The sequence below is a fragment of the Hyperolius riggenbachi genome, chromosome 9 (assembly GCF_040937935.1).
Source record: "Hyperolius riggenbachi isolate aHypRig1 chromosome 9, aHypRig1.pri, whole genome shotgun sequence".
Lineage (NCBI taxonomy): Eukaryota > Metazoa > Chordata > Amphibia > Anura > Hyperoliidae > Hyperolius > Hyperolius riggenbachi.
The window spans coordinates 217,010,193-217,082,281 of NC_090654.1; the positions used below are offsets into that span (position 1 = coordinate 217,010,193).

The 72,089-nt window shown below is 45.2% G+C and overlaps 1 pseudogene; it reads right to left on the reverse strand.

Moving 5' to 3' along the window:
* Nucleotides 1-16,933: 16,933 nt before the first annotated feature.
* Nucleotides 16,934-45,895, reverse strand: LOC137532947 (small ribosomal subunit protein RACK1-like; annotated as a pseudogene).
* Nucleotides 45,896-72,089: the final 26,194 nt, after the last annotated feature.

The window sequence follows — 72,089 nt, forward strand, 5'->3', positions numbered from 1 at the left end:
CTGCCGCCATACGAATTGCTTGCCATAGCGATTCAGCCGACATTGCAGTCAGTTTTCATGTGAGTGGCAGCAAATCCCATAGCCGTGCATTGCACATCTTCTGGGATTTGGCAGCATACTCGCAGAAAAGGAAGTGCCGTCGCACTTCTTGTAGGAGGTGTCGCAGCTAGTGGAAACAAAGCCTCACAGGAAATATAGCGTTGTGCATGTGAATTGGTATGTGAATTGGTATGACTGTGGCAGTTGGGCGTATTTGTTTCTTCACATTCACTGTGCAGATTTTGCACACTAACTGTTAAAGAAAATAAATCTAGAGAGGAATAGGGTGGCTATTGGGGAGGAGGAGGCCACAGTACAGGATACACCTTAATTTGGCTATTTATATGGGTACACAATTTTATGTGAATGGTGAAATATACATAGATCAGGTGTATCCATATAAATGGCCCATCCATTCTCTGAAGGCTCTTTCTATCATGAAAAGTTTTCCCACATTCTGAACATGACAGAGTCCTCTTACCCATGTGTCTTGTCATGTGCTGTACAAAAGTCGGAACATAAATACGGTTTGTCACCTGTGTGAGTTTTTTGCTGTCTATGAAATTTGCCTCTATCATAGAAATCTTTCCATATGCCTCCATGGCAGCATACATATGGGTTAAGCCCCACCCCTACCAATTAACAGGACCTTAGCTATAAAAGAAAGTGACCCCTAGCGAGCAGCATTCTCATTTTTGTCCTCACCTCCGAACAGGTTCCTTAGTGTTTCAGCGCTATTTATTTTTATTTTACTCTTACCTCGCCGACATTCCTGCGGCGTTCCGGCCAGGTTCAGCCTCTCCTGGTCGCAGCCCTGTTGTCATGACTAAATGTCAAATTATTCAGGGACCTTATATCTGGGGTGATGGTGGGAGCTTGATCTAAATGATCTTTTCCCCCCTTTATGGCTGCTCTGCATGACTTAAATACGATTGCAGAGCACAGTGTGATCCTTCTCACCTTTTTTTCTTCCTGTCTGCAGTTGCACAGGTTAGTGGTGCATAGTTCAGCTTCTCCTGCTGGGTGTTTGGTGCTGCTGAGTGTTCAGTGTGATCCCTCTCACCTGTATCTCTTGCTCTGTCTGCTGACTGCTCAGGCTCCATTATGTGAGAAATAGTTCAGCCTCTCCTGCTGGGTGTTCAGTTCTGCTGAGTGTTCAGTGTGATTCCACTCACCTGTCTCACAGTGAAAGACTCTGAAGCACATGGCTTAGAGTGCATTCCAGCTTGGAACGCACAGCCATCAGACCAGGAAGTGTTTGCAGTAACTGCTCTCCAATCCCTGCTCTGGACACAGCAGAGATCTCCTCACAGCTGAGCTCTCCTCACCTCCTCTCACAAGGCTGGATACACACAGGACTGTGCTGGCTGCAACACTACCTCCCTCTATGTCTGGCTTAAAGGTAAAGGCACTATTATTTGCTGTCCCTCTGATGTAATGCTTCTCAAGCTACAGGAGGAGGTAAGTTATTCCAAGTATCTTGGTAGCACTATGTACTATATTTTATCATCTGCCATGCTCATTATAAACCGTTATATGAACAGTATTGTGTACTATGTGCAATGTAAATGACATAGCATTCCTTGCATGAAAGTATTATCTGATTTCTTATTTTCTGCAACGTTTCATGTACCTCTTATCTTACTCATTTCATCTCTTGCGGTCCGTTGGACTGCATTCTGGATCACACTGTGCCAGAAACAGATAACTCTAAGGTCAATAGGTAAGAGTCATACAGGTAAGTGACCCCGCTTTTCTACAAATAAAGAGAGCACACCTTCCATAAATGGGCTGTACTTTTTTATATACAAGCCCAGGAAGAAGAGAACAATGGAGGGCAAGTTCCCACCACAGTTCTAGGACATTAGTTCTTTGTCATCATTTAAGATCCTGCTTTAGATCTTTATATCATCACTCAGGATCCTGCTCAAGGAGCAGGTAAATAACCTGCCTGGGAACTGGAGGATCAGGTCCCAGTTAAAGGCACCATAGCCCCCCAGATTGCTGGGTTTGTGGCGACAGAACCATGCCAGGGAAATCAGTAAAGTAGATCTTTTTCCACCAGATGGGACAAGAGCCAGAGTTCCACCAGATGCACACATCCAAGATGATAAAGCAGGCTGTCCAGGAATCAGTGGACTCCTATGAAGGCTCTTTGGTCCCCAAGCATCCTCCCAGCAAATCAATGAAGATACTGAATATCCTCAATTATCTATGGTTTAGCATGAATCCAATGAGAGTGAGCATACAGATATCTGGTTTCTATTTCTCCTTTATCCAAGCCATCTCTGAAGCCATTCACTGGGAAGAGGAAACCCTTCTCCAGGATAAGAAACGTCTGAAATAATTATCATTCTCCTTTCCTGTCTTGAAAGAGATCAAATAAAGATGAATGGGAAACGGTAAGGAGAAAGTCCTTCCTGAAAAAGCAGACTTTCCAAACATCATCCTTTCTTCAAGAAAATTCTCCAGCCCTAGCGTTCGCTTCCATGGTGGACATGTCAGTCATGTGTCTTGCATGCCATGTAAGGTTAAAAGTCTTGATTACTTTTTAAGATGTCCTAGACCATAAACGTGATCTAGATTTAACGATGGTGTATACGACGACTGGAGGGGCATGTAAACCAGCCCTGGCTCTATCTTCAGTTGCCACGGAAGTGGACAAGGATTCTGATTCTATCCTGGCAGCTTAGAGAACGTTCATACTTTTTCTAAGTTTATTAGGGAAGCGGCTATAGATTTTGTCCAGTCCACTTAATATGCCAGGCTTTTTGCCATGACAGTGAATTGGTCTGTTAAAAAAAAAAAAAAAAAAACTAGTCTGCTGATCCCAGCTTCCAACAAAATGTGTTTAAAACTCTGTTTGATGGAAGAAATCTTTTTAGTAACAAGTTGGATCTGGCAACCAACAGTCACCAAGGCTGGTATTATACCAAAGGAGAGAAGACACTGAGGAAGGAAAGACCAGACCATAGGAATTGGCAAACTTCACATGCTAATCTCCATAAGCTCACAAAGCAGTCAGCGCAGAGTCCTATTGACAATTCTGAAGTCCAGATAGTAGCTTCAGCAGTTCCATATTTGGACAAAAAACAATAAAAGACGAGTGGGCCACAGATACAGAGTGGTTCGGTTTTTCTTGGATGTGCAAGTTCACTCCACCACTTAGTCACTTTGTCTTTACAGAGACCTGCTCTTTTACATTCATGACTCATTGCAGAAAACGGCTGTTATGTTGGTTCCAGAAGAGGAACGCTTTCAGGAAGTCTCCTCTCCTCTCTTCATTGTAAAGAAGTCAGGTGATCTGCGTTCAGTACTGGATCTGAAATTCCTAAATCTTCATCTTTCTGAAAACATTCAAGATGGAGTTACAACAAATGACTTGGCAGATACATTCATTATTTCAAACTTCTTTCCACCATGCAGTTGGTAACATTCTTCTCCAGTAACCATCCTCCTTCTCGACATTATCACAGCCATGACAACCTTTTTTGGTACTAGTGTGTCTGGTGGCTCAGTTGAGAAAGCAAAGTTAGGCCTTTATCACTTTTTAGACAATCTTTTGTTGCTAGCCTCAGATCCCAAGGCTCTACTGTATTAGTAACAGATTCTTCTTCAAAGTCTGTCTTTGGCTGGTTAACAAACAAGGAGGAAAGCCACCTCACTCCTTCTGAGGACCTAATCTTTCCGTGAGCAAGATTCCAATCTATATCCAATGCAGTAACCAGATGAGAAAATTGCTGCCAAAATTTTGCGAGTGCTGATTATCATACTATATTCATTAATCAAGGTGTTGTATACACCTCCTGGGCACTTTGTCATCTACAATCCAGATGGTCAAATGGGTTCACTGGCACATCTGCCCATTCCAACTAGGGTTTCTCCATCAATGAAACCACCAGAGTTACTCTCAGACCATCCTTCTCACTCCCACGATGAGACTGTCTGCGGTGGTGGCTAAACTCAAGCTCAACAACTATTAACCAATCGTTCACCCATAACTCGTAAACATGCAAGCATGGTTTGACATGTTTACAGGTCGTATTAGCTTAGGTAAAATAGTCAAAACAAAGCTGATTGATCCCTGCAAATATACTCAAACACAGGGTGGCTTATATGGTGCTTCAGAACTTTAGCCATCACTGGGATGAGACGTCAGTCTTTGATATCAGGTAGCAGAGGGACACAAGGAGTCTGTTCCTGATGTTAGAGGTCAGCAATATTATCTCCAGTGCAGAGAGCAATCTCTGCAGCATCATGGCAGTTTATTTCATAGGGCCTCAGAACTCTGCGGCAGATTTTCTCAATCAAGGGGACTGAGGCAATAGCTTGTGGCCACTCAATAAAATATATCCAGAGTGATCTGTGACCATTGGGTAGGTGGACCTGATGGCAACCTACATCAACTAAATGCCAGCTCGAGGAGATTCGCCCCCACATTCAAGAGCTCAGGGTGCTCTGGCAACACCTGAAATTTCTGAATAGTCTCTGTTTTTTTCCTCCAACTCCACTTATCTTCAAAATTCTGAGACTCCTCCTAGAACAAGTGGTACCCCTGGAGGTGGGTCCATTTTGGCCATGCCAGCCATGAGTCCCTCTAATTTGGAGCCTGAAGTTGGAACCTCCTATTCCTCTTCCAGTCAGACCAAACCCCCTGTCCCAGGACTCAATTTATCATCTGTCTCCTCCCCTTGATTTAATGGCTTAAGGATTGTGGGAGGAAGCTTAGAGACCTGGTAAACTCAGAATCATTGATAAACACACTGCTAAAAGCAGGGAAAACTACCACAAACTGGAAAATATTTTTTCTCAATTGCTCTGGTAAAATTTTTTTTAGACCCAATGGGTCCACCAGCACAACATATTCTTAGCTTCCTCCAGATTGGCCTATAAAAACAATTGGCTTGCACTCTCAAAGTGCAGATTTCTGCCATCTCTGCTTTGACAGATCACTGCTGGGTCTCTCACCCTCTAATAGTTCAATTTATGAAGGCTGTCACCAAGAACAAGCATCCTAATTGCAACCTTTTTCCAAAGTGGGAACTGCGCAGGTTCTCAGTTACCTAGCAAAACCTCTTTTTGACCCAGTGGAAGACTGCAGGAGATGAGACTTAACAACCTTAAGAACTATGCCTCGCTATCGCTTTGGACAGAAGAGTTTCCGAGCTCCAGGATCTAGGGGCTCATTCTTGACATCCTACTCAGTAGTTTTGAGACCACTACAGCACTTCACTTCCGGGCTTCCCTTTAATCAGGATCGGACAGTGCCATCTTTTATGGATACAGATTCATCTGATCTGCATTTTCTAGATGTTGCAAGAACACTTAGAGCCTATGTGAATGTAACAAGGGAGCTTCAGGAAATCAGAACAGCTCTTCATAATTCCATCAGGTCTGAGAAAGAGCCAGCTAACATCAAACTCAAAAGATCTCTTCATGGCTCAAATGAATCAAGAAAGCCTTTTATTAAGGCTAGCCTATTATCAGAGTTTGTGACCTTGTCCCTCTGGGTGGCATCACAGTGCACTCTTCTCAGCAGTCCCCTGTGCCACCTTCGCTATCCGGGCAAAGATTCACCAGGCTGCCAACTCTGTCCATACTTTCATTACCCATTTCAGAGTCAATCCAGCAGCCTCCGCTTCAGTTTAATTTAGAAAGAAAGTTATTTCTGAATCTGTTAGCCTTAATTTAAATTATTTTTGGTCAGCAAGTCTTGTCCCACCCTTACTTTTTTTCTGCTAGTTAGATCCCATATGTATGCTGCCATGGAGGCATATGGAAAACGGAAAATTGTATACTCACCTAACGGTAATTTTCCTTTCCATGTGCATCCATGGCAGCATAGGGATTTCCCTCCCTTTCCTTTTGTTGACTTTTTGCTGTTCTCCGGTTCGGCTAGTCAATGAGAATGCTGCTCGCTAGGGGTCACTTTCTTTTATAGCTAAGGTCCTGTTAATTGGTAGGGGTGGGGCTTAACCCATATGTATGCTGCCATGGATGCACATGGAAAGGAAAATTACCGTTAGGTGAGTATACAATTTTCCGTTTTCCCGCACTCTGAACTTTAAAAAGACCACTCCCCAGTGTGTATTCTCATATGTCCATGAAGGTTTCCATTCTGAGTAAATCATTTCCCACACTCTGAACATGAATAAGGCTTCTCGCCTGTGTGAGTTTTTAGGTGTCTCTGAAGGCTCTATCATGTAAGGTTTTCCCACAGTCTGAACATGACAGAGGCCTCTTACCTGTGTGTCTTATCATGTGGATGCGTATGAGCTTTTTGGCCCTAAGCCTTCAGAAATCTGCACATGGAGGTAAAACGTTTTAGCCATTTACTTAAGAAAGGGTTCTTTACAGTAAGAGTGATTAAGATGTGGAACGCATTGCCACAGGAAGTAGTTATGGCAAATTCTAAATCTGCATTTAAAGGGGGCTTAGATGCTTTTCTTGCACTGAAAAACATCCATGGCTATAATTACTAGGTAATGCCCAATGGTGTTGATCCAGAGGTTTTATCTGATTGCCATGTGGAGTCGGGAAGGAATTTTTTCCATTTTAGGGCTAATTGGACTATGCCTTGTAAGTGTTTTTCACCTACCTCTGGATCAACAAGGATATGTGAGGGAGCAGGCTGGTGTTGTACTTTGTTTTCTGGTTGAACTTGATAGACGTATGGCTTTTTTCAACCCAAATAACTATGTAATTAGGTGCTTTACAAAAGTTTGAACATGAATTACAGTCTGTCACCTGTTTGAGTCTTTTGGTGTCTATGAAAGTTGCATTTGTCATAGAATACTTTTCCACACTCTGTGTCTATGAAACTTTCATCTATTGTAGAAATCTTTCCCACGTTCTGAACATGAAAAATGCCGCTCCCCAGTGTGTATTCTCTCGTGTCTATTAAGGTTTCCTTTCTCAGTAAAACATTTCCCACCCCCTAAACATGAACAGGGCTTCTCACCTATGTGAGATTTTAGGTGTCTCTGAAGGCTCTTTCTATCATGTAAAGTTTTCCCGCATTCCAAATATGACAGAGGCCTCTTACCTGTTTCTCTTATCATGTACATTACAAAAGTTTGAACATACATATAGTCTGTCACCTGTGTGAGTCTTTTGGTGTCTATGAAAGTTTCTTCTGTTATAGAAAACTTTCCACCACTCTGAACATGAAAAAGGCCGCACCCCATTGTGTATTCTCATGTGTCTATTAAGGTTTCCATTCTGAGTTAAACATTTCCCACACTCTGAACATGAATAAGGTTTCTCACCTCTGTGAGTTTTTTTCTCAGTAAAACATTTCCCACCCCCTAAACATGAACAGGGCTTCTCACCTATGTGAGATTTTAGGTGTCTCTGAAGGCTCTTTCTATTATGAAAAGTTTTCCCACATTCTGAATGACAGAGGCCGCCTACCTCTGTGTCTTATCGTGTGCATTACAAAAGTTTGAACATGGATACGATCTGTCACCTGTGTGAGTCTCTTGGTGTTTATGAATGTTTCCTCTGTCATAAAAATCTTTCACGCACTCTGAATATGAATAAGGCCGCTCCCCAGTGTGTATTCTCATGTGTCTAGTAGAGTTTCCATTCTGAGTAAAACATTTCCCACCCTCTGAACATAAATAAGGTTTCTCGCCTGTTGGAGTTTTTAGGTGTCTCTGAAGGCTATTTCTAACATGTAAAGTTTTCCCACATTCCAAACATGACAGAGGCCTCTTACTTCCGTGTCTAATCATGTGCTTTACTAAAGTCTGAACATGAATACGGTCTGTCACCTGTGTGGGTCTTTTGGTGTCTATGAAAGTTTCCTTTTTAATAGAAATCTTTCCTGCACTCTAAACTTCAAAAAGGCTTCTCTCCAGTGTGTTTTCTCACGTGTCCATGATGTTTTCATTCTGAGTAAATAATTTCCCACACTCTGAACATGAATAAGGCTTCTCACGAGTGTGAATTTTTAGGTGTCTCTGAAGGCTCTTTCTATCATGTAAAAATGTCCCACATTCTGAACATGACAGAGGCCTCTTACCTGTTTGTCTTATCATGTGCTTTACAAGTTTGAACATGAACAGGATTTGTCACCTGTTTGAGTCTGTTGGTGTCTATGAAAGTTTCCTCTGTCATAGAAAACTTTCCCGCACTCTCACCATAAAGAAGGCCGCGCCCCAATGTGTATTCTCATGTGCCTATTAAGGTTTCCACCTTGAATAAAACATTCCCACCCTCAGAAAGAACCTTCAGTGACACCCACAAAAACTGACACAGGTGAGAAACCTTATTCATGTTCAATCATGAAACGTTTTCCCACATTCTGAACATGACAGAGGCTTCTTACCTCTGTGTCTCATCATGTGCTTTACAAAAGTCTGAACATGAATACGATCTGTCATCTGTGTGAGTTTTTTGGTGTCTATAAAAGTTTCGTCTGTTATAGAAATCTTTTCCCCACTCTGAACATGAAAAAGTCTCCTCCCCAGAGTGTATTTTCATTTGTCTGATAAGGTTTCCATTCTGAGTAAAACGTTTCCCACACTCTGAACATGAATACAGCTTCTCACCTTTGTGAGTTTTCTTAGGTGTCTCTGAAGGCTCTTTCTATTATGACAAGTTTTCCCACATTCTAAACGACAGAGGCCTCTTACCTCTGTGTCTTATCGTGTGCATTACAAAAGTTTTAACATGGATACGATCTGTCACCTGTGAGAGTCTCTTGGTGTTTATGAATGTTTCCTCTGTCATAAAAATCTTTCCCGCACTCTGAAAAGGAAAAAGGCCGCTCCCCAGTGTGTATTCTCATGTGTCTAGTAAGGTTTCCATTCTGAGTAAAACAATTCCCACCCTCTGAACATGAATAAGGTTTCTCACCTCTGTGAATTTGTAGGTGTCTCTGAAGGCTATTTCTGTCATGTAAAGTTTTTCCACATTATGAACATGACAAAGGCCTCTTACCTGTGTGTCTTATCACGTGCTTTACAAAACTTTGAACATGAATATGATCTGTCACCTGTGTGAGTTTTTTTCCTCTGTCATAGAAATCTTTCCCACACTCTGAACAGCAAAAAGTCTCCTCCCCAGAGTGTATTTTCATCTGATAAGGTTTCCTTTTTGAGTAAAACATTTCCCACACTCTGAACATGAATACAGCTTCTCGCCTGTGTGAGTTTTTTTAGGTGTCTCTGAAGGCTCTTTCTATCAGGTAAGAGGTCTCTGTCATGGTTAGAATGTGGGAAAACTTGACATATTTGTCTTCTCATGTGCTTTATAAAAGTCTGAACATGAATATGGTCTATCATCTGTGTGAGTCTTTTGGTTTCTATAAAAGTTTCCTCTGTCATAGAAATCTTTCCCGCACTCTGAACTTTAAAAATTCTGCTCCCCGGTGTGTATTTTCACATGTCCATAAAGGTTTCTATTCTGAGTAAATCATTTCCCAAACTCTGAACATGAATAAGGTTTCTCACCTGTGTGAGTTTTTAGGTGTCTCTGATTTCTATCATGTAAAGTTTTCCCACATTCTGACCAAGACAGAGGCCTCTTACCTGTGTGTCTTATCATGTGCTTTACAAAATTCTGAACATGAATACGGTCTGCTACCTGTGTGCATTTTTTGTTGTCTATAAAGTTTCCTCTGTCATAGAAAACTTTCCCACACCCTGAACATGAAAAAACCTGCTTCCCAGTGTATATTTTCATGGGTGTATGAAGGTTTCCATTCTGAGTAAAATATTTCCCACCCTCTGAATATGAATAAGGCTTCTCACTTGAGTGCGTTTGTAGGTGACTCCAAAGTGTACCTATGTAATGGCCCCTGGGAGACTGTGGCGCAGGATACAGCTGGTATGGGTTATCCTGCTGCCGCACAAGTTTCTGGTGACGTTAATTACTATTCCCCCTCTAGGTCCAAGTGGATAGTGGGGAATGATATAAATCGGCTTCTAGCAATTGCTGGAAGGTGCCTTATAGTGTTTTAAAATGTAACTTCTGCTCCATCTTGTGATGGCGCCAAAGTTACTCAGTGTTTCGCTGCTATAGCCGTAATTCCTATTATGGCCTATGGTGGTGTGTGGCTGCGCCCAAACCTTCTCGTCTCCAAAGGCTTTTCCAATCATGAAACATTTTCCAACATTCTGAACATGACAGAGGCCTCTTGATCTGAGATATCAATATTGTCAATAGAAGCTTTCCCTACCTAATCTAGGTCTGCTTGTGTAAAGAATAAATAACCCAACCTGGAGTATTTTTGAGCAGGGTCAGAGTAATATGTGCAGTCTCTCCCACTTGGATGAAGCAGCTGCCATGCATTCATTAGAAAAAGTTTATTTGATTTAAATTTGAGAGCTCGTAAAGACCTATATGGTATGACTTATTTACCTGTGGAGGGGTCAACGAGGGTTAATAATGGGACAATAATGTCTCCGCCAAGGACAATCATTCCTTTTGCAAAAGACTGCAAGACATTTAGAACTTTGGACAAAAACCTCACCTGACCAGTATTGGGAAAGTATATGGTGGCCCCAGGACAGGCAAATAAATCAGCGCTCGTCAGACTTTTCGAGGGAGGATTCCGGGAGACTTCGGGGAAGCCAGCGCTGGACTGCCTGCAGCTACAGGGGTGGGGGAAGCATCATTGGGACCCTGAGGCTTTCCCCTCCCGAGGCGAGTACCCCCCAGGGGAACTTTTTTTTTGTTACAGGTTCTGTTTAAGAAGGCAAATCACACCATACTTGCCAGTGAGATCTCCCTTCTTCCCTTTATGTACATTTTCTCATTATCTTGATATATAGCGTTCTTACCGTGTTGTCAGGCCTGCAGCTTTTTGTGTGGTAGAATACCAGGGACGCTACAGATTCCAGTTCACCTTTAATACAGATGAGTTATAAATAAGAGCTGGCATTTCAACTCTATGCCAAATGGATGTTCATGTGGATACAGTATAAAGACAGATGAGGAGGGGAAAATAAATAAAAAGATGAGGGGAAAAGTAATAAAAAGATAGAGTAGGGGAGAAGAGATTAAGAAATGAAATGAGAATAATGGTTCCCCCCCTCCAGGCAGTGGCAACATAGAACAGGTAACGTATACATGCTCATGCGGGGGCCACATTTATACACCAGGGGCATCATGCACGTCACCACACATCAAATCTACTACAATGTCCCAACATTTGGCAGCATGTCCGATTCATTCATGCGTCCAATTTCAGCCTGAAATTGGTAGCATAGTTGATCAGGCATGCTTTTGGTGGCACAGAAATTCATCTGTTTTGGTAATTATCAAATCAGATCGGCCACCAAATCAAGTAGTGTATGGCCATCTTGATACTTTGACCCATAAATCCTGAACAAGCATGCAGATCAGGTGTTAGACAAAAATCTGACAAGATTAGCTGCATGCTTGTGTTTCAGGTGCAGAATTCAGACACTCCTGACTAGAGAGATCAGCAGGGCTGCAAAGCAACTTGTATTGTTTAACGGCCCATTTCCACTAGAGTGGAAACCGGGCCGAATCCACAGTTCCCTGCAAGCAAATAGCACTAGGAATCTCTGCCATTGGGGATAATGCTGCCGCCATACGAATTGCTTGCCATAGCGATTCAGCCGACATTGCAGTCAGTTTTCATGTGAGTGGCAGCAAATCCCATAGCCGTGCATTGCACATCTTCTGGGATTTGGCAGCATACTCGCAGAAAAGGAAGTGCCGTCGCACTTCTTGTAGGACGTGTCGCAGCTAGTGGAAACAAAGCCTCACAGGAAATATAGCAGCCTCCATATTCCTCTCACCTCAGGTTAATTTTCAGTATCTTTATTTTTATTTGCCTGAGGCGCACTTTAATGAAGCCCTAACTATCAAAAGCAGCACCTCAGTAGTCAAGAGTGCAAAAGCTTTTATGACCCCTTTCACATTTACACCAAGACCGACAAAATGCCTGCTCGTTTTGTAAAAACTTCAGTTCTGTGTTAAAGTGTATCCGAGATGAACTTTTACTCATTGCATAATTGTGTGCCTTTCCTATTGTTTATAGGGTTTTGTTTTAATGCTCTAACTCACTATAAACTAAACAAGCCTCGCCCAACAGCTTTTCAGAGAGCCTTGGCATTTTTAGACAGTAGCAAGGGCTCATGGGAGCTGAGTCTGGACAGGAGGAGGGGGAGGTATTACTAACCAGGGATTTCAGAGGCAGAGGGGAGGAGAGAGGAGGAGGGGGGATTAGGTTTTTTTTTTCACAGGCTGAGTGCTCAAGATGCAGATAAACTTGTCTGTGTGTAATGGTTACAAACAAAATGGCTGCTGTCGTATCACAGGAAGAAATAATCATATTCTATTGAATCTGTTTGCAGCTAGATTTGCTGTGTAAACTATCTAAACTTTAGATGAGATATATAGGCAAGATAATGGTTATAGTGTTTTATCTCGGATCCACTTTAATAACATTTGCAGAATAAAGATTGCTGAATTTCATCAGCCAAATACCTGAAAAATGCACCACATTATTCCCATTTGTTTGAAAATGATGAATCCTGAGTACAGGTTTACCGGGGTGAATGATTTTATTTTTAGTGTGAGATGAGAGAAGGGTTTTCCCTATGACAGCAGTAAGGCTTCTTTTACATTGCAAGTCGCCATTTTACTGGATGCCAGCAACACAGGAAGAAGACGTGCAGGAAAAAAAACAAAAAACAAAATTAAAACGCAGTATGCAGGACTTTATTGCATTAAAAAAAAAAAATCAAAGTCGCATGTAAAAATTGCATCAAATTGGAGATGCAATTTGAGAGATAATTTCCGACATGACTGATCTGGTTTTTGATAGTTTTTCTGATCGATTTCTCATAGAAGTGAATGGAAATTGAGAAGATAAGAAAGACTGGAAAATCGATCAAAAGATCGGACAGTAAATTGACTGAAAAATCTCATCGTGTATTCCCAGCATTACTCAGTTTCCACTGGGAATCAGCCAGAGAAGGCTAGAATGGGGAGGAGTCAGAAAGAGGACACTGCACAATATTGTACGGCTTGTAGTTCTTTGAGTGATGCCCAAAAGCTTGCATCATTTCCTGTATTGCACTGTGCTCATCCGACTCCTCAGGTGCCCACTAATGATCCAACCTTTTTCATCCAATCTTACCATTTCTATGTAATATAAGGGCACTGCCTAAATTATCCATTCCGTATATTCATTCAGTTTACCCTTCTACTACATAGATTTGGTAAGATTGGATGAAAAAGATTGGATCATTAGTGGCCACCTATCATACCACGACAGACTCCTCAACACCTAATTTGCATATAACCATTTTGGTGACCGAGGCTAGGTTCACAGCCGGATATTGTGGTGGGACATTGTGGTGCGTCTTTATGGGAGCATCTTCACACAAAGTCTCACTGCAATAGTGAGTATACAGTATGTAAAATTCGCAGTGCATTGGGATCCAACACTGTATGCAGTGCGTTCCTGCACAGAGGCAGTGAAGCATACTTTTCATTGACTGTATGCTTCACCATATCCTACCTAAAGGTCGCATAATACAGTGAACCCAACTCCCCACTGTGAACCTAGCCTGAAAGTATTCAACATAAAAGGAATTTCATCACTGCCAAAGCTTAGGTAAATGCCTTTGGCCATGAATCTGACACTCTGGCAATGACAAACCAGGATAGCCAACAGTGTAATGTGAATGTCCTGGCGTATCTGTATAAGAAGATTCACCAGAACTCCACATCAGCTAGGTTCTGGCGGGTAGCCCTGCAACCTACCAGAAAAAGGCCTCTGCATTATCTATGCACCAGAACCCAGTTGATTCAGGGTTCCAGCGATCTTAAATAGACAGTGTGTTGGGAGGGGGGAAAAAAAGTATACTAATGCTTAAAGAGTCACTGTAACAAGAAAAATGTTCCCTAGGGCTACTCACCAGGGGACGGGAAAGCCTCCAGATCCTAATGAGGCTTCCCCCGTCCTGTCCCACGGGGGTCTCGCTCCAGCCCTCCGAACAGCGGCCCGACAGCCTGTTCAATATTTAACTTTCCAGGCTCCAGCGGGGGCGCTGTTGCAGACTTGCGCCTGCGCAGTAGAGCGGCCCGACGGAGATCGGCTATTTCCGCCTATCTCCTGGGGAAGGAGCGGATACTGCGCCTGCGCTGGAGCCAAAAGGTAAATATTTACATCGCCGCCTCTCCTGGAGGATTTTCGCCGCCACCGTGGAACCGAGGAGGACAGAGGAAGCCTGCATAGGATCCGGAGGTTTCCCCCACCCGAGGCGAGTACCCCCTAGGGGAGGTTTTTTTGTTACAGATTTTCTTTAAAGTTGCACTTCAACCTTAGCGCAAGTTATTGAGTAGTTGTTAAATAGATATCAAAAACGTATCCTTGGTTAGATTACACTCAGTGTGCAGACAGTAACCAGGAACATTATCAGGCCCTAGGCAAGCTAACTGTGGGTACATCTAAGGGCTGGTGCACACCAGAGCAGTTCTGGAGCGTTTTTTTAAGACTCTTTCAAGGAAAAAAACGTTTGGCTAATGAAAGTGAATGGGATGGTGCACACCAGAGCGGATTGTTTTTTTCCACAAACGCAAACCTGGGGATGCAGCATTTTTTAGATTTCTGAGGCGTTTCGGCCTCAAGGTTAAGTATAGGAAAGTGGAAAACCGCTCTGAAAAACGCTAGATCAGAGCGGTTTTCCAGGCGTTTTTGTTACAGAAGCTGTTCAGTAACAACTTTACTGTAACAATATTTGAAATGTGCTACACAAAAACGCTCTAAGAATGCTAGGCATGTTCAGAAAACATCCCTAAAATCGCTCTGAAATCTGCTTCAAAAATCTCTAGCGTTTAGCAGATCTGCTAGAGGTTTTTGGTGTGCTCTGGGCCTAAGAGTCAAGTGCAGGAGGATGAGGGTCTTCCTCTATTACACATTCTTCATGCACAACCTGAACCAGCTTTGCAGGTAATAAACACCTCTGCATTATATGTGCACTTTACCTATGCCCTTCCTGCATGGCTGTTGTGAATATGAGGATGTTGTGCAGAGTATAGTACTGCTGTATATGTTAATTTGATATTACATTTGGAGTCTGACTACAACTTAACTGATTTCATGAGCAAAGGGCATCTGAAAAATCAAGCAGAACTGGTACAGGAGCCGACAGTGGTTACATGGGTTAACACTCAAACCCACCTGTTTACTTAAGAGTAATTTTATACAAGCTGTAACTTGTTTAATGTAATACAATACATATCACTGAACTCTGGTGAATGCAATAAAATTGTTTTGTTTTTTTAATTTTTGTGCATTGAGCAGAAAAATCAGATGATTTCCCAAAGCCCCTCTTTACATCTTGGAGACATAGTCAGCTCTTATTAAATTGGTAACTGATAATGACAGAAAAATTTAATTTTTTTTCCCCTAACTAGAGATGAGTCAATAGGTTGATGCATGATTATGCAATTCTGATTTCAAATATATGCATCTTAAAAACAGACATCAAATTCCATTTTACATAGTTACATAGTTATTTTGGTTGAAAAAAGACATACGTCCATCGAGTTCAACCAGTATGAAGTACAACACCAGCCTGCTCCCTCACATATCCCTGTTTATCCAGAGGAAGGTGAAAAAACCCTTACAACGCATGGTCCAATTAGCCCCAAAAGGGAAAAATTCCTTCCCGACTCCAGATGGCAATCAGATAAAATCCATGGATCAACATCATTAGGCATTACCTAGTAATTGTAGCCATGGATGTCTTTCAACGCAAGGAAAGCATCTAAGCCCCTTTTAAATGCAAGTATAGAGTTTGCCATAACAACTTCCTGTGGCAATGCATTCCACATCTTAATCACTCTTACTGTAAAGAACCCTTTCCTAAATAAATGGCTAAAACGTTTTTCCTCCATGCGCAGATCATGTCCTCTAGTCCTTTGAGAAGGCCTAGGGACAAAAAGCTCATCCGCCAAGCAATTATATTGCCCTCTGATGTATTTATACATGTTAATTAGATCCCCTCTAAGGCGTCTTTTCTCTAGACTAAATAAACCCAGTTTATCTAACCTTTCTTGGTAAGTGAGACCTTCCATCCCACGTATCAATTTTGTTGCTCGTCTCTGCACCTGCTCTAAAACTGCAATATCTTTTTTGTAATGTGGTGCCCAGAACTGAATTCCATATTCCAGATGTGGCCTTACTAGAGAGTTAAACAGGGGCAATATTATGCTAGCATCTCAAGTTTTTATTTCCCTTTTAATGCATCCCAAAATTTTGTTAGCTTTAGCTGCAGCGGCTTGGCATTGAGTACGATTATTTAACTTGTTGTCGATGAGCACTCCTAAGTCCTTCTCCAAGTTTGATGCCCCCAACTGTATCCCATTTATTTTGTATGGTGCTAGACCATTGGTACGACCAAAATGCATGACTTTACATTTTTCAACATTGAATTTCATCTGCCATGTATGTGCCCATATAGCCATCCTATCCAGATCTTGTTGCAATATGACGCTATCTTCCTGAGAGTTGATGATTCTGCACAATTTTGTATCATCTGCAAAAATAGCAACATTGCTCACTACTGCATCTACTAGGTCATTACTAAATAAATTGAAGAGCACTGGACCCAGAACAGACCCCTGTGGTACCCCACTGCTAACATTCTCCCGTTTTGAGTACGATCCATTGACCGCAACTCTTTGTTTTCTTTTGATGGGTTTAGATTGGTCCAGGTTTCAAACTGCATACATTTTCATAATCCTGCATCAACTCAGACTTATTTGCATTTCATTGCCCATTCCAACCAATAATTACCCCTAAAAGCCACAGCAGATCTTGGTGTGCTGAGAAAGTCAAAGCTAGACCACTAAATTTGCTTTAGCAGATATGGTCACATCACCAACTGGCAACACAGGGTTTTGTTGTTTTATAGCAACTTTATTGAAGAGTCAAAATGTTGGCATTACAAAGATGACTCCAAACTGCACAAGCAGTCTCTGTTGGTAAAAGAGCAGAGGCGTTTTCCATGATATAAAAGTCTTAGCGGGTTCCAATAGTCACTTGCCAGACTCTGATTAAGTTGTCTGTGTAGCCGGCGAAGAGTGTCTGTAGGGAAAGAAATAGAAACACAAGTCAGGATAGGACACACCAGGGAAACCTGTATGTTGCATATTCTAACATCACTTTAAAGAGAATCTGTGCTCTAAAATTCTTACAATAAAAAGCATACCATTCTATTCATTATGTTCTCCTGGGCCCCTCTGTGCTGTATCTGCCACTCCCTGCTGCGATCCTGGCTTGTAATTGTCAGTTTTAGGCAGTGTTTACAAACAAAAGACATAGCTGCTAACCAGCTTGTGATAGGCTGAGAGGAGCTCAGTCTGTCACAACGCACAGAGCCTGCAGGGGGCGTGGAGAGGGTGTGTATAGCTTCTATCCTATAACAAGCAGAGCAGCACATTCCTGCCTGAGCCCGACAAAGCTGTCAGAGGAAAGAAGATTAGATTATATAACAGAGATAATACAGCCACTGTGCAACTAGGAAAGGCTGCTGTAAGCCAGACCACATTTGAACAGGTATAGGAACTTATAGGATAGAAGAAATAAGGCAGAAAATTTTGTTACAGAGTCTCTTTAAAGGGAACCTTAACAGAGGGGATATGGATGTCTCCTTTTAAACAATACCAGTTGCCTGGCAGTCCTACTATCTCTGGCTGCAGTAGTAGTTGCATCACACACCTGAAACAAGCATGCAGCTAATCCAGTCTGATGTCAGTCAGAGCACCTGACCTGCATGCTTGTTGAGGGGCTGTGGCTAAAAGTGTAACAGAATCAGCAGGAGAGTCAGGCAACTGGTATGATTTTAAAAGGAAAAATCCATATCCTTCTAAGTTTAGGTTCCCTTTAAACTGATCGACAAAACAATAGTGTTTGTTTCAGTCCTCAAGTCTGGCGAGTATGGATGGTCAATGCCAATCCCAAACAAATAGGACAGCACCATCACTAATACTGTATATCATCAAATAATATCAGGCTAAGAAGTGATATATATCAAATAATGCATGTGTGCAGAAAGGCCAATATGAAAATAGGAGCATATAACCAAAAGAAAAAGTATGACCCTGCATGAACCGCACCACAGCATATAAAGATAATAAATAAGCCTTTATTGATCCATACAAATACAATAAAACCATAAAAACAGGCACACTATAAGTACAATAGCCCTCGAAGTTGCACTGTATGTGCTGATATAGCTAAGTAGATCCAAATGACCAGATACCAGCTGTTACCACCAGGAGCACAGAAGGGAGGGATGGGTGAAGCAGATCTAAGTCTGCAAAAAAGTGATCAGTGCAAGTAAGGCTGATGCCCCCTAATATTGAGGAGATGTGAGGCGTGTCGCCAAGGGTTGGGAACAGCGAGTAGTGTGCTGCCCAAAAAGGAGTGAGGAACCCCAAGGGGGGAACAAACAACAATGAGAGCCCCAGTGCGGAAAATTGGTGTGTGGAAGGTGCGTGTGCAGTATAGGGCTTACCGGAGTAGGCTGGATCAGAGGGCGGGTGTGCGGAGAGCCTTGCGATTCGACGCTAACAGCGGCTTCTTCCGGGCATGTGATTCCCCGTTCAGCGATTGGCTAAATAGTCACATCGCGCGATGCGTGATGACGCGTGAAGGCGGACGTTCCGAAAGGGCGGAGTCAGGGGTAATAATGCGTGCGTGGCCACACACGGGGAATGGTCTCCACGTACATAATGACGTGGACAGCCATCCCCACCCCATAGTTGCCCGTCGGAGCTGCCGCCATATTGGATAAGGGACATAAAACGGGCAATAGAATTAAAATACAGTATGGGATACAACCTCAAATGTATAAAAAGTCCTATAGGCAGTTGCCAGAGCAGGGAATGAACAGGAAAAGGGGCACATTGCATAAGTCTAAACTGTTATATGCCAAAATATGTAACATAAATAAATAAAAAAAGTTGTGCATATGCTCCGAGTAATCAAAATTTTGTTTAACAGATGTAATATCATACTAGACACAGGAGGGAATTTGCCGCCATCCACTGGACACAGTAGGTAATGCATAAACAATCCAAACAATGATAGAACACAAGAAACGCTAAGAGGCACTCCAGATCCATATTAGAGTCTTTGGCAGACAGACCCGAGTGGGTCATCCAATCCGATCCCCTGTTGCCCAGGTAGAGAAACGATGCATCGGTTAGTTCCACATGTGGTCCACAGATAAGAAGCATCCATGTATGTACACACAAGGGAGGACAATATTTAGCCTGATAAAAATGGAAAAAACAACAATGTTTAGTATAATGAGCTTGGATCACACAAGATAAATGGGACATGGTTGCCCCCGCTAACGAACCATTATCGTAGCTAGTCGAGAAAAAAGGGGGAGAAGAAGACAAAATAGACACAAAAAGGGGCAATACACAACTGTCTATCTGAAAACCAGTGGTCAACTCACCAAGACCAACTGGGGACAAGGGTAAGAACATGGGTCAAACTTAACAATCAATGCACATTGGTGGGTCAAAAACAAAAACCCAGCGACCGAACTCACCAACGACCGCTGAGGATAACACACAAGTGAGGAACACACACTGCCCATAACACCAGAGGTGAGGCAAGATCTGGAACCAAAAAACTCCCTACAACAAAGTGAAAATAAATAGGGAAAATAAATAGAGTTGCATCCTACTTACCAGAGGTGCTGCTCCAATAAAGGGGGGGACACCTACTCACTGAGTGTTCATCCCCTGGGACAGTTGACACAAGAAAGTAGGGACAAGGTGTGTGAATCAAAAGCAACCGGTGAACAGTGATTACCGCAAAAAACCCAGGAATGAAAATTCCTCGTTTAGACCTACCGGTGCTAGAGTACCAAGATCAAAGATCCACCGAGTCTCCTGTCTCAAAAGTAATTGTGTGATGTCTCCACCTCTGAAAGAGAGATGCACCTTCGATAAACCACATGCCTTCCAACCATAAGTGCTGCCCCCATGGACCCTAAGGGCATGCTCCGCCACCGGAGTTAATTGCTTACCATCGGCGTGGTCCCGGCTAGCCAATCGTATGGTGGACATGTGCTTCTGTATACGACTCTTCAACATGTTCTTTGTTTGACCCACATATCGATTGTTACACGGGCACCATAAAAGGTATACCACTCCCTCAGACTGACAGTTAATATAGTCCTGAAGCTTGTGTGTCCTATTTGTCCTCTCACTCAGAATCTCTCTAGTTGGTGGCATCATTTCACAGATGTTACATCTCCCGCAAGGAAAGCTACTACAAACCACCAGTTTTCTCACATTCCGGCGCTGGAAATGACTTTGGCACAGTCGACCCTTTAGATTCGTGGCCCTTTTTGCTGTAATAGAAGGTCTTGCTGGAAGATACCTGTTGACAATTACATCAGTTTGTAAAATGGGCCAATGTTTGGTGACTATGTCTCTCAAGGTGTTCCAGCTGCTGTTATAAGGTGTGCAGAACCTTACCAGATCATTAGGTTTCTTCCTGGTGGAGTACAGCAGCTTTTTATTGTATTTGTATGGATCAATAAAGGCTTATTTATTATCTTTATATGCTGTGGTGCGGTTTATGCAAGGTCATACTTTTTCCTTTGGTTATATGCTCCCATTTTCATATTGGCCTTTCTGCACACATGCATTATATGATATATATCACTTATTAGCCTGATATTATTTGATGATATACAGTATTAGTGATGGTGCTGTCCTATTTGTTTGGGATTGGCACAACTAGCATTTAGACTCTCTTTTGGTCTTTTTTCCAGGACAACAGCACATCCAAGTTCTTATGTGGTTGCCAGATGGACTTAATGTTATATCTTCTATGACACAAAGGAATTTGATGTTTTTATTGCAAAACAATTTCCGTTATTGAGGTCTTCTTTCAGGACATTGGTGGTCTCCCCTTTTTTGGTGTTGTGATTTGGTTTGTGCCATGGCCTCCAACAACATGGAGGTCTTTGACAGACTGGAGTCTGCATGGACCTCTCAGCTTGGTCAGGTGTTTGGTGATGCCCCGACACCTGTAGGAACAATTAGTGAACCTCCCTCAGACTTCAGAAAGTTATGTATGGAAATCAAAAAAGCACATTCAGACTACATACGTCTATGGTGGAATATTCGGTGTCTTGAGAATTATAAAAGGGAAGGTATATTCCCCAGGGGACTTCGGGTTCAAATCTTTCCCTCTTATGAAGTCTCTAAACAAGAGCAAAATGATTGGGAGATTGGTTTAAACAAATGTTCTGTGATCATCATTGACATGTTGTTAACTTATGATAAGAATTTACTTCCTGTCCTTAAAAAGAAGATTAGTGACCTCTTCTCTAAACTGAACGAATTCGATTCAGTCAGTTTGGTACAACCTTTTTTAAAACAATTACAGGAAGAAGTAACCAAGGTAGAACAGAAAACTACCGAAGGTAAAAAATCCAAGTTATTGAGGGATAGAGGTGACTACACGTCAGGCCAAGCGTATAGATGGAAACATGGAGGCAACAGGAAGGGGAAGAAATATAGGAGGAGACATCCTAGACACCCCAAGCCAGATCAACCCACCCCCCACCCCACGGGGATACCAGACCTGCCCACTTACACCTCTGCTTCAGAAACCAGCACTGATTTTTTAGAGTCGGACAGCGAGGTGGAGGGAATGGGAGGAGGAGGAGGAGGGGGGGTCGGGCCTATCACAAAAAGAGGCTTAGGGGTTGTCAGGGACCCGAAGAGGAAACGGTACGAAGGGGGTCACGAGACCACAGCACTGTAGATGCTTTGCAGATCATAAATTTGGCCTCCATAGAGCTTACCCCTGCTGAACAACATGTTTTAGCCAGGTGACTGACTTTTTCACCCACCAAAAAGATAGACATTTTTGAGACCATCAAGGATCTGTATTTATTCTGTCGAAGACTTACTTTGAAAAGGATGTACCACAATGATTCAAATACTACTCAGATGAGGGATGCGATCAATCTACTGGATGCTGTTGACAGACAGGTGTTCCAGGACCTGATGGAGTTGCTCAGTGAAAGTGAGACTGATCCCTTGGAGATTCGCCGTAAGGGTAAGTTCCGCCCCCGGTCTTCTTTCCTCCCTAGCATGTCCTCATATCCAGCTATAAAAATCTTCTTTGAATTAGTGTCCAAAGACATTGATAAGCTCAAGGACACTGGGAATTGCAGGGACAATCTTACTAAGGAAGAACGTATAGCTATTTCTAATTTGTCCAAACGGCAGGATGTGATCATCAGGGAAGCTGACAAGGGGGGTAATGTGGTTTTGTGGCCCGTGGAAAGTTACATCAAGGAAGCTATTAGACAACTGGGTAATACCAAATATTACAGGACCTTAACTTCCAACCCGTGTGAGGTTTTCAAGTCCAAGTTGGATAGGCTACTTAATCAAGGAAAGTTAGCTGGTGTTATATCACAGAGAGAACATGCCTTTTTGACAGTCAACAAACCCAGTACACCCACCTTGTATTTACTGCCCAAGGTCCATAAGAACAAAGATCAACCACCTGGGAGACCTATAGTCTCGGGCATTGGGAGTCTAATAGAAAAGAGCTGCTCTTTCATAGACTTTTTTTCTACAGTAACATGTTTGCACGCTAGATTCCTATGTGAGAGACTCCTTGGATCTAATCACTAAACTCAATCATGTCCACACTCCACCAGGTACAATCATAATTTCGCTGGATGTCGAGTCTCTATATAATAACATAGGACACCATCATGCAATGGAAGCGGTCCGATACTTCCTGGCCTCGACGACAATTTCCAGATTTGAATTCAACAATTTCTTGCTGACGCTCCTGGACTACGTATTGAAACACAACTATTTCACTTTTGACGGTAGGTTCTACCTACAGGTTCACGGGATTTCCATGGGAGCAAAATGTGCCCCATCAGTGGCCAATTTGTTTTTGGGCTGGTGGGAGCGAGAGGTGGTTTGGGGACCTGTGTTTGAGCGATTCCATACTCACATATTGGGCTGGTACCGTTTTATTGATGATATCTTACTCTTGTGGGATGGATCGGAGACTATGGCCCGAGAATTTATTCGGGAGTTGGGGAAAAACGACTTAAATATTGTTCTCACCTCGCAAATATCCTCTAAGTCCCTAGACTTCCTTGATCTTCGTCTCTCTTTTTCAGATGTGGGGCAGATCGAGACTACATTATATCGGAAGGAGACGGCCGTGAATAGTTTATTACACTACAATTCGTTCCACACTAAGAATCTGAAGAACAATATTCCAGTTGGACAGTTTTTGAGGCTGAGAAGGAACTGCTCCAGTGAGGCTGACTTTCAGGAGCAGTCCATCTTGCTGAAGGATAGATTCAGGAACCGGGGATACCCAAAACATGTGATCGAACGGGCCCATCGAAGGGCAACAAGTACCAAAAGGGAGAAGCTGCTGTACTCCACCAGGAAGAAACCTAATGATCTGGTAAGGTTCTGCACACCTTATAACAGCAGCTGGAACACCTTGAGAGACATAGTCACCAAACATTGGCCCATTTTACAAACTGATGTAATTGTCAACAGGTATCTTCCAGCAAGACCTTCTATTACAGCAAAAAGGGCCACGAATCTAAAGGATCGACTGTGCCAAAGTCATTTCCAGCGCCGGAATGTGAGAAAACCGGTGGTTTGTGGTAGCTTTCCTTGCGGGAGATGTAACATCTGTGAAATGATGCCACCAACTAGAGAGATTCTGAGTGAGAGGACAAATAGGACACACAAACTTCAGGACTATATTAACTGTCAGTCTGAGGGAGTGGTATACCTTTTATGGTGCCCGTGTAACAAACGATATGTGGGTCAAACAAAGAACATGTTGAAGAGTCGTATACAGAAGCACATGTCCACCATACGATTGGCTAGCCGGTACCACGCCGATGGTAAGCAATTAACTCCGGTGGCGGAGCATGCCCTTAGGGTCCATGGGGGCAGCACTTATGGTTGGAAGGCATGTGGTTTATCGAAGGTGCATCTCTCTTTCAGGGGTGGAGACATCACACAATTACTTTTGAGACAGGAGACTCGGTGGATCTTTGATCTTGGTACTCTAGCACCGGTAGGTCTAAACGAGGAATTTTCATTCCAGGGTTTTTTGCGGTAATCACTGTTCACCGGTTGCTTTTGATTCACACACCTTGTCCCTACTTTCTTGTGTCAACTGTCCCAGGGGATGAACACTCAGTGAGTAGGTGTTCCCCCCTTTATTGGAGCAGCACCTCTGGTAAGTAGGATGCAACCCTATTTATTTTCACTTTGTTGTAGGGAGTTTTTTGGTTCCAGATCTTGCCTCACCTCTGGTGTTATGGGCAGTGTGTGTTCCTCACTTGTGTGTTATCCTTAACGGTCGTTGGTGAGTTCGATCGCTGGGTTTTTGTTTTTGACCCACCAATTTGCATTGATTGTTAAGTTTGACCCATGTTCTTACTCTTGTCCCCAGTTGGTCTTGGTGAGTTGACCACTGGTTTTCAGATAGACAGTTGTGTATTGCCCTTTTTTGTGTCTATTTTGTCTTCTTCTCCCCCTTTTTTCTCGACTAGCTACGATAATGGTTCATTAGCGGGGGCAACCATGTCCCATTTATCTTGTGTGATCCAAGCTCATTATACTAAACATTGTTGTTTTTTCCATTTTTATCAGGCTAAATATTGTCCTCCCTTGTGTGTACATACATGGATGCTTCTTATCTGTGGACCACATGTGGAACTAACCGATGCATCGTTTCTCTACCTGGGCAACAGGGGATCGGATTGGATGACCCACTCGGGTCTGTCTGCCAAAGACTCTAATATGGATCTGGAGTGCCTCTTAAATCAGCGTTTCTTGTGTTCTATCATTGTTTGGATTGTTTATGCATTACCTACTGTGTCCAGTGGATGGCGGCAAATTCCCTCCTGTGTCTAGTATGATATTACATCTGTTAAACAAAATTTTGATTACTCGGAGCATATGCACAACTTTTTTATTTATTTATGTTACATATTTTGGCATATAACAGTTTAGACTTATGCAATGTGCCCCTTTTCCTGTTCATTCCCTGCTCTGGCAACTGCCTATAGGACTTTTTATACATTTGAGGTTGTATCCCATACTGTATTTTAATTCTATTGCCCGTTTTATGTCCCTTATCCAATATGGCGGCAGCTCCGACGGGCAACTATGGGGTGGGGATGGCTGTCCACGTCATTATGTACGTGGAGATGTGGCCACGCACGCATTATTACCCATGACTCCGCCCTTTCGGAACGTCCGCCTTCACGCGTCATCAGGCATCGCGCGATGTGACTATTTAGCCAATCGCTGAACGGGGAATCACATGCCCGGAAGAAGCCGCTGTTAGCGGCGAATCACGACGGCTCTCCGCACACCCGCCCTCTGATCCAGCCTACTCCGGTAAGCCCTATACTGCACATGCACCTTCCACACACCAATTTTCCGCACTGGGGCTCTCATTGTTGTTTGTTCCCCCTTTGGGGTTCCTCACTCCTTTTTGGCCAGCACGCTACTCGCTGGTCCCAACACTTGGCGACACGCCTCACATCTCCTCAATATTAGGGGGCATCAGCCTCACTTGCACTGATCACTTTTTTGCAGACTTAAATCTGCTTCACCCATCCCTCCCTTCTGTGCTCCCGGTGGTAACAGCTGGTATCTGGTCATTTGGATCTACTTAGCTATATCAGCACATACAGTGCAACTTCGAGGGCTATTGTACTTATAGTGTGCCTGTTTTTATGGTTTTATTGTATTTGTATGGATCAATAAAGGCTTATTTATTATCTTTATATGCTGTGGTGCGGTTCATGCAGGGTCATACTTTTTCTTTTGGTTATATGGATGGTCAATGAGCTACTTTACTGGTAAAGTAAAGCACCGCAGAGGCCAAACACCACTCCACACCTCTCCTGGGCTCTGTAACCCAACATGCCTCAAGTGCTGATGTATGCACCAACAGGTGTGCCCAGATGCAGCTCCTGGGAAGGGTGCATCAATGTAAACTCAGCAGGTATGTGGAAGAGACCAGCAAGAAGAGTGGTACTAAGTGTAAAATGACATTTTTATGCCTCATGGTGGCTACTGCTACTTCAGTATTTTTCTACTAAGAGCAGTAAAAAGAAACTACATTTTATACAAACGTGGGCCTTATTTATGAACTAAGATCTATATTATCAAAGCAAATACAGTGCACATTTTGAGCTACTGAAACCATTTTCCAGGGAACAGCTTGCAGTTCATATTTTATTTGCATTACGATCTTTACACATCTTATTTGTCGAGCATCTCCCTCTAGTGGCCATTGATATTTTATAATATAGTCCTGGAGTAGCAAGAGAAAAAAAATCCAGGTGTACAATATACGATTGTGAAGCTCTACTAATCTATGTATATATATTAACCTCCTTAGCGGTAACCCCGAGTCAGGCTCGGGACGGAAATCCGCAGCTCAGAGCAGTAATCCTGAGTTGGATCCATGGAAGGTGTGTAAATGTGCAGGGCTGCCACAGATCTATCTAGTGGGATGATTTTTAGGGTCTGTAAGCTTGTGAAAAAAAATGCACAGCTTTTGGGGGGAAAAAAACAACCTGGACACTTGCTTTTACAGTACTTAAAAATGTCAAATTGAGCCCTGATCAACGACAATGCACTTGTGCCATTTTACTTCTTTCAAATGGTAAAGTGATCCAGAAAAAAAAAATGCTGCATACTCGCCCACGGAGAGGTAAGGCTCTGAATTCCATAGAGCAGGGGTGCCCACACTTTTTCGGCTTGCGATATACTTTAAAACTTGCCGAGGCCAGGAGATCTAAGCATTCTCTCCCCCCCCCCCCCCCCCCCCCCCGCGTAGGTTAGCCAGGTAATATGTGCCTGCAGCGTAGGTTAGCCAGGAATGTGTCAGTATAGGTTAACCAGATATATGTGCCAACAGTATAGGTTAGCCAGGTATATGTGCCTGCAGTATAGGTTAGCCAGGTATATGTGCCTGCAGCATAGGTTAGCCAGGTATATGTGCCTGCAGTGTACGTTAGCCAGGTATATGTGCCTGCAGCGTAGGTTAGCCAGGCATATGTGCCAACAGTATAGGTTAGCCAGGTATATGTGCCGGCAGCGTAGGTTAGCCAGGTATATGTGCCTGCAGCATAGGTTAGCCAGGTATATGTGCCTACACCGTAGGTTAGCCAGGTATATGTGCCTGCAGTATAGGTTAGCCAGGTATATGTGCCTGCAGCGTAGGTTAGCCAGGTATATGTGCCTACAGCGTAGGTTAGCCAGGTATATGTGCCTGCAGTATAGGTTAGCCAGGTATATGTGCCTGCAGCGTAGGTTAGCCAGGTATATGTGCCTGCAGTGTAGGTTAGCCAGGTATATGTGCCTGCAGTATAGGTTAGCCAGGTATATGTGCCTGCAGTATAGGTTAGCCAGGTATATGTGCCTACAGCGTAGGTTAGCCAGGTATATGTGCCTACAGCGTAGGTTAGCCAGGTATATGTGCCTGCAGCGTAGGTTAGCCAGGTATATGTGCCTGCAGCGTAGGTTAGCCAGGTATATGTGCCTGCAGCGTAGGTTAGCCAGGTATATGTGCCTGCAGTGTAGGTTAGCCAGGTATATGTGCCTGCAGTATAGGTTAGCCAGGTATATGTGCCTGCAGTATAGGTTAGCCAGGTATATGTGCCTGCAGTATAGGTTAGCCAGGTATATGTGCCTGCAGTATAGGCTAGCCAGGTATATGTGCCTGCAGTATAGGTTAGCCAGGTATATGTGCCTGCAGTATAGGTTAGCCAGGTATATGTTCCTGCAGCGTAGGTTAGCCAGGTATATGTGCCTGCAGCGTAGGTTAGCCAGGAATGTGTCAGTATAGGTTAGCCAGGTATATGTGCAGTATAGGTTAGCAAGGTATATGTGCAGTATAGGTTAGCCAGGTATATGTGCATCCAGCGAAGGTTAGCCAGGAATGTGTCAGTGTAGGTCAGCCAGGTATATGTGCCTGCAGCGTAGGTTAGCCAGGTATATGTGCCTGCAGCGTATGTTAGCCAGGTATATGTGCCTGCAGCGTAGGTTAGCCAGGTTTATATGCCTGCAGTATAGGTTAGCCAGGTATATGTGCCTGCAGCGTAGGTTAGCCAGGTTTATGTGCCTGCAGTATAGGTTAGCCAGGTATATGTGCCTGCAGTATAGGTTAGCCAGGTATATGTGCCTGCAGTATAGGTTAGCCAGGTATATGTGCCTGCAGCGTAGGTTAGCCAGGCATATGTGCCTGCAGCGTAGGTTAGCCAGGTATATGTGCCTGCAGCGTAGGTCAGCCAGATATGTGTGCCTGCAGCGTAGGTCAGCCAGGTATATGTGCCTGCAGTATAGGTTAGCCAGGAATGTGTCAGTATAGGTTAGCCAGGAATATGTGTCTGCAGCGTAGGTTAGCCAGGAATGTGTCAGTATAGGTTAGCCAGGTATATGTGCAGTACAGGTTAGCCAGGTATATGTGCATCCAGCGTAGGTTAGCCAGAAATGTGTCAGTATAGGTTAGCCAGGAATATGTGTCTGCAGCGTAGGTTAGCCAGGAATGTGTCAGTATAGGTTAGCCAGGTATATGTGCAGTATAGGTTAGCCAGGTATATGTGCATCCAGCGAAGGTTAGCCAGGAATGTGTCAGTGTAGGTCAGCCAGGTATATGTGCCTGCAGCGTAGGTTAGCCAGGTATATGTGCCTGCAGCGTATGTTAGCCAGGTATATGTGCCTGCAGCGTATGTTAGCCAGGTATATGCGCCTGCAGCGTAGGTTAGACAGGTTTATATGCCTGCAGTATAGGTTAGCCAGGTATATGTGCCTGCAGCGTAGGTTAGCCAGGTATATGTGCCTGCAGTATAGGTTAGCCAGGTATATGTGCCTGCAGTATAGGTTAGCCAGGTATATGTGCCTGCAGTATAGGTTAGCCAGGTATATGTGCCTGCAGCGTAGGTTAGCCAGGCATATGTGCCTGCAGTATAGGTTAGCCAGGTATATGTGCCTGCAGTATAGGTTAGCCAGGTATATGTGCCTGCAGCGTAGGTTGGCCAGGTATATGTGCCTGCAGTATAGGTTAGCCAGATATATGTGCCTGCAGTATAGGTTAGCCAGGTATATGTGCCTGCAGCGTAGGTTAGCCAGGTATATGTGCTTGCAGTATAGATTAGCCAGGTATATGTGCCTGCAAAGTAGGTCAGCCAGCTATATGTGCCTGCAGTATAGGTTAGCCAGGAATGTGTCAGTATAGGTTAGCCAGGAATATGTGTCTGCAGCGTAGGTTAGCCAGGAATGTGTCAGTATAGGTTAGCCAGGTATATGTGCAGTACAGGTTAGCCAGGTATATGTGCATCCAGCGTAGGTTAGCCAGGAATATGTCAGTATAGGTTAGCCAGGTATATGTGCCTGCAGTATAGGTTAGCCAGGTATATGTGCCTGCAGCGTAGGTTAGCCAGGTATATGTGCCTGCAGTATAGGTTAGCCAGGTATATGTGCCTGCAGCGTAGGTTAGCCAGGTATATGTGCCTGCAGCGTAGGTTAGCCAGGTATATGTGTCTGCAGTATTGGTTAGCTAGGAATGTGTCAGTATAGGTTAGCCAGGTATATGTGCATCCAGCGTAGGTTAGCCAGGAATGTGTCAGTATAGGTCAGCCAGGTAAATGTGCCTGCAGCATAAGTTAGCCAGGTATATGTGCCTGCAGCATAAGTTAGCCAGGTATATGTGCCTGCAGCGTAGGTAAGCCAGGTATATGTGCCTGCAGCGTAGGTTAGCCAGGTATATGTGCCTGCAGCATAGGTTAGCCAGGTATATGTGCCTGCAGCATAGGTTAGCCAGGTATATGTGCCTGCAGCGTAGGTTAGCCAGGTATATGTGCCTGCAGCGTAGGTTAGCCAGGTATATGTGCCTGCAGCGTAGGTTAGCCAGGTATATGTGCCTGCAGCATAAGTTAGCCAGGTATATGTGCCTGCAGCGTAGGTAAGCCAGGTATATGTGCCTGCAGCGTAGGTTAGCCAGGTATATGTGCCTGCAGCATAGGTTAGCCAGGTATATGTGCCTGCAGCATAGGTTAGCCAGGTATATGTGCCTGCAGCGTAGGTTAGCCAGGTATATGTGCCTGCAGCATAGGTTAGCCAGGTATATGTGCCTGCAGCGTAGGTTAGCCAGGTATATGTGCCTGCAGCGTAGGTTAGCCAGGTATATGTGCCTGCAGCATAGGTTAGCCAGGTATATGTGCCTGCAGCGTAGGATAGCAAGGCATGTGTCTACCTCAATCCGGCGGTTGAGGGTCCTGGACTCGTGGAACGCTCTGACAGGCAGGCCGCTGGCCAATAAGGATGCAGGGGAGGCTACGTCATGGCTGGGGGCAGCGGCGGGCACGTTACAAGCACGCACGTCACACGCTGCCCACCCCCAGCCATGATGAAGATTCCCGCGCTGCCTCTCTCCTCGCCGCCTCGCCAACGCTGCATCCTTATTGGCCAGCGGCCAGCAGCTAAACATGATGAGCTGCCGGCCGCAACATTTATTTAACGAGACGTGGCCGAGAGGCCGCGATCTACCGGTAGATTGTAATTGACCTATTGGGCAGCCCCGCCATAGAGCATTACCAGATCCCTCTTTCCATATCCTCTGTCCACTGCTGGGATCGCTGTTAACAGCGCAGGAGATTTGGCACAGCCATAGGCCATAATAGGAATTACGGCTATAGCGGTGCTCAGTGAGTAATTTGGGCACTGTCAAAAGTCTGAGCACAAATTCCTATAAAAACACTAATTTGGCCGCCAGCAATAGCTGGAAGCACAATTACATCATTCCTCCACTATCCATGGCAGCATGGAGGAGGATTACTACTTAGCGCTGCCGGGACTTGTGCAGGAGCAGGGTGAGCAGTTTATCAGCTTTACCCTGTGCCCAAATCTCCTGGCAGCTGAACTATATGTATGCCAGATTGCGCAAAGGTGGATCAACGCATCACCAGGCCGCCTCCAAATAGCCATCAATCAGAGGTGCGCTGAGCCCCCCCCCCCAAGAAACTACAAACGCACCTTGAAACCAAACAGAAGCTCTGCATAAACATCAATAAGCAATGCTATTACATGGGAGCAGCTGACCAAAGTTACTTACATTTGTACATGGCGAGGAAACAGCGCTACTTAAAAACAGATTGCATCCTTATGACTACCTGCTTGAGAGTGCAAGCCCCACTGGTGGGATAAAATACACACCCAGCATTCAAATAAAATGCACCTGTCTACCATTGGAGGATGTTGGTTTCCGTAATAGCTTGCATGCAACTTATTAAGTACTCGTCCCTCCCACTGCGAAGAAGTCATCCCCCATGGGGATGTATGTATGCCAGGGCTGTGCCCTTGTGAAAGTTCCTTGAACAACTGGTCAAATACACCATCCCCGGCGAGTACTTCCAAAGAAGAGCAGGTCTGAAGCGTGTTTGCACAGTACAGATGCACCTGTCTTTGGAAGCACTCAAGTGCTTCCAAAGCCTTCTGAGGAGTCCCAATGGTACGGACTGACAGTAGGACAGAGGGCACGGAGAGGACTGGGAAGGTTCTATGGGATCCGCAGGTTAGCTTTAGATTTGCTTTAAGCTACAGGGCACTTTACAGTGTGCCCAGTAGAAGTCATTACTTTGTGCTTACACGAATAGCAAATGTGTTCTGAAACTATGGCCACTGCTTCTTCAGTTGGAAATGGACTACCTGTTGTCACTGTCCCTCTGGAAATTGTATCTGCACTTTAACACTCAATTTTGCAATAACAACATTTGCATTTGAAAACTGAATATATAGTAAAGTACATACTCCAAAAAAATATATAGCAAACCACATTTTTTAGTTATTGCAGGGGCCCCAACCGTCCCGGATTCGTCGGGACGGTCACGGGTTAGGGGAGGGGTCCCGCTGTCCCGGGATACCCCCCCTTGTGTCCCGGCAGGCAGAGGAAGTTAAAAATTGATCGAGGCCCCAGCCGGCAGATGCGGTGTGTGGGGCGATGTGTAAGATAATACTGTCCCTCCCTCCTTCCCTCCGAATGTGCCCCCCAGTGTCCCCATGTATGTAGAGTATACGAGCGCAGCATAGCGGGCAGTCTTACCATTCCTCGTCGCGTAGACGCGTACCGGGCTCTGGCTTCCATCTACTTCCTGTGACGTCACAGGAAGCGAAGAGCCAGAGATGCCCGTACGCGACGAGGAATGGTAAGACCGCCCGCTATGCTGCGCTCTTATACTCTACATACAGGGGGACACTGGGGGGCACATTCGGAGGGAGGGGCAGTATTATCTTACACATCGCCCCACAAACCGCATCCGCCGGCTGGGGCCTCGATCATTTTTTCACACACACACACATATATACACATATATATATATATATATATGTGTGTGTGTGTGTGTATATATGTGTGTATATGTGTGTGTGTGTGTGTATATATGTGTGTGTGTGTGTGTGTGTGTGTGTGTGTGTGTGTGTGTGTGTGTGTGTGTGTGTGTATATTTGACTAGGGGGGTGTCAGGGGTGTGGTTGGGGGTGTGGCTTAAGTGTCCCGCTTTCTCATCTCAAAAAGTTGGGGGGTATGTGTTTGCATTTGCCATTATTGTAACCCTTTTAAGAGCTATAACAAGTCATGATGGCATAGGATACAGACTGGATGTAAAAGCAATTAAACTGGTGGTTCATCACTGACCCTGAAAGCTTCTAACAGCTCTACTGTAAACCACAAGTATACAATGAACCGAGTGACTTTAATACAGGGTATGTACCTGTCCATCCGCTGACCATGCCAGAGAGGTGCACTGTGGTGGTTCAGCCTTGCTGCTTTGTACTGATCACTTCCTGCTTTAGCTCATCTACAATAATCTTGCCCTCCAGATCCTGTGATGGGGAAAAACATGCAGGTCAGCAATACAGAAAGTCCTACAGTAGCAATGTATGCCAGGACTGTCACTGCTCAGAAACAGCCTCTGATTTCAGCAAGGAGCTTCAGATGGCATAGTAGAATACATCATAGCAGGAAAACTAACCCTCAGTAGTACCCCTGGAGTTACAGTGTAAACCGCTTATATTTAAATATAAAAATCTTTAAAAAAAACAAACAAACATTTTTGCAGCTCCAATTGGAGTAGAATTTGCTTAAAGCAGACATGAACTCTTGCACAGGACAAATGGGAAAACAGAGAAGTGTACCCTGTGTGTATTTAGAGAGTTTAGCTAGTCTAATTTCCCCTCATCTGTGACCAATCGCCATTGTAATTTGATCTCTTGGCTGTGTCAGGTCAGGAATCTCTGCTGTCACAGCAGCCAATCTAAACACAGGATGTTAACCCTATACCCGCTCCAATGTAAGCAGGAAGTAAACAATACAGCTTTATTGCAGGATTTTATCAGCTATAACAAAAAAGGTTTTCTTTAAAGGTTATTATGCTGTTGCGCAACTTTTACAGCAGAGAGGAAGTGCTGAGTTCAGGTCCACTTTAACATTTTAGAAAAATTCTGCTTTGTTGAAGGCAACACAATCCACCAAATGTAGCTCTATTATAGAGATAAACAAAACACAATCACTTGTACATAATGCTAACATCTTCCGTAGCTTTTCTTTTTAGCAAAGTGCATAACCTTGAAGCGGACCCAAACTAAACATTTTTTTTAATTCAAAATATTTAGTTGCACCGCTCATACAAAGATAAATAAACACTCCTTCAAACCTTTGAGCATTTCAGTGCATGCTTTTCACCCTTCTCTTTTCATAACTAGGGTTATACAGGTGGCAGCCATTAGCAATTCCTCCTTTGCCGGACACCATCTACTCCACCAGTTTGCCGGATTCAGTCCTGGCAATATGAAAGGAAGGGAGGGGTTCCCTCCTATAAATGTAAAATATTTTATATTTGTCATCATGCAGCTGAAAAAAGACTGCTCTTTATTATTATAATATAGAAAATAGATTTTATTTCTGAAATCTTGTATTTTTAACCACCCTGGCGTTCTATTGAGATCGCCAGGGCGGCTGCGGGAGGGTTTTTTTTTTAATAAAAAAAAAAATATTTCATGCAGCCAACTGAAAGTTGGCTGCATGAAAGCCCACTAGAGGGCGCTCCGGAGGCGTTCTTCCAATCGCCTCCGGCAAGCAGAACTAACAAGGAAGGCTGCAATGAGCAGCCTTCCTTGTTTGGCTTTCCTCGTCGCCATGGCGACGAGCGGAGTGACGTCATGGACGTCAGCCGACGTCCTGACGTCAGCCGCCTCAGATCCAGCCCTTAGCGCTGGTCGGAACTATTTGTTCCGGCTGCGCAGGGCTCGGGCGGCTGGGGGGACCCTCTTTTGCCGGTGCTCGCGGCGGATCGCCGCAGAGCGGCGGCGATCAGGCAGCACACGTGGCTGGCAAAGTGCCGGCTGCGTGTGCTGCTTTTTATTTCATCAAAATCGGCCCAGCAGGGCCTGAGCGGCACCCTCTGGCGGTAATGGGCGAGCTGAGCTCGTCCATACCGCTAAGGTGGTTAATTTGGGGCCATTTTAAAGAGAACCTGTAACAAAAAAAAAGTCCCCTGGGGGTACTCACCTCGGTAAGGGGAAGCCTCAGAGTCCCAATGAGGCTTCCCCCTCCGCTGTAGCTGCAGGCAATACAGCGCTGGCTCCACCGAAGTGTCCCAGAATCCTCCCTCGACAAGGCTGACAAGGGCGGATTAATTTACCTTTCCTGTCTCCAGTGGGGGCGCTGTAGCAGCTCTCCGTATGGAGATAGGCGAAAATAGCCGATCTCTGTTGGGTCCACTCTACTGCGCAGGAGCCTTGCATTTGCGCAGTAGAGCGGCCCGACAGCGATCAGCTATTTCCGCCTATCTTCGAGGCAGAGAGCCGATATTGCGCCTGCGCTGGAGCCAGGAAGGTAAATATTTACATCCCCGCTGTTTGGGGAGCTTTATCGTTGCCACCGTGGGACCGAGGAGGGGGGGTTCCCCCACACGAGGTGAGTACCCCCCAGGGGAACTTTTTCTCATTACAGGTTTTCTTTAAAGGTTATAGAAAACAGCCACTCCACCATGCTAAGAAACTGGCAAACAGGATTGTGATTGTGCTGCCTTGCTCTGTTCATACAATTTTACTCCCAAAAATAAAATAGTGCCAATTTAGGGACATTATAGCTGGCTGCAAGTAAAATATTTACCATAAGGATGGTTTTCATTAAACACAAATTACTTCAGTTGTGCAAAGGTTACACAAGACTTTCAAGAGAGCTAAAAAGTTGCAAGTGAAACATTCATCTGTACCCATACCCAGATCTTGATGCTGGGGCCTGTGGCGGTACACAGCCAATAGCGGTTGGGGCTGAAACAAAGGGCATTGATGACATCTCTGCTGTCCAGAATGTACAGGTGCTTCCCCTCATTCAGATCCCAAAGCATAGCTAGTCCATCCTGGAAATGCAAATATAGTTATCAGACAAGGGTAAGGTTATAAATACATTCTCCTACACACAAATAATGAACCCCACTGAATCAAAGTAACGTTTCTCACACCCTATCCACAGCTCATGGGCTGAAAGGCTTGATTTGCGTGAAGGATGTTTTAAACCAGAGATTCTACCTTCTTGGCACAATGGCATCCTGGCACCTCATCCTGAAACAGCAACAGGTCTTATAACTAATGTGTAAGGGCCGGTTCACACTAGAGCGGATGCAAAACGGACATGTTAAGTTCCATCAGTTTTGCATCCACTGCAGCAAACTTCACTGGTCTGCTCCAATTGCACCCACATTGCCACTCACGTGTTCCTCTGCCGCTTGGTCCCTCGGTACTCAGCTCAGAGGCTGGTAGGGGCAGATGCAGTGTTCTCCCCAGAATTTTTTTCCAGCCGGGTGGCATGAAAAAGTAGCCGGGTGGGAAATTATGGTCACGATGGGTGGGGAAAGAGGGTGATGTCTGCTACTACTAGGTGAGAATGGACAGGGAGGATCATGCTGGGGAGAAGAGTAGGTGGAGCACGCTGGTTGTTACCTGGTGAGGTAATCATGCTAGGCATTTCCGATAGGGAGAGAGGATTACACTAAGTGATGCTAATGGAGAAAGGCATCTTGCACTGAATGTTTTGATGTGCAATCCGATAAAGTGCTGCCAAAGCCGGATTCATACCAGAAAGGGGCTGTAGACAGGGTGACTAATTTAGGCCCAAAACCACACATCCCCACAGACTGTTTTGTTATCTAACTCAAAAAGTCTCACAATAGTTTTGGCTGTCATAGCAGTAGCAAACCCAGTGTAGACATGCTTGTTGTTTGTCTATGCTAAACAGCATGCACTACAAAGGAAAATAAAAGTGCTTGGGGGTTTCTGCTGTGGCTTCTCCCCTTAAAAATCAAGCACTAGTAAACAAACATACATACTGTATACAGGAAATACAGTATATAGAGAGGAGGGTTCAGTAGAAGAAGTGAATATAAGGAATAGGTGTGAGTGTCTGGGAGGGAGATAGATTCTTTGAGGGACAGAGAGAGTGTGTGAAAAGGACTGGGAAAGGGGAAAGAAAAACAGAGGGAGAAAGTGTGTGAGAGAGAAATGTATAAGAGGGAGACAGACTAATGCAGGAAAGAAAATGTTTGTGAGTGGACAGCACACTGCAGGAAGTCTGCAGACTGATGTCCAGGACAGCCAGCTATGTAACCTCTCCGGGCAGAGCAGTGGGGGAAGGGAAGCAGTAGTTGCTGTAAAGTTGTTTAATACCTGTCTCGGTAGCACAGAGACGGCAGCTGACAGTCATCACAAGGATTCCCTTGCTGGGGGACCATTACTGCTATCAGATAGCCATCTGCCCTGCTGCTGCTCTCCCCAGAATGAACGAGCGCTGCTCCACGCTGTTCTCTGTGCTGTGACCTCTGATCGGGGGAGGCTGGGGAACGTGCTGGGAAATGTCCTGCATGATGGGAAGACAGGAGGAGGAGAGCCGTTCTCTGCACTACTCACTCAGGCAGATCAGTGAGTGAGTGACTCAGGGAACACAGTAAGCCCACGTCCTCAGTTCTTTCTCTGTGTGCTCCTCCTTCAAAGCTCCCGCGGTCTGGCTTGTAATGTCAGGAGCTGAGGAGGAGGGCGGAGATTGTGTCAGAGTGACAGCGGCCAGCTCCAATGCCACAGCCGCTGAGCACTGTGCTGGACGAGTGTGGAGAACGGCAAACACGCTGCTGACAGGGAGTAGTGATCACAGCAGCCGGGCGGGGACTGACCACCAGCCGGGCGCTCCGCCCAGTTAAAAGGCTCTGGGGAGAACACTGAGATGGGAGATAATAGACCAATTCTGCCTAGCAACAGGAAGAAATTTCATTGGACCACCATGAACCAATGAGAATCCCCCAGTTGCTGAGGCTTCCAATTGGTCTTTTGCAGCCCAGTGGAGATCCCTTGCTTCTGCCGGCCACCGGGCTGTGTACAGGTGCCAAGCGGCGTAATAAGTCACAGCAGCATTCAAAACTGGCGAAGCGGATGCAGTGACTAGCCTAGTCCGGTCCAGGAGGGTGTACAAAGTTCAGACTCTGCGTTCCACTTAGTGCAACGTGGATCAGTTTGGATTTTTTTTACCAAGTGGAGGCGGATCCTATTTTTAACATTTGGATCTGCTTCCCGCACTAAACTTAGATTATTAAAAAAAATAATAATAATAAAAAATAAAATTTAACCAGGTCCTAAACTGGTTGATAATGGTTGCCATGTTCCGCTATCCTGACAAAGACCAGCACATGGCTCCTTTAATAAATAAGAGGTTTAAACAGCAGGTGAAAGTAACTGTACTGAAATAACTTTTTACCATCTCCTTTATTTTAGTTTTTTTTTTGTTTTAAAAGGCAAAATACTAACTAAATTAACAAGAATTAAAGAAGACTGGTCTCCCTGAATGCTCTGGGAGAACGCCACATATTCAAACAGCCTAGGCTTTGACATCGCTGGGAGCGATAGGGCTGCATTCCAATAAAATACAGCAATATTTAGATAGAGTTTCTGATACTGAAGCCAGGAAAAAAAATAAAAATGAATTATTGATTTTCTACAGTATCACTAAAGTGCCTCTTTAAAAATAGGATATAAACTTTCAACAACATTACAAACCAGTTATCATGGCCTTCACTAGGGTGGCAGTCTACAAGGCCTTCATTACTTAATATGTTCTTGCATTTAAGCATATTTATAGCAGACACACTACAGCCATCTCAGCCAATAATTCAAGTCCATGCAGAACATTAATCCCAAGCATGAATCAGAACTGCAGGCAAGAGTGCTGATGACTTAGAGCAGTGTTTCTCAACATTTTATTGGTATGTACCCCTTTTAAAAGCTTGTACTCGCCGAGTACCCCCTAGCATAGTAAACCTTATCACAACAAGTACCCCTTGACAAATAAATATTTAATTGTAGTACATAATAATTGGTTCTAAACAATTTCCAAACATTTACTATCGCTTTTAATTAGCTAAAATACTAATTTGGTGTTGTTTATGTAGGATTTATCATTTTCTAAAACTCTAAATTTGTTATACTTGGTTAAGTATATCAAGCAGGAGTACCCCCTGGAACCATCAGACGTACCCCTTGGGGTACGCGTACCGCATGTTGAGAACCTAGGACTTAGAGGAACTCCAGTGAAAATGTAATAAGAAAATGTGCTTCATTTTTACAATTCTGTATAAATTATATAGTCAGGGAGAGGAAAGATTTTTCAATGGGCAAACACTGATTTACAGTCTGACATTTATCACATGTGAGTTTTACTGCTGGCAGGTGATGCTAGTGGAAGGAGAAGCTGCTTGCTTTTTTGGCACTTGTAAAACAGCTGTTATTTCCCACAATGCAACAAGGTTCCCACAATATGAAGTCAGGACCTTGGTCCTGACATCACACTATGGGAGGTATTTCACCACAATATCAGCCATACAGAGCCCCCTGATCTGTTTGAGAAAAGGAATATATATTTCTCGTGGAAAAGGGGGTCTCCGCTACTGATTGGAACGAAGTTCAATTCTTGGTTACAGTCAGGGATGCTCTTAACTTCGAATTCGGATGAAATTCAAATAGGGTTATTCGAATTTCATCTTACTAATTACAGCAGCTGTGCGGGTGGCCGAAGGGGGGGGGGGTTAATCTTACCCATCAGGCATCTGTGCTCGTCCCTCGGCGCCTCCCACGCTGCATTCCAATCCGGCGTCATGTGATTACATACACTTCCTCCTTCCGGGTTGAAGGGGCAAGTGTATAGTCAAGTGTATAACCACAGGTAACTGTCTCAAAGAATTACCCTGCCTGCAGACATTACACATAAGGCATGAGCCGATACAGGGCTCTCTGTACTGACCTGCATGATCTGCTGAGCATACACCGTACCAGCAAAAGCAGAAAGTAGCGGCCAAAGTAACCAGCTACAAAGAAATTAAGCATGGCTGAAGGCAAGATCCCTATGCACAACCAGCTACAGACAAGTGACATACTCATTAAGATGGTGACCCAGAATGATCACAGATGGATGTTCTGGCTCTATAAGGCTTTAAAGAGAATCTGTATTGTTAAAATCGCACAAAAGTAAACATACCAGTGTGTTAGGGGACATCTCCTATTCCCCTCTGTCACAATTTCACCGATCCCCGCTGCATTAAAAGTAGTCAAAAACAAACAGTTCTAAAAAGTTTGTTTATAAACAATCAAAATGGCCACCAAAACAGGAAGTAGGTTGATGTACAGTATGTCCACACATAGAAAATACATCCATACACAAGCAGGCTGTATACAGCCTTCCTTTTGAATCTCAAGAGATCATTTGTGTGTTTACCTTCTGTCCCCTGCAGCTCTCACCCACTGAATACTAGTGACAGGCTGTGAGGCTGATCCTTTCTTCCTGTCTGTAATTCCTCAGTATGTGTCGGCCAGCTCCTTTCACAGCCTAACAGAGGAGGATTTTTTTTAAAGATTCTTTTAACAGAGGAGGATTTTTATCCAGCTCTCACTGATATCAGAGAGCAGAGAGGCTGCTGGCTTATGTAAATAACACACACACTGGAGTGTGCATAGAGGGGCCTGGAAAGGGGTGTGCATAAACAGACCAGCACGGAAGAGTTGGCAGCCTTCCAGACACAGGGCGACAAGTCTGATTTATTACAGAGACAGTGATAGTAGAAAGTGCTGCAGTAAGCCAGAGCACATTAGAACAGGTTTAGGAACTTGTAGGATGGTAGAAAAAACATAATTTTTGTTACAGAGTCTCTTTAAACACAGATTACTAGAGAATAAATAGTTCATAAGGTCGCCCATAATCTTGGCCCTGCCTGTTATTCTCTACAGGCCAAAACAATTAGTAACCTGTGGGTAGAAAAGGTTATGCTCAGCTCCCCAAGAGTACTTCTTTCGTGTTTCCCGGTCTCCCATTACCAGATCCAACAAACATGCAGCAAGTGTTTCCACTTATCTTCTCCTAGTCACCACTCTTGTAAGCAAATAGTAGCCCTAACAATCAGGAAAACTCTGGAAATGACAGCAACCTCTCTGAAGGCACAGCAGCACTGGGCAAGGAGAGTATCCACTTATACTGGGACTACACGGGTCGATTCTGGTGCTCAATTGTTTTTCTTCCGCTAGTTTTTCTTATCTTTTTCCATTGTCCTCAATGCAGAACAACCCACTAAGCTACCCGATTTGGGGGCTGGACGATCAGGTAGCCACAATCCCTGCCGCTCCTGAGGCCTGCACTGCCCCATTTTCGTGACCTCTGAGTCACAATGCTGGAAGGAGATATCTCTCTGCCCAATGGCAGTTCAGGAAAGCCTGCATGAAAACATACATGAATATTTAGGGGGGTGTTCCTCCCATTGCCCTCCGAGATAGCAACAAATATTGCCGCTAATTTCGGGGCTATAATGCAGCGGTGAAGGACAGAGGCATTTCATGAGTCAGCGAACATGCCTCGGTGTCCAATCTGACACTCCCCCCCCCCCCCCCCTTCAGGTTTTCTTTAAGGAGCCTTCCTGTGGATGTATGCAAGTTCTTGTCATATTGAAGTATGAAGTATTTCATCTCACCTTGCCTCCAGAGGCACACAGGGAGCCATTAGGTGACACAGTGTTCAGGTAGCCAGTGTGACCGATATGGTTTGTCTTCAGCTTACAATTAGCCAAATTCCACACCTAAAATTAAAGTATAACGTTACAAGATCACAAGATCAGCAGGTATTCAGCAATGCACACATTATTTGAAAAGAACTTTGCAATATTACAAACTAATCTGGCCCATCCAATCATCTGCAGTTCTTCTTCTTCTAAAAAAACAAAAAAACAAAAACAAAACAAAAAAAAAAACCCTGCAGATTACCCAGTGACAAAGATGTTAGCTGCTTTGCACATTTATGTACGTTTGCATGCTGACATGCAATGAGCTCCTGCTGTTGTGGCTCCTCGCACGCAGAAGCTTGTCCAAGTTTGTAGGCATCCCAAATAGTATTCCAACGCAAGTTTATACAACAAGTTAGCATCATAACCAAGATACTGCCCACAGGACCAAAGAACCATAACTGACCTTCTAGGATAACAAGCCAATGCACCAATAGGTTCAAATTTATGGCATGGCAGTAGATCTGCTGCAGCACAGCTGTCGACTGATGGTAAGCTGCCAGGCAGTCTATTGGGCCAATCAATGTGCTGGGATCTCATCCTACAAAGTCACTGGAACTGACTGGGTCCAGGGTGGGATAATTGGAGCAGCCGTTAGTTGTTGGGGTGGGGGGTGGGGGGATGGGGAAGAGAGCAGGAGTACATTTTTAGTGCATGCTACAGCAGTAGCGTGCCCACTTTAAACATTTTTCTTGCGCTGCCACACTAAGGGCCCTTTTACACTTCATGCGATAGTACTTTCCATAGCAGTGCATTGTGAAAAAGCTTTCAGTTAAAACACGTAGAGTGTGAACTGAAGCATTGGGAAACATGGACATTACTTTGAAAATCAGTTTTCTTTTGGCTTTAACGGAGAGCAACTGATTAAGTGTAAAAGGTGCCTAAGCTGCGCTGCTTGAGCAGTGTAATTTAGTAAATCAACCCCTACTGATTTTGTATGAGAGCCAGATGGCGCCATCAAAAGAGCCACATCTGGCTCCCGAGCCATAGGTTCCCTACCAGTTTTAGCGTGTCTAAAATGGGATTTAATATTACTATAAGTTTGCAGAATCTGTTATAGTTGATCCAGACCCATAAAGGTTCCAGTACCATCTGACCTTAGTTCCTGTATGACTGCCACCGAATTGCTATGCAACACACGCATTTTCAAATATTACCCTGACTGTAGAAAGTGTGTTATAATGCGTTTTTTTTAACAGATGTTACTATGTCCATACAATTGTATCGCTAGCAAATTCACATGCAGTTATAAAGCAAAAGCATGCATAGTGTGAACTCATCCCAAGTGTATCTGAACTCTGGATGCCCATTTATAAATCAGAAATTTGTAAGTTCTCCTTTAAAGTCCGATTAGCTACATAACAGTCTGAAAAGTATAATTTCTCAGTTATTTACACTTCCTGCCAGCAAGTATACAAACAGGAAGTGGCAATTTTGGAGGAATGGCATATTAGAGATAAAGTAAAAGAATAAAGAACTTTTTGTTTATATAAATAAACACTCAGAACTCAGGTATACATAAATCCTAATGCTGGGAACACACGATACATTTTTTAAACTTGACTCTCTTATATTCCCAACTTTTTTTTTTCTTTTCATTTCCCATTCACTTCTATGAGAAATCGAGTGGTAAAACAATCGGGCGGAATATCGGACATGACGGAATTTATCAATCGAACGCATCTATCGAGCGGGAAAACGAAACGTGTGTTCCCAGCATAAGGGCTATGGAGTCAGTGGTTTCATAAACTGAGGCGGAAGATTTTTGTACCGACTCCAGGTACCCAAAATTGCGCTGACTCCTTAGTCTAATTCTTACCAGGACTGTGGAGTTGGCACAATAATTATCCGACTGCTCAGTTTACTGAAACCTTTGACTCCAGGTGCCCAAAAAACTGTTCTGACTCCACAGCCCTGTAAATCCTTTCACTGACCAAATCGCCAGGTGTCTTACCTTCACCATCTTGTCCCATCCGCAGGAAACACTGATTGGATTGCTGCTGTTGGGCGAGAAGCGGACACATGAGATCCATTCAGTGTGAGATTCTTCCTGTTAAACATAAATCATAATTTGAAGATCATATGCAAAAATAACCAGACTATTAAAGCATTTCAAACTACAGCTTTACTGATCCCATCATAATTGCAGGATTCTCAGCCTATTTGACATTGTTTCTATGAGAAACACTCAGGTGAGATTTTCTGATCACGGGGACCAGATCAGCCAATCAGCAGTGTCCTCCCCAGGTCAGTGTCCCACCTGCACTGTGTACTTGCACACGCCTAGCGTGTTCCACAGCTTAATGGTCTTGTCTCTGGATCCAGACACAATCTGGCGGTTGTCTGCAGAGAAAGCCACGCTCAGTACAGCTTTAGTGTGACCCACAAAGCGCCTGGTGGTGGTGCCACTGAAACAAAAAATACTTATACATGATCCCACCATTAGTCAAGCAGGCCTCCATATCACCATGGGATTCTGTGAGCATTCATTTAAAACAAGCATCGGGAAGTTTGAGTGCAGGGTTAAGCGCCGGGAAGTTTGAGTGCTGGGTGCCTGCTCCTGAAAAAGTCCTGGCGGTGTAGACTACTATCAACAACCCCCCCCCCCCCCTCTGATGGTAAGATGCAATTCAGCTGCTGGCTATTGCTGGTGGCTGAATTGCACTTTTTTGTAATTTGGGCTCAGTCTTTTGCTGCTGTCCAAAATAATCTTTGTGCACAGCTATAGCCGTTATTGATATTACAGTCTGTGGTGGCACCCAGATGTCCGGCTCCATTTAAACCTGTCTCGACCCATTAGATCTACAAACTTACGTAGTAAGATCCCACAGACGTAGAGTTCCGTCCCAAGATCCAGACAGAGCAAACTGACCATCAGAAGAGATGACAACGTCGCTGACTAAGTGGGGTACACCATAATTTGTCTCATCACGGGTCAACTTCCACATAATGACCCGCCTTACCTGCAATGAAAAGGGCAAGCTTTACTAGGCAGCAAGGAAACCGAAACAGAGCAAAAATAATTGCATTAACCTTATGAATATAAATAATTACAATAACATATGTATAAATATCCAAACTAAGTAACAACTGTCATTCAAATACGAAATTTAAAGAGTGTATGACAAAAATGCATGAATGGTAGCACAAGTGAAAGCTGCTTGTAAACATACACAAGTAAATGCAAGGGGAAGGGGTGGTGGTGGTGGGGGGGGGGGGGCGGGGGCGTCACTTTCTTGGCTGGAGTGCCAGTTTAACTGCATAACTGGACAAGCCCTACAGAGGTGTTCCTAAAAGTCAACTGCTGGTGACCGCAATCTGCAACAGTCTGACCTCCAACTACATGTAAACAGAGCAGCAGCGTAATCTTAGTTCATTCCCGCTAACTAAAATATGAATATAATATAGCCATCTACCAAAGTGTATCAGATAAAAGGCACAATGTCCCAGTGAGCAGCGATGGGATTAAAAATGTAAATTTTGACATTTGTCCCAAAGACCAAAATTAGCAGTAACTGAAACAGAAATCGTAGGGAGTAATTTACACAGTCAGTTTCCAAACAGTTCAAGGAACACCATTGTAAGATTTAAAATACATGTGTACACATACTTCTAAGTACATTTCTCCCAAATTAAAATGCTCTACAAATTATTCTATGTTGTTGTCACTTACAGTACGCAGTAAAAATCTGACATGTTTCCAACTAGTCCATTACCTCATGGGGGATTCTCAGGGTTTTCTTTATTTTTTTAAAGCACTTACATGGCAGTGACAGTCCAGATGCCTGAATACTGGGCTAATGAGTAGGCACGCCATCCAGCATCATTTCCAGGGAGCACTTTAGTAAAGAATAAAGGAGATACAGAGAATCCCCCACAAGGAGATGGACAAGTCCAAAACCTGCAGGAGCGGTCAGAGTTTAACTGCCTTATGTAAAGTGACATGTACATAGAAGAGAAGTAATTTATGGTTTATTTTACTATGGTAGAATTGTACTACTTGTAAGAATGTGTACATATGATTTATACATTTTACAAGTCCTGAGAGTTGTTTTAAAGTGCCACATTACACCTCAAAAAGCATGTGCAATCTCCATTGCACTTGTGCTGTAGGCTTTTACTTTTTAAGTGCAAGATAAGCCCATCTACATATACAGTAGCAAGTATGAGGACTATAAATTATAATAAACACTCTCTAGAGCAAGAGAAACCGGTGCAAGAAATAAATGAACAAGAGCATTGATAATAATGCAATACTGTGCTAAGTCACATGACTTCTAACACTTGGCACACAGAACGGGGCAATACTACAGTGCTAGGCCCACACAGAGCCTGCACTGCTACAGACACTATATACAGGGCCACAGAGTACAGATCCAGGATCGCACAGTACAAATACCCGGCCACACATCGCACATCAGCCACACAGTGCTAAAGGAAGGGAGCAGCACCGCTCCATACTGATAGAATGGCAGCTATACACATGCATCTCACCCCGGGAGGAGCTCAGGATCATATCTGGGAACTGCGGAGTGGTGGCGATCTGTGTAACCCAGCCATTGTCGCCCCTTGAGGGACCCCCGAAGGGTCATCTGCTCGGTCTTGTCTGCAATTTGCCCCGGGACGTTCCACCAGAGGAGGATGGAGAGGGATTCTCTCTATCGGGTCTAAAGACACCGGGAAAAGGCAGAAATGGACGTACGCGTGCCTTTTATAGTCGACGTGCACACCACGACGGCATGATGTCACATCCAGAAACACGTATGGGCACCGCCAGTCACATTATGGGGGTGGTTTGCTGTTCCGCTACGTAACAGAGCAGCGCGATACCAGGTCTAATACGTAAATATGGCTTCCGAATTCAGTCTGAGCATGCGTGGCTTATTCAATCAGATAGACACAGCATAGTACGGTGTATTGGCTGTTGTCATGACACTGCAGTGCAAGGCGCAAGGAACGCTAGCCACAAAATAGAAAGCAGAGGCCAAGCCCTTCACGTGCTGTGGCTGTAGCCACGTACACCGGGCATTGCCCACTACTAAACCAATCAATGTAATGGCCTGAGTGGGCACTGCAGGGCAGCCTTGCTATATGCTGCTTGCAGCGTCTATCTTGGTAGGGGGCGCGGCTTTCTGATATTTCAAAGCAGTCAGACAGCGTAGAAGCTACATTAGCTGGTGTAGAAGCCGTGTCAGCCACTGCAAAAGCCATGTGAGCCAGTGGAGAAGCTAATGCTGGGTTTACACCATACAATTTTCTGTTAGATTCTTCTGTTAGATTTTCTGTTAGAATGCATAATTAGATTATTTTCTGTAGAGAATGGTCATTATCTCTGGTGCATTGTCTTCTGGTCATCTCCTGCTGAGTAGAACAATGCTTAATTGCTTGGCAGAAAGATGGTAAGATAGATAAATGTCCAACATGTTGAATTTACAGAATCTAACAGAAAAATCTAACAGAAAATTGTATGGTGTAATCCCAGCATAATGTTGGGTTTACACCATACAATTTTCTGTTAGATTTACCTGCCAGATAGATAAAGTTCAACATGTTGGAAATGTAGCTATCTTACGATCTATCTGCCGAGCAATTAGGCATTGTTCTACTCAGCAGGAGATAAACAGAAGACAATGCACCAGAGATAATGACCATTCTCTACAGAAAATCTAATTATGCACTCTAACAGAAAATCTAACAGAAAAATCTAACAGAAGAATCTAACAGAAAATAGTATGGTGTAAACCCAGCATAAGACATAGCTCCCTGTCCCTCTACTGGAGGGATCGTCCCTCTTTAGGAACCCTGTCCCTCTTTCTTTGTAAATATATATATTTCTCTACTAAAAATGTTTTTGATTAACTCTAAACTTTATTCCCATCCTTTAAATTGGTATATTACTAATTTTAAAATGTTCATATGAAGGAAAATGAACCATGGTAGAAAGGACCAGTGTGGATTGAATAATAAAACATATATTTCTTATGAAATCTTTTATGGTATGCATGAATAGGGGTGTGGCCTAAATGTTCTGTTTCTCATTTCAAAAAGTTGGGAGGTGTGCTAAGGTAAACCCAGTGATCCAACAAAATAGCCTACATCATCAAACTAACCTACATTGAATTGACTTTACTACCCTAACCCTCCTGCCTATAAATTTGTCATTGCATGGATGTAGGTAGATTCAATGGGTAAACTATTTAGTCGGCAGGCCCCTGACCCTCCACCCTAGCAAAGATAACCCTGGGGCCCCCATCCCACACCAAATTAACCACTCAAGGACCACAGGCTTACACTACCATATTGACCAGGCTATTTTTTACAATTTAGCACACTTCAGCTTTAAAGCCCCATCTACACGATACGATTCTTTGTGCAATTTGATTACGATTCTATTTACAATCCGATTAAATCGGACATGTCCGATCGGGATTCGATTTGCCATTGCAAAACAATGGCAAATCGAATTGAATCGAATCCCGATCGGACATGTCGGATTTAATCGGTTCGTAATCGAATTGCACAAAGAATCGTATCGTGTAGATGGGGCTTTACAGTGTGCTGCACAGCGATACAACTTAGCAGCTGAATGAGTCTGCCCCCCTTTTCTGCCCACCAACAGAGATTTCTGTTGGTGGGCTCTGATCGCTGCTGCAGTGATTTTTTTTAATGAATTTTAAATGATTTAAATTAAATTTCCCTTTTTTTATTTACTTCCCTCCCCCCTGAGATCCAATCAGTGATCACCTCTCATAGGCATCAGCCTATAAGAGGGGATCACATTAAGGGGCCCCTCGAGGGGACAGCTTTGTCACCAAGCTGTCCCCTTACAGCGCTGCACATAGATTGCATTGCTGTATAATCTTCTAACAGCCTGCTAGCCGCGATCGTGGGCTAGCAGAATGACTAAAGCAGGGATGGGCGCGTGATCCCTGCTCATCTCTGCCCCCAGGACTTGTCGCCAATCAGCGTTATGCAGTCCTGCAGGATCCACTCTGCGGCCACCGATCGGCATTAGGCTGTCCTGGAGGAGGCGCTCTGCGGCCACCGATCAGCGTTAGGCAGTCCTGGAGGAGCCACTCTGCCGCCAGCGATCGGCGGTAGGCAGTCCTGGAGGAGCCACTCTGCGGCCATCGATCAGCATTAGGCAGTCCTGGAGGAGCCGCTCTGCAGCCACCGATCAGCGTTATGCATTCCTGGAGGAGCCACTCTGCCGCCAGCGATCGGCAGTCCTGGAGGAGCCACTCTGCGGCCATCGATCAGCATTAGGCAGTCCTGGAGGAGCCGCTCTGCGGCCACCAATCGACGTTAGGCAGTCCTGGAGGAGACGCTCTGTGGCCCCCGATTGGCGTTAGGCGGTTGCAGAGTGGTTATACCCCTGAGTGCTGCCAGGCCCCTGCCCTGCCAGAATCGACATATGTACTAGTACGCCGTTGGTGAGTTGGGAGCACAGTGAGCTGATTGACGGCTCACCCTGTTGCTGCTCAAATTACTGGCAGCGTTAAATACTATTGCCCCTCCAAGTCGTAGCAACTTGGTGGGAGAAGTAGTTTGGGGACTGCCGGTCTGCCATCATTTATGCCTACGCGTCAAATCAGCCTACATGCATTGACAAACACATAGGAAAGGGTTAGGGATGGGGGATAGTAAAGTCAATGGGATGTAGGTTAGTTTGACGATGTAGGCTATTTCGTTGGAGCACAGAACCCCGAATTTCCCTTACGTGGGTGTACACTATAGCAGTAGTTCTACAGTGGCACCAAAGCCACCTGTTTCGAGCAGAACCTCCTCCCCGATTGCCCCTCTCGACTCTACTGTGATCCCTCACCCCCTGTCTAATCAGCATTGCAACTCAACTGTCCTGGCATGCTGGGGACCTGGCAGGACTCTGAAGCAATTGCATCCTTTAGATAAATACAAAAAGGTGAAGCGCTCAACATCACATCCACATTCCACTATACACGGTATTGTAGCAGTAGTCTCCTGTAAGAGAAAGTCTGGACCAGGACTAAAAGCTCCAAGTCTGTCATACAACATAAAGTAGCACAGCACTATATATACCAAATGCACAGCATTAACCATCAATAGTCCTCCTGTGGAAGGGAATCATATAGATACAAATGCACAGCATTAACCATTCGTGGTCCTCCTATAAAAGAAAAACTGAACAGTATTCTATTACTTCCTTAACTGTGTACGCAACATAGTCCATACAACACCATAAAGTCCAAGGGAGTCCACTTGTGCCTTGAACCCCACTTGTCAATCTTCACATATCATGTAAGAATTAGCTGAAGTACTCTTACCAGCAGGTATGGCTGATTGAATCACAGATCAGCAGATAGGGCACATATGAATTGCAGCTCCTCGTACTGTGGATGTGATGTTGAGCGCTTCACCTTTTTGTATTTATCTGTAGTTTGAATAGGGTGGTGACACCCCCCATGTTGCAGCAACCCATCACATCACACACTGACTGAGGAATATAGACTTAGATGATTAATTTTTGTATTTGTGCTAATTTAAGGTGAAATCTAGAGAAGCGAACAAAGCCACTTACTTAGATCTACAAATTGCATCCTTTGCCTCAATCGTAGTGCTGACCCTGAATGAAACATGGATAGATTATTTACTTACTGACAACTCCATATTTGGACATATAGTATACAACTATTTTTTTTGTTGTTATTTTCAATATGCTTTTAAAGTAAAGTAATTATACCGGTTCACGCAGTACTGTAACATATAAAGCAGAACCGAAAAATAAAAAACAAAGTTTCACTTACCTGGGTCTTCTGCCAGCCCCTTGCAGCCATCCTGTCACACGCCAGTCCTCCCGCCGCCAGCTAGTTTTGCTAAGATTGACTTGTAAGTCGATGGGACACTGCACCTGCGCAGCCCTGCCACATGTAGCCTTGTTTGCGTTCCCGTCCGCAATCTTGCCCTGCGATGGTACAGGGCGTTATTGTGGACTGGAACGGGAGTGAAGCTACCTGTGGCCAGAGCTGTGCAGGCGCAGTGGCCCGTCGGCGAAACAGAAACTAGCTGCGGGGGAATGGAGGATCGTGGAGGACCGGCGCAGGACAGGATGGCTACAAGGGGCTGGCAGAAGCCCCAGGCAAGTGAAACTCTGTTGTATGTGTATTCAACAGATATAACATGCACTTCAATAAACTTTTTTTCCTTGAATACAACTTGCTATATTCAGAAACTACCATTTAAAGAAGTATAACGCTCATTTAACGGAAAAAAAAAAATCGGCCACAGTACTGCAGCAGACAAGATAGAGCTGGTTCACACTATGAGCAATTGCACTCAGTTTGTAGATCGGTAAAGCGCTACAGCAGGGTCACCCTATGAGGGTGTTTCACTGCAGCATTTCGATTTTGACAAAATCTCAAAATTATTTTGCAGTGTGAACTAGGCCAAATGGTGGCCACTAATGATCCTATCTTTTTTATCCAATATTACCATTTGTATGTAATATAAGTGACTGCCTAAATATCCATTCAATATAGTCACTCACTTTACCCTTATACTACACAGATTTGGTAAATTGGATGAAAAAGATTGGATCATAAGTGGCATCCTTTACTATCATTAGACGCTGCATACAGTTATGCAATTATGTGCGAATTAGATCCTACAGTGGTTTCCACCTTAGCGTAATCATTTCCTACCCAGCTGATATTATGCCAGTATATATTCTTTTTGCTAATGTAATATACAAAATGACCTTAACAAGGTTAGAGACAATTGACTGGGCTTTCTGAACAAGGATCGCTCAGGCTTAGAAGCCAGTCATACCTGTCCCCCCACCTTTAAGTGGAAAAAAGGAATGTGGCCACATACAACTATAAGTTTTGCTGTAACAGAGCACCCACAGAAACTGCACTGACAGGACACTTACACTTCACTGACAGGGGCACTGATGGTACACTGGCAGGGGCACAGACTATACCCTGCACAAACAAATGCACAGAGCAACCCTCTAAAAAAAAAAATAATACATACCATATTTTTTGGAATATAAGACGCTCTTGACCATAAGACACACCTAAGTTTTGAGGACAAAAACCAGGGGAAAAAAAATAAATGCTAATCCTGGTGGGCATGCTATTAGTTAGTGGATTATGAGAGTGCATTAGAGGGATTACTACACAAAGAATAGCTGCACATTTTGGACGGCCAGTTAGACTAATCGCATGTTGTATGAAAATGAATGCAGCTTAAAATGGGCGAATCGAAATCTACCGTCTCTGCCGAGAATCGTGCAAGTGTACAGTGGACCCCGAACCGTGAGTAGGCAGATTGCTGGGTGAGAGCATTGCTCTCTCCACTCACCCCATCGCTGCGTGACATCTCTTGTGCACCAGTCTGTTGTCCTTACCCCCGCATAGGAAGAGAACGTAGCAACTAGCCTACAGGCTAGTGACGCATCTGTACAGAGTTCGCCCTGAATTGTCGCACTAGAGGGATCAGGTAACAATCTCTCATTGGCAATTTCCCTTTAGCATATGTGCGGGGCTTATTTAGCCCCTGCGAAGGACAGGAGCTGACTAGGTTGAGACAGGAAGTTGTGAGTAGGGATGGGTAGTGAGATGGAAATACTGGAATTCCTAGTTCATACACATTTTTTATGCAAATGTATGCAGCTTGAAAATAAACCAACCAAATCCTGCTAAAGTGGAATTTGATTGGTCTATAAGCTGCATAGATTTACATGCAGAATTTGCATAGTTATTCCGTTAGGTGTATGGTGAGTTCATAGATTTTATTTTTTGTCACAAGTTAGTGGAAAATGACACTTTGTGAAAAAAAACAATAAAAATTAATTTCCGCTAACTTGTGACAAAAAAATAAAATCTTCTATGAACTCACCATACTCCTAACAGAATACCTTGGGGTGTCTTCTTTCTAAAAAGGGGTCATTTGTGGGGTTACTATACTGCCCTGGCATTTTAGGGGCCCTAAAGCGTGAGGAGTAGTCTAGAAACCAAATGCCTCAAAATGACCTGTGAAATCCTAAAGGTACTCATTGGACTTTGGGCCCCTTAGCGCAGTTAGCGGCAAAAAAGTTCCACACGTGGTATCGCTGTACTCAGGAGAAGTAGTATGTGTTTCAGGGTGTATTTTTACACATACCCATGCTGGGTTAGAGAAATCTCTCTGTAAAGGGACAATTGTGTGTGAGAAAAAAAAAAAATCTCATTTACAGAGATATTTCTCCCACCCAGCATGAGTATGTGTAAAAATATACTCCAAAACACATTATACTATTTCTCTAGAGTACGGCGATACCACGTGTAACCCCTTTTTTGCAGCCTAGGTGCGCTAAGGGGCTTACAATTTAGCACCTCCAAAATTCCAGGACAGTAAAAACACCCCACAAATAACCCCATTTTGGAAAGTAGACCCCCCCAAAGTATTCAGAGAGGGGCATGGTGAGTTCGTGGCAGATTTCATTTTTTTTTTTGTCACAAGTTAGCAGAAATGGAAACTTTGTTTTAATATTTTTTGTCACAAAGTGTCATTTTCCGCTAACTTGTGACAAAAAATAAAATCTATGAACTCACCATGCCTCTTAGTGAATACTTTGGGATGTCTTCTTTCCAAAAAAGGGTCATTTGGGGGGTATTTATACTATCCTGGAATTTTAGCACCTCATGAAACATGACAGGTGCTCAGAAAAGTCAGAGATACTTCAAAATGGGAAAATTCACTTTTGGCACCATAGTTTGTAAACGCTATAACTTTTAGCCAAACCAATAAATATACACTAATAATTTTTTTTAAAGACATGTAGCACAATAAATTTGGACAACAATATATATAGAAATTTTACTTTATTTGATAAATGTCAGCACAGAAAGTTAAAGAAATATTTTTTTTTGACAAAATTCATGTCTTTTTTTGATGAATATAATAAAATCGCAGCAGCAATCAAACAGCACCAAAACAAAGCTGTATTAGTGACAAGAAAAAGAGGTAAAATTCATTTAGATAGTAGGTTGCATGACCGAGCAATAAACCGTTAAAGCTGCAGTGGTCTGAATAGAAAAAAAAAACTCTGGTCCTTAACCTCCTTGGTAACCCGCCGTGGAGGATTGCTCTGGCTCTGCTGGGCCGATTTGCATAATTTTTTTTTGTTACAAGCAGCTAGCACTTTGCTAGCTGCGTAACATCCGATCGCCCCTGATCTGCCCCCCCCCCCCCTCCCAGACTCCTTGCACAGCCTGGCCAATCAGTGCCAGGCAGCGCTGAGGTGTGGATCGGGACTCCACCTGACGTCAGTCCGTTAGTCGCCATGGCGACGGGGGAAGCCCATACAGGAAATCCCGTTCAGAACGGGATTTCCTGTTGGGTATTTGCGCCAGAGGGGATCGGAGGGGTGGGAGGGATAGTGAAGGGAGGGGGAAAGCATGCAGCTAGCGCTAGGCTAGCTACATGCTGAAAAACAAAAAAACGCAAAAAAAAAAAAAACCTCCCGTGGCCGTACACAGGAAATAATTAGAACGGTAGGGAGGTTAAGGGGTGAAAAGACTGCGGTCCTCAAGTGGTTAAAAGTTTATGATTATTTATTGCTGTGATACAATGAGGGCAGCCATGTTCTGTTTGTCACATTGTCACAGGCTGAGGGCTGGAGATGCTATCAGCTTGCCTGTGTGTAAATTCAGTCCCTTCTCCTCTTCCCCTCTGCCTCTGAAATCAATGGCTAGTCACCTCCTCCTGCCCAGACTGAGCTCCCATAAGCCCTTGCTACAGTGCCAAGGCACAAAAGGAGCCGTGGGTGAGGCTTGTTTAGTTTTATAGGGAATTAGAGTATTAAAACAAAAGAAGTATTTGGCTTGAGTAATGCCCTATAAACTATATGAAAGGAACACCCTCTAAAGCCTAAAGTGTGTGTGTGTGTGTGTGTGTGTGTGTGTGTGTGTGTGTGTGTGTGTGTGTGTGTGTGTGTGTGTGTGTGTGTGTGTGTGTGTGTGTGTGTGTGTGTGTGTGTGTGTGTGTGTGTGTGTGTGTGTGTGTGTGTGTGTGTGTGTGTGTTTTACACTACATCTGAAACCTAGCAGTTCAAGAGGCCACCCAATCACGTTAGCAGAATTTCCCTATGAGGTTTTCAGCTGGGTCCCTTAAACAAGTTGCTACTGCTCAGAAGGGAGCGCAGAACTGGACTTCAAGAGGGTGCTGTGCAACGGGGGAGGTCTGGAGGAAGACATGGGAAACCTCTGCAGGATCCATAGACTAGGGAAGTATCTGTGCTTTACCTGCACAATCTGTTCATACAATCTACAATCTGTTTACCTTCCTACTACATGGAGGTAGTGAAATTGGACAGTGATCTGCCAATCAAAATAGCATGTGTGTAAGCACCCTAAGTTGCAGTGGATGAGGTGGGGCTGCAGAAGCTATGTGCCGACTCAGACTACTGGTGTGTTGGTGTGCCCTAGATAGTTGGCTTCTCCTAAATGTCATAACATAACCATACTGCGTCACAGTGAGTAAAACAACTGGTGGGCTCAACCACCTTACAGTTGCTGTGTGCCTCGATCGATCCGGCAGGATCATCAATGGAAACAAAAGAAAATGATCGGCACTGTTGCCCTGTTCTTTTGATAACATATTGTGACAACACACTGGCTCCATGTTACTCATGCACATTCGCAAAAGAACTTTCAGTTTCTGAAACAGCCGATTATCACTTGAAACAGTTGGGCCCTGTCTATATCACAGTAAAGTAGAGGGAGGGAAAAAGTAACTAGAGGTGGCCACTAACGGTCCAATTTCTAGTGAAAAATCGTTTCAGCGATCAGAAAATTCTGATCGGAAGAAAAATCGTTCACTACACCATCAATGAACCAATCTTTGCTTCCTATCACAACCAACAAGAAAAGCCAAAGTTTGATTTGACAAAAATGCAATTGTTTTATAATCGTTTGTGCCCATCAACAGAGATTATTTACAACCAATCCCATCAGAATTTCTGATCGCTCGAACGATTTTGCGCTACAAATTGGACAGTTAGTGGCCACCTTTAGGGTGCATACACATATCCATAAAATGATTGGCCAATCACAAGCCACTTTTACCACCTCCATGTAACATGAGGGCAAACAGACTGACACAGATTATGCGAGTAAGCTCAGAGTCACATAACACATAGCAGTGGTAAAATTGGCCAATCAAAATTGTAGTGTGGATAGGCATGTGCACACCGCTGAGTACATAGCTGCATGATGCACGTACAGCAGTATATACAGCACAGCACATTCCCTCACCTTTCCCTGTTGTACATATTTCCTCACCTCCATCCACTAGCATGGCATAGCAATAGCAGATGGGCAGTGTTTCAGTCTTCTCTTCACGGCCGCTCATACACACGCTGCTTCCTGTTTACCCGGAAGCAGCGTGTGTATGAGCAGCTATGAGGAGAAGACAGAAGAGGAGACAGGCGGCGATTGGAACCAGGGAGGGGAGTTGCCCTCCCTACACAGCGCTTCCCTGCAGTTACATTCGGAGGGGGGAGCACGGAGGGAGCGGTCGGGCTGCCCTCCCCGCGGCTCCCCCCTCCATTATGGGGGGGGCAGCTACCTATCTAACCTATCCTGGGGGTCACCTACCTAATCTAACCTATACAGGGGGGGCACCTACCTAATCTAACCTATACTGGGGGGCACCTACCTAATCTAACCCATACTGGGGGGGGGCACCTACCTAATCTAACCTATACTGGGGGGCACCTACCTATCTAACCTATACTGGGGGGCATCTACCTATCTAACCTATACTGGGGGGCACCCACCTAATCTAACCTATACTGGGGGGAACCTACCTAATCTAACCTATACTGGGGGGCACCTACCTAATCTAACCTATACTGGGGGGCACCTACCTAATCTAACCTATACTGGGGGGCACCTACCTAATCTAACCTATACTGGGGGGCACCTATCTAATCTAACCTATACTGGGGGCACCTACCTAATCTAGCCACACTGGGGGGCACCTACCTAATCTAGCCACACTGGGGGGCACCTACCTAATCTAACCAATACTGGGGGGCACCTACCTAATCTAACCTATACAGGGGGGCACCTACCTAATCTAACCTAAACTGGGGGGCACCTACCTAATCTAACCACACTGGGGGGCACCTACCTAATCTAACCACATTGGGGGGCACCTACCTAATCTAACCTATACTGGAGGGCTCCTACCTATCTAACCTGTATTGGGAGCACCTACCTACCTAGCTTATACTGGTGGCAACTATACTGGCTACCTATATTGGAGGCACCTACCTAACTAACCTATACTGGGGGCACCTACCTATCTAACCTAGGCTGGGGGCAACTATTCTGACTCCCTATATTAGAGGCACCCACCTAGCTAACCTGTACTGGGGGCACCTACCTATCTAACCTATACCGAGGGCACCTGCCTATCTAACCTATACTGGGGGCAACTATACTAGCTACCTATACTGGAGGCACCTACCTGGCTAACCTATACTGGGGGCAACTATACTGGGGCACCTATGCCTGGCTACCTATACTATGCCTAGCTACCTATACTGGGGGGGACCTATAGCTGGCTACCTATACTGAGTGCAACTAGAACTGGCTAACCTACACTGCGGGCATGTATACCTGGCTTCGCGGGGGGGGGGGGGGGGCAATTTTAACCCTCGCCCTGGGTGCATTTTAGCCTAAAAAACTGCCCTGCTCTCCGTATCCATGATAGACAGGAGCTCTCAGACCCAACATACACCGGTCCAGGAACAAGCAGTCATAGAGAGCGGCTGCCCTGACAGTAGAGACGGCTACATCCCGGAGCTCCCCCTAGCGGCCGGTAGTGGAAATTACACTGCCATTTGGCAGCGATAAACCACGCCCCCAAGGGCCGTTAAGCTCTGCCTTCTCAGTCATATTGGTGTGTACAGCAGGCTTGCGAACCTGGAGTTAGTTAAAGTTAAAGGGAACTGAAGTGAGAAGAATATGCAGGCTGCCATATTTATTTCATTTTAATTAATACACATTGCCTGGCAGCGCTGCTGATCTATTTGGCTACTGAAGTGTCTGAATCACCCCAAAAAGAAGCATGCAGCTAATCCTTGTCAGATCTGACAATAATGTCAGAAACGCCTGATTTGCTGCATGCTTGTTCAGGGTCTATGGCTAAAAGTATTAGAGGCAGAGGATCAGAGAGAAGCCAGGCAATGTGCATTTTTAAACGGAACAAAATATTTCAGCCTCCATATCCCTCTTACTTCAGTTGCCCTTTAACTCAAATAAAGAGAGAAAGAAAGAAAAAAAAAAAAAAGGAAGAAGGATTTTCAGTTACCTGGGGCTTTCACCAGCCCACTGCAGTCACCTGCACCCTTGACCAGGGATGCTCAAATTCGGCTTCGGGAGATATCCGGATTTTTGCTATCCGGATATCTCCCAGTAATGCTGTGCGGGCTGGGCGGGGGGTCAAGCTTACCTCTCTGACGTCTTCTTCGGTCGTCCCTCGGCGCCTCCCACGATGCGCTCCAAGCGGCGGTCACCTGATTACAAACACTTCCTCCTTCCGGGTTGAAGGAGGAAGTGTTTGTAATCACGTGACGCGTGTGGAGCGCATCATGGGAGGCGCCGAGGGACGACCGAAGAAGACGTCAGAGAGGTAAGCTTGATCCCCCCCCGCCCAGCCCGCACAGCATTACTGGGAGATATCCGGATAGCAAAAATCCGGATATCTCCCGAAGCCGAATTTGAGCATCCCTGCCCTTCACTTCCTAAAACAATGCTCCTGTCTTTCCCACCCCCCCCCCCCAGCAGCTAATTTTCATCACCGAGCCATTGCGCTTGCACCACCCTAGACACACACATTCTCGCTCACGTCGCCAACCCTGATTTCTCTTACTGCGCATGCGCAGGACAGCAATGTAAACGAGAGCGAAGGATGCGCGCAGCCAAGGCCGTGCAGGTGCAGTAGCTTGGCAACTGGTCTGTCGCCGAGAAATAAACTTAGCTGCAGCGGGGACTAGGGTGGCCATTGGTCCGGATTTGCGCCGGACAGTCCGGTTTTTGGACCTCTGGTCCTCCAACTGGCACAAGGCAAGGACGGAAAGCCAGATGTCCTCCTTTTTTGACCGCGGCCGCCGTCCCCCTGCCCGATCACATCTCCCCAGCAACACACTGTGCCTGACGTCACATGTAGACGTCGGCGCAGCCCAATCGGGAAACCGTCAGCCCACCTGACCTCACGTTACACTTGGCAGGGGGAGGAGCAGACGACGCGCAGCCGATAATACGCAGCCAGCCAGCTCAGTGTGTGAGACTGCCGCGGCCGCCCGACCCGTGGAGAGAGACACAGCCAGAGAGAGACTCAGACTCTTTGAGAGATCAGCAGTGCCAGCGCTGCCCGCAGCCAGCACAGTGAGTGCCCGCTCCTCCTAGTGCCGCTGGCCCGCTCGCAGGCGTGGTCACACAGTCAGCAGCAGTCAGCCGAGTGTGCCGCCAGAGGAGACGGAGTAAGAGACACAGACAGACAGCCACTCAGCCAGAGATAGCCAGACTGACTGAGCCAGGCCCAGCAGTGTGTCTGTAAGTGTCGCCCGACCTGACATCCTCCACCAGAGGCAGAGCCACTGCCTATATCCTCCTTCCTCCTCCACCCAGACCCAGAGGACTCAGGTGAGTGAATTGCTGTGCTGCCTGCCAGCCTGCCAATAAGATTGCATTTGTGGGGAAATCTGCTGCCAATTCTCATTGCATTTGTGGAGAAATCTGCCGCCAAGCCTGCCAATAAGATTGCATTTGTGGGGAAATCGACTGCTGCCAATAAGATTGCATTTGTGTGGAAATGTGTTGCCAATTCTCATTGCATTTGTGAAGAATTCTGTTGCCAATAAGATTGAATTTGTGGGAAAATCTGCTGCCAATTCTCATGGGGAAATCTGCTGCCAATAAGATTGCATTTTGTGGTCAGCCGGCCCTCCACCATGTGGACTATTGTGCGCCACTGTCCTCGGTACGACGTCCTCCTTTTCAGGGTGTGATGTCCTCCTTTTTGGGGTTCTGCAAGTGGCCACCCTAGTGGGGATTGGAGCATTGCTCCAGCATATTGAGGGCACAGGGTGGCTGCAGGGGGCTGGTAGAAGCCCCAGGTAAGTGAAACTATTCTGAGATAAGATTCCCATCAAAGCGGAACTAAAAGCTGTAAAAAAAAAAATCACTTTAAAGGCTTGTTAACACTGAAATCGCCCAGAAGCACTTGTGCAATGATTCCCTATGAGAGTGTACACATATGAGGAGTTCGATTTCGATCCGCTCTCCAAAGCAATGCCTGTACCATTTTTGGGGTGATTTGCCTCAATGGAAGGTTTAGGAAAATTGCAAAGCGCTTGAAAATGTGCTTTGTATTGCGATTTTCCAAACACTTTTAAGAATAAATACATTGTATTTATTCTTTTCCAGGTCAAAGAGCTCACTTCCTGACTTGCGTCAGAAAGTGGGGAAAAAAAAAAAAAAAAAACTATCGCGCTGGCCCCTTGCAGCCGACCTGTGCCCGCGACGTGACATACTGATCTTCCATTCCCACGCCGTGGCTCACTATCACTTCTTGAAGTTGGTGTTAACAGCGCCTTTCTGGCTCCTGCTGAGCACATCCTCATTCGCGCTGCCATCGCCAGGAGCGTACTTCGAAGGCGCAGTAAAGATTTTCTTGTACTCCGCAGGACGCTCCTGGCCACTGGAATACGTACGAGAATACGCGTGGCCAGGGTGCAGTGGAGGTCAACTTAGAAGTCGGCTTCCACTACAAGAGAAAAAAAGTTAGGCGGGGCAGCAGAGGATCGGTATGTCACAGCTAGTGTTGGGCGAACATCTAGATGTTCGAGTTCGGGCCGAACATGGCCGCGATGTTCGGGTGTTCGACCCGAACTCCGAACATAATGGAAGTCAATGGGGACCCGAACTTTTGTGCTTTGTAAAGCCTCCTTACATGCTACATACCCCAAATTTACAGGGTATGTGCACCTTGGGAGTGGGTACAAGAGGAAAAAAAATTTAGCAAAAAGAGTTTATAGTTTTTGAGAAAATCGATTTTAAAGTTTCAAAGGGAAAACTGTCTTTTAAATGCGGGAAATGTCTGTTTTCTTTGCACAGGTAACATGCTTTTTGTCGGCATGCAGTCATAAATGTAATACATATAAGAGGTTCCAGGAAAAGGGACCGGTAACGCTAACCCAGCAGCAGCACACGTGATGGAACAGGAGGAGGGTGGCGCAGGAGGAGAAGGCCACGCTTTGAGACACAACAACCCAGGCCTTGCATGAGGACAAGAAGCGTGCGGATAGCATGCTTTGTACCGCCATGCAGTCATAAATGTAATAAAGATAAGTGGTTCAATAAACAGGGACCACGCGGCAACGCTAACCCAGCAGCAGCAGACGTGATGGAACAGGAGGAGGCGCAGGAGGAGAAGGCCACGCTTTGTGAGACACAACAACCCAGGCCTTGCATGAGGACAAGAAGAGTGCGGATAGCATGCTTTGTACCGCCATGCAGTCATAAATGTAATAAAGATAAGTGGTTCAATAAACAGGGACCACGCGGCAACGCTAACCCAGCAGCAGCAGACGTGATGGAACAGGAGGAGGCGCAGGAGGAGAAGGCCACGATTTGGGAGACACAACAACCCAGGCCTTGCATGAGGACAAGAAGCATGCGGATAGCATGCTTTGTACCGCCATTCAGTCATAAACGTAATAAAGATAAGTGGCTCAATAAACAGGGACCACGCGGCAATGCTAACCCAGCAGCAGCAGACGTGATGGAACAGGAGGAGGCGCAGGAGGAGAAGGCCACGCTTTGTGAGACACAACAACCCAGGCCTTGCATGAGGACAAAAAGTGTGCGGATAGCATGCTTTGTACCGCCATGCAGTCATAAATGTAATAAAGATAAGAGGTTCCATAAACAGGGACCGGCAACGCTAACCCAGCAGCAGCACACATGATGGAACAGGAGGAGGCGCAGGAGGAGAAGAAGGCCATGCTTTTTGAGACACAACAACCCAGGCCTTGCATGAGGACAAAAAGCGTGCGGATATAGCAGCAATGCTTTTTGCCGCCATGCAGTCATAAATGTAATACAGATGAGAGGTTCAATAAACAGGGACCGGAAACGCTAAACCAACCCAGATGTTCATTGGTCATGTTACTTGGTTGGGGTCCTGGAGTGTTGCGTAGTGGTTTCTAATCCAGGATTGATTCATTTTAATTTGAGTCAGATGGTCTGCATTTTCTGTGGAGAGGCGGATACGCCGATCTGTGACGATGCCTCCGGCAGCACTGAAATAGCGTTCCGACATAACGCTGGCTGCCGGGCAAGCCAGCACCTCTATTGCGTACATTGCCAGTTCGTGCCAGGTGTCTAGCTTCATGCCCGGTTTCAGGTCCAGCGGTGCCAGCCACAAATCCGTCTGTTCCTTTATTCCCCTCCAAATTTCCTCCCCTGTGTGCTGCTTATCCCCAAGGCAGATCAGCTTCAGCAAACAGCTGTGCTGCACTGCTTCCACGATCCTACTGCTGCTGGTGCTGGGTTAGCGTTTCCGGATGAGGTACAGCTTTGAGATGCGTTGGAGGAGAAGGAGTCAGAGAGGTAGGTGCTGCTGTTGTTATCCAGTGGGAGGGAAGGCGGTGCAGCTGTTTGCGGCGTGGGCAACACCCGCGCCGTAGCAGGTGAGGAATCGCTGCCAGGCTCCACAAGGTTCACCCAGTGCGCGGTAAGGGAGATGTATCGACCCTGGCCGAACGCACTCGTCCAGGTGTCAGTGGTGAGGTGAACCTTGCAGGCAACGGCATTCTTCAAGCTTCGGGTTATTTTGCTGACCACGTGCTCATGCAACTCAGGCACTGCAGAGCGCGCAAAGTGGTAGCGGCTGGGAACCACGTAACGTGGGATGGCCACTGACATCATGCCCTTGAAGCTGTTTGTCTCCACCACTCGATATGGCAGCATTTCGCAGGCCAGAAGCTTGGCTATGCTGGCTGGCTGTTACTGCCACGGCCCGGGGGTCATTTGCTGGCAATTTCCTCTTGCGCTCAAACATCTCAGAGACAGACAACTCAACCGTAGGGCTGCACACCGAAGGGCTGTTGGTTGTTGTGTTTGATGAACACTGGGAGACCTCAAGAGCACTAGTCCGGAAAGTGACAGTGTCAGCATCGTCTGATGTTTGTGAATGTTGTGAACCACGCAATGGCTGGGCTACTGCTGCTGCTGAGGCGGGTCTGGTGGTGAGTCTGGTGAACCCAAGGGAGGCAGTGTTGCTGGTGGTACCCTGTCCTGCCGCGTTTGCCCACAGAGTGGGATGTTTGGATAGAATGTGGCGGCTCATGCTGGTGGTGGAGAGGTTGTTAATACTTTTCCCCCTGCTCAGGCGGGTCTTGCACACCTTGCAAATCGCCATGGTAACAACCTCAGTGCAGTCTTCAAAGAAAGCCCAGACTTTGGAGCACCTGCCTTGCTGGCGATTTCTGTTTGCGCCTCTTTTGCCTCTCACTTGAACTTCCATGCTTGCGGTGCCTGAAATTGCGCGCCGCCTACCTTGTGGCACAAGGCGAACTCGTGCAGCAGTGGGTTCCTCAACAGACTCATCTGTGCTGCTGCTACGACGGCGATGTTCTCGTTCACAAACAAAATCTGGGTCTATGTCCACATTGTCCATACCCTCCTCTTCCATCTCCTCAAACTCGTCATATGTCATTGTGGGGGGCCGCCGCCGTGGAGTAGAGCTCCCCAGAACAACCTCTGCGCAGCTCACTCCAACGTCGTCTGGTTATCTGGCAGTTGTGTGCATGGTGTCGCTGCCGGTTGTGTCAGCTTTGTGCCCACTGGCTCCTTGTAACTGGCTGAGGACTCGGACCTCGTGCGTGATGTGCTGGTGCTGCTTAACCCACTGCTGGATGCTTGAGAGGTCATCCAAGTAATTATCTGGTCATGTTCTTTTGGATCTGTGAAGGTTGTTGTCCTGGACAACATGGGCGGTATTGAGTGCGTTTTCTTCTGTGCTCCCCTGTGGCCTGTACGTGAACCGTCAGGGGAAACACCTCTTCCCTTGCCCCTCCCTCTTTCACAGGATTTCTTCCTCATTTCACTTATCCTTAAAGTACACGCTGACTGGCAGCAGTACAGTGGCAGTACAGAAATGCTATACAGTGGTGGGTGAGCGGTGTACCATTATTGTCAGCAGCGACACAGAGCACAATGCTATACAGTGGCGGGTGAGCGGTGTACTACTGTTCCCAGCAGACACAGAGTGGAAGTAAACACAATGCTATATAGTGTGGCTGAGCCGTGTACACAGAGTGGCATTAAACACAATGCTATATAGTCTGCTATATAGTCACCCCGAACAGGGTGATGTTCTGCAGAACCCGAACAGTGGCAAACACTGTTCGCCCAACACTACTGGGAGGGAACGCAGATTTTAGTACCTAAACACACGATACAACATGTTTTCCGGGGTCGGACTCTGAGGCACATACAGATGGTCCCGATCATCATCCTCATCATACAACTCTTCTCCTGAGTCTGACCCACCCACCACCTCTGCCACCCCAACATCCCCAGACACAGACCCCTCATCGTCCTCAACATTAACTTGGGATGCTGGCCTGAGCCAGAACTCCTCCTCCACATCAGGCCCCATCATCTCCTCAATGGCAGCCCTCATTAATCGCTCTGGCGACGGACCGATGGACACAACGTTCTCCTCCGGGGAGGGCTGCTGCTGACCACTGGCTGCTGGGGTGGATGTTATAGCTTGCGTGGGGCGTTGGCTGTTGCTGTTGTTGGGAGTGCTGCTCACAGCGGAGGTCTCTGGGGAACTCATGTTGAGCTCATATAGTGGTTGACGGTGAGTGGAGTATTACTGATCCCAGCAATATACACACTGACTGGCAGAGTACGCAATGCTATATAGTGTGGCTGAGCGGTGTACACAGAGTGGCAGTAAACACAATGCTATATAGTCTGGCTGAGCGAGCGGTGTACTACTGTTCCCAGCAGAATCAGAGTGGCAGTAAACAATGGTATATAGTCTGGCTGAGCAGTGTACACAGAGTGTCAGTAAACAATGCTATATAGTCTGGCTGAGCCGTGTACACAGAGTGTCAGTAAACAATGGTATATAGTCTGGCTGAGCGGTGTACACAGAGTGTCAGTAAACAATGGTATATAGTCTGGCTGAGCGGTGTACACAGAGTGGCAGTAAAAAATGGTATATAGTCTGGCTGAGCGGTGTACACAGAGTGTCAGTAAACAATGGTATATAGTCTGGCTGAGCGGTGTACACAGAGTGTCAGTAAACAATGGTATATAGTCTGGCTGAGCGGTGTACACAGAGTGTCAGTAAACAATGGTATATAGTCTGGCTGAGCGGTGTACACAGAGTGGCAGTAAACAATGGTATATAGTCTGGCTGAGCGGTGTACACAGAGTGTCAGTAAACAATGGTATATAGTCTGGCTGAGCGGTGTACACAGAGTGGCAGTAAACACAATGCTATATATAGCGTGGCTGAGCGAGGTGCACAGTGGCAGTACACACAATGCTATATAGTCAGGCTAAGCCGTGTACACAGAGTGTCAGAAAACACAATGCTATATATAGCGTGGCTGAGCGAGGTGCACAGTGGCAGTACACACAATGCTATATAGTCAGGCTAAGCCGTGTACACAGAGTGTCAGAAAACACAATGCTATATATAGCGTGGCTGAGCGAGGTGCACAGTGGCAGTACACACAATGCTATATAGTCAGGCTAAGCCGTGTACACAGAGTGTCAGAAAACACAATGCTATATATAGCGTGGCTGAGCGAGGTGCACAGTGGCAGTACACACAATGCTATATAGCCAGGCTAAGCCGTGTACACAGAGTGTCAGAAAACACAATGCTATATATAGCGTGGCTGAGTGAGGTACACAGTGGCAGTAAACAATGCTATATATATATATATATATATATAGTGTGGCTGAGCGAGCGGTGTACTACTGTTCCCAGCAGCGACACACAATGACTGGGGGGGACCCTGGCTAGCGTGGCTGGAGAGCGAACAACCCTGCCTGCCTACCCAAAGCTAAACCCACAGACAAATGGCGGAGATATGACGTGGTTCGGGTATTTATTTACCCGAACCACGTGACCGTTCGGCCAGAGTGCGTTCGGGCCCGAACCACGTGACCCGTTCGGCCAATCACAGCGCTAGCCGAACGTTCGGGGAACGTTCGGCCATGCGCTCTTAGTTCGGCCATGTGGCCGAACGGTTTGGCCGAGCACCGTCAGGTGTTCGGCCGAACTCGAACATCACCCGAACAGGGTGATGTTCTGCAGAACCCGAACAGTGGCGAACACTGTTCGCCCAACACTAGTCACAGCGTGGGCACAGGTCGGCTGCAGGGGGCTGGCAGAAGCCCCAGGTAAGTGAAATCCTTATTTTTTTTTACAGCTTTCAGTTCCGCTTTAAAAGGAAACGTATCTGTCGTTATAAAAAACAAACGGGTTTAACTTACCTGGGGCTTCTAACAGCCCCTGCAGCCTCCCTGTACCCGCACTGTCACTAAGTGTCCCTCCAGAGTCCAGAGACACCCGCAGTGATCCTCTTCTGGCCAGCCGACTGCCGAGTCAATGGGCCACTGCACATTCGCGTCCATGGCATGTCCGCGACGAAGATACCCACGACGAAAGCATTCTGCATGTGCATTACATAGTTTTTGTATTGCACATGTGCAGAGCGCTCTCGCCCATAAAAGCGCGTGTAGGAGGCCCGCGGACAAGGGCAGCGCATTAGAAAGAAAGGAGGGCACTGCGGAGGACCGGAGCTTCGGCATGTCCAAGCACGGGCACAGGGCGGCTGCAGGAAACTGGTACAAGCCCCAGGTAACTTAAAGGACAACTGTAGTGAGAGGTAAGTGTAGGCTGCCATATTTATTTCCTTTTGAACAATACCAGTTGCCTGGCAGCCCTGCTAATCTATATGGCTGCAGTAGTGTCTGAATCACACCAGAAACAAGCATGCAGCTAATTTTGTCAGATCTGACAATAATGTCAGAAACACCTGATCTGCTGCATGCTTCTTCAGGGTCTATGGCTAAATGCATTAGAGGCAGAGGATCAGCAGGATAGCCAGGCAATGTGTATTGCTTATAAGGAGATAAATATGGCAGCCTCCATATACCTCTCACCAGGCATGGACTCACGAGTCTCTAAGGACTCTAATTTGTGATTTAAATGAGACTTAATTGCCTCAGCTGTGAGGCTGGGAGAGAGGGGGATAGTTACCCATAAGTCCGTTGGCTTTCCTGCGTTCCAGACGTCTTGCACGCCTCCTATTGGACGCAATGCAAGACTCACTACCGCGCACTTCCTCCTTCTGGCTTGAAGCCTAGAAACTGCCCTGACGCCCTTTCTCCCTATCTACCCCCCAGAATCCTCAGTAGCCTACACTCTCCATTAAGCCCTGTTCACACTGGGGATTGCAAAACACTGGCTTTTTTTGCTATTATCGTATATTTTTTACTGTACATTTTTGCAATTGCGATTCACGTTTTAAATACATTGCAATTATTATAGCTCTAAAATCGTAAAAAAATGCTGCATGTAACGCGTTTGCATTTACAGCAAATCTTTGCCAATCGCAAGAGTGAGATCTCTACCATATAGTTTACATTACACTAGTGGTTTCAAAAGCCGATTGGTCCCTTACAGGCTGTTAATAAGCACCTCTCTCTCCCCATCCATCCTCAGTAGCCTTACCGTTTTTTCCACACTGTAGGAATGTCATGTTTAGTCAATGATGGACAAAGCCAACAGAGGGCCCCTGTGCAGAATAAGGACCGGTTCACATTAGCGTTTTTTCCAGATCGGATCTGGAACGTATTCTGTACAAACGGACCGGACGCAAACGGATCCAATGTGAATCTTTTTGGGATCCCCTGGATCCCAAAAATGCCGCAGGCCCTAATTTTACGGACCGTTCTGCCTAGCGGAACGAATCCGGAAAAAAAATACTGCAGCATTGCGGGGAATGGGAAACTGAAAATTTCTTCACACTAGTGAAGAAACCGACCGTTCCAAGGGGGATGGGGGCATGGGTGACACGATCCTGAGCGACGAAAGGGTGCAGCAGCCAGGCGGGTGGGCTAGGGAGGAAAAATACATACCTAATCGTGCGCAGCAGCCGGCGGTAGAGGCTTCTGTCTTCTTCCGGGTCATGTGACTACATGACGACTCATGTGACTAGTCACATGACGCGCTGTGTAATCACAGCGTAAGAAGAGGAACCCTCTACTGCCGGCTGCTCCTGAACCTAGGTATGTATTTTCTGATTGAAAACGGATCCAATGAATCATTGATCAGATTCGTTTTCACTAATGTGAGCGGCCACGGACTGGGCCATCCGGAGTCGGTGATGCGGACACCAGATCCGCTCACCGGATCCGGTCTGGCCCAAAACGCTAATGTGAACCGAGCCTAAATGTAGGGGGCCCTATGTGAGTGGGCATGGTCATAACAGATCATGGGTCGATTTAGATAATATCAATAACATAAAAGTATGTGAACCCAAGTTACAATCACTAAGCACTGTATTAATGTCGCACATATTTTCCACCTCTTCATTATATCTTGTACTTGACTAGGCCACAAGCAATTATCACTGCTCCAATGCAGCAGTGTCATAGATCAAAATTTGTAAAAATATAAATGGGCAAAATAAACAAAAACTTATTATTATTTAGCACTGTTATCTTCCACAGTCCTTTTACAGAGTAGTCTAATATCCTACCATATTATTATTATTATTATGTATTTAAATAGCACTGGCTTCTGCGTTTTACAGAGTACATAGTCATGTCACTGACTGTCCTCAGAGGAGCTTACACTCTAACCACTACCATACTCAAGGTCTAATGTCCTTCCATACTATAATTATGTATTTATATAGCACTGGCATCTTCTGAAGCACATTACAGAGTGCATAGTCATGTCATTCACTGTCCTCAGAGAAGCACACAATCTGCCGACATACACAAACCTAGAGGATGATCTGGGCTTGACTGATGGAGCTGAATGGGCCCCACATGACATGGAGCCCCTGTGAGGCTGCACAGAGAGCACAGCAGTATGTCGCTAGCCTGGCGCTTCTTCCAGGGGGGCACAGCAGACCAGGAGGGGGGTGGGGGACTAGAGGCAGCAATAGCAAGGCACAGAGACATGTCATTGTGCACAGGACATGCCTCTGTGTTCTCTTAATATATATTTTATACACATACATACATACATACATGCATACAACACAGTACAGACCAAAAGTTTGGACACACCTTCTCATTCAAAGAGTTTTCTTTATTTTCATGACTATGAACATTGTAGATTCACACTGAAGGCATCCAAACTATGAATTAACACATGTGGAAGTATAGTACATAACCATTAACCCCCTTGGCGGTATGAAAAATACCGCCAGGGGAAAGCGCAACAGTTTTTAAAAAAAAAAAAAAAAAATTTATCATTTAGCGAGCCGAGGGCTCGCTACATGATAGCCGCTACTCAGCGGCATCCCCCCGCCCGCTTCGATCGCCTTCGGCGATCACCGATCAGGAAATCCCGTTCAAAGAACGGGATTTCCTGGAGGGCTTCCCCCGTCGCCATGGCGACGGGGCGGGATGACGTCACCGACGTCAGCGACGTCATTGGGAGACCCGATTCACCCCTCGGCGCTGCCTGGCACTGATTGGCCAGGCAGCGCTCGGGGTCTGGGGGGGGGGGGCGCGCGCCGCACCGGATAGCGGCGATCGGGCGCGCGGCGGCGGCGATCGGGGTGCTGGCGCAGCTAGCAAAGTGCTAGCTGCGTCCAGCAAAAAAAAAATTAAGTAAATCGGCCCAGCAGGGCCTGAGCGGCACCCTCCGGCGGCTTACCCCGTGTCACACACGGGGTTACCGCTAAGGAGGTTAAGTGTGAAACAACTGAAAATATAATATTCTAGGTTCTTCAAAGTAGCCACCTTTTGATTTGATTATTGTTCTGCACACTCTTGGCATTCTCTTGATGAGCTTTAAAGAGACACTGAAGCGAAAAAAAAAAATATGATATAGTGAATTGGTTGTGTACTATGAATAATTACTAGAAGATTAGCATCAAAGAAAATATTCTCATACTTTTATTTTTAGGTATATAGTGTTTTTTCTAACATTGCATCATTCTATAATATGTGCAGATTACACAACACTCAGCATTCAAAATGAGTCTTTCACAGCAGTCTGTGAAGTAATGACCTCTCCTCTAGAAGAGAAAAAGTAAACAGTGCACTTACAGTTGAGATAATAAAAGTCAGATAACAGCCCTCTCCACGACTAACTTAGTCGGAGAGCTTAATGGCTTGTTTGCATAGAGATAACAACTGGAGTTTCTCAACTCTTCCTGTACTGGAAACAATTAGACTGATGTATCTGATCTTAATGTTTTATTTATTAGCTGTACTACACATACAAATCATAATATCATAAAAAATTTTTCGCTTCAGTGTCTCTTTGAGAGGTAGTCACCTGAAATGATCTTTCAACAGTCTTGAAGGAGTTCCTAGACATGCTTAGCACTTGTTGGCCCTTTAACTTCACTCTGCGGTCCAGCTCACCCCAAACCATCTCAAATGGGTTCAGGTCTGGTGACTGTGGAGGCCAGGTCCTCTGGCGCAGCACCCCATCACTCTCCTTCCTGGTCAAATAGCCCTTACACAGCCTGGAGGTGTGTTTGGGGTCATTGTCCTGTGGAAAAATAAATGATGGTCCATAAACGCAAACCGGATGGAATAGTATGCCGCTGCAAGATGCTGTGGTAGCCATGCTGGTTCAGCATGCCTTCAATTTTGAATAAATCCCCAACAGTGTCACTAGCAAAGCACCCCCATACCATCACGCCTCCTCCATGCTTCACGGTGGTAACCAGGCATGTAGAGACCATCCGTTCACCTTTTCTGCATCGCACAAAGAGATGGTGGTTGGAACCAAAAATCTCACATTTGGACTCATCAGACCAAAGCACAAATTTCCACTGGTCTAATGTCCATTCCTTGTGTTCTTTAGCCCAAACAAGTATCTTCTGCTTGTTGCCTGTCCTTAGCAGTGCTTTCCTAGCAGATATTCTATCATGAAGGCCTGATTCACAGTCTCCGCTTAACAGTTGTTCTAGACATGTGTCTGCTGCTAGAACTCTGTGTGGCATTAACCTGGTCTCTAATCTGAGCTGCTGTTAAATTGCAATTTCTGAGGCTGGTGACTCGGATTAATTTATCCTCCGCAGCAGAGGTGACTCTTGGTCTTCCTTTCCTGGGGCGGTCCGCATGTGAGCCAGTTTCATTGTAGCAATTGATGGTTTTTGAGACTGCACTTGGAGACACTTTTAAAGTTTTAAAGTAATGATGGCCACTCGTTTTTCTTTACTTAGCTGCTTTTTTTCGCGCTATAATACGAATTCTAAAAATCTATTCAGTAGGACTATCAGCTGTGTATCCACCTGACTTCTCCACAATGCAACTGATGGTACCAACCCCATTTATAAGGCAAGAAATCCCACTTTTTAAACCTGACAGGGCACACCTGTGAAGTGAAAACCATTTCAGGTGACTACCTCTTGAAGCTCATCAAGAGAATGCCAAGAGTGTGCAAAGCAGTAATCAAAGTAAAAGGTGGCTACTTTGAAGAACCTAGAATATGACATATTTTCAGTTGTTTCACACTTTTTGGTTATGTACTTTAGTTCCACGTTCCACATGTGTTACTTCATAGTTTGGATGCCTTCAGTGTGAATCTACAATGTTCATAGTCATGAAAATAAAGAAAACTCTTTGAATAAGAAGGTGTGTCCAAACTTTTGGTGTGTGTGTGTGTGTGTGTGTGTGTCCGTGTGTGTCCGTGTGTGTCTTTATACTATCCTGGAATTTTAGCGTCTCATGAAACATGACAGGTGCTCAGAAAAGTCAGAGCTGCTTCAAAATGGGAAAATTCACTTTTGGCACCATAGTCTGTAAACGCTATAACTTTTACCCAAACCAATAAATATACACTGAATGTTTTTTTTTTTAATCAAAGACATGTAGCACAATATATTTGGACAAAAATGTATATAGAAATTTTACTTTATTTGAAAAATGTCAGCACACAAAGTTAAAAAAAAATCATTTTTTTTGACAAAATTCATGTCTTTTTTGATGAATATAATAAAAACTAAAAATCACAGCAGCAACCAAATAGCACCAAAAGAAAGCTGTATTAGGGACATGAAAAGGAGGTAAAATTCATTTAGATGATAGGTTGTATGACCGAGCCATAAACCGTTAAAGCTGCAGTGGTCTGAATGGAAAAAAGGGTCTGGTCCTCAAGGGGTTTTATGACTGCAGTCCTTAAGTGGTTAATTACAGTAGCATGCATTATTTTAAAATTATAATGGCCGAAAACTGAAAAATATTATATTTTTTTCCACATTTTTTCCTATTTTCCCATTAAAACACATTTAGAATAAAATAATTCTTGGCATAATGTCCCACCTAAAGAAAGCTTAATTGGAGGCGAAAAGAACAAGATATAGTTCATTTCATTGTGAAAAGTCATTATAAAGTTATAGACAAATGAATGGAAGGAGTGCTGAAAGGTGAAAATTGCTCTGGTGCTCAAGGGGTAAAACCCCTCAGTTGTAAGGTGGTTAACCACTTTACCCCCGCCCGTACGAATTTCTCCATCCCTTTTTCCATCCTTTAACCCCCAGGGACGGAGAAATCCGTACTTTCCGCGCTCCCGCTGCTG